This window comes from Chiloscyllium punctatum, chromosome 24, assembly GCF_047496795.1.
Source record: "Chiloscyllium punctatum isolate Juve2018m chromosome 24, sChiPun1.3, whole genome shotgun sequence".
Taxonomy (NCBI): Eukaryota; Metazoa; Chordata; class Chondrichthyes; order Orectolobiformes; family Hemiscylliidae; genus Chiloscyllium; species Chiloscyllium punctatum.
Window position 1 is genome coordinate 36416459 of NC_092762.1, and position 72089 is coordinate 36488547.

The following is a 72089-nucleotide window of genomic DNA, read 5'->3' on the forward strand; positions in this document are numbered from 1 at the left end:
AGGAGGTGTAATCTAGGGAGCTGTGGGAGTCGGTCAGTTTATAGTAAATGTCTGTGTTGAGTTGGTCGCCCGAGGTAGAAATAGAGAGGTCTAGGAAGGGGAGGGAGGAGTCTGAGATGGTCCAGGTAAATTGGAGGTCGGGGTGGAAGGTGTTAGTAAAGTGGATGAACTGTTCAACCTCCTCATGGGAGCACGAGGTAGCACCGATACAATCATCGATGTAGCGGAGGAAAAGGTAGGGGGTGGTGCCAGTGTAGCTGCGAAAGATGGACTGTTCCACATATCTGACGAAGAGGCAGGCATAGCTGGGGCCCATGCGGGTGCCCATGGCTACTCCTTTGGTTTGGAGGAAGTTGGAGGATTGGAAAGAAAAGTAGTTCAGAGTGAGGACCAGTTCAGTCAGTCGAAGGAGGGTGACAGAGGATACTGGTTGGGTCGGCAGGAGAGGAAGAAGCAGAGGGCTTTGAGGCCTTTGTGATGGGCGATGGAGGAGTACAGGGACTGGATGTCCATGGTGAAGATAAGGCGTTGGGGGCTGGGGAACTGAAAATCATGGAGGAGGTGGAGGGCGTGGGTGGTGTACCGAACGTAGGTGGGGAGTTCTTGGACTAAGGGGGACAGGACAGTGTCGAGGTATGCAAAGATGAGTTTGGTGGGGCAGGACCAGGCTGAGAAAATGGGTCGGCCGGGGCAGTCGGGTTTGTGGATTTTGGGCAGGAGGTAGAAACGGGCGGTGCGGGGTTGTGGGACTATGAGGTTGGAGGCAGTGGATAGGAGATCTCCTGAGGTGATGAGGTTATGGATGGTCTGGGAGATGGTGGTTTGGTGGTGTGAGATGGGGTCATGGTCAAGGGGGCAGTAGGAGGAGGTGTCCGCGAGTTGGTGTCTAGCTTCAGCGGTGTAAAGATTGGTGCGCCAAACTACCACTGCGCCACCCTTGTCTGCCGGTTTGATGGTGAGCTTAAAAATGTGTTGCTGGAAAAGCGCAGCAGGTCAGGCAGCATCGAAGTATCAGGAGAATCCACGTTTCGGGCATAAGCCCTTCTTCAGGCTTGCCTGACCTGCTGCACTTTTCCAGCAACACATTTTTCAGCTCTGATCTCCAGATTCTGCAGTCCTCACTTTTTCCCGGTTTGATGGTGAGGTTGGGGTTGGAGCGGAGGGAGTGGAGGGCTACGTGTTGTGAGGGTGAGAGGTTTGGGTGGGTGAGAGGGGTGGACAGGTTGAGGTGGTCAATATCGTTGCAGCAGCTGGATACGAAGAGTTCGAGGGCGGGTAAGAGGCCAGCACGGGGTGTCCAGGTGGATGGGGTGTGTTGGAGGCGGGAGAAAGGGTCGTCAGAGGGTGGGCGAGAGTCCTGGTTGAAAAAGTAGGCGTGAAGGTGAAGGCGGCAGAAGAAATGCTCGATATCGAGCCGCGTGTCGAACTCATTGATCCGGGAGCGAAGGGGGATGAAGGTGTGGCCTCTGCTGAGGACTGATCGTTCATCCTCAGAGAGGGGGAGGTCTGGAGGGATAGTGAAAATACAGCAGGGCTGGGAGCTAGGACCTGGGAACTGGTACCTGGTGTGGGGCTGAAGCTGGGAATGGGGGCGGAGTTGATCATGGGGGCGGAGATGGACGTGGGGGCAGAGATGACCTGGGGGCAGCGTGAGTGATATACCTAATCAGTCCTTGCCTTTCCAAATACATGTATATCCTGTCCCTCAGGCTCACTGGTCTATTGTTCCCTGGCTTGTCCTTACCACCTTTCTTAAACAGGATGAGTTGACTGTTTTGTTTTTGGGGTGTCTGTGACTCGCAGATGTAAATCCCGTAAGTTGTCTGGGATCAGAGTGGTGGAAGTCATTGGCTTGAAAATCAATCCCGAGGTAAAGCCAGATGAAGAAGTTTGTGAGTGAGGCCAGGAGTGGGCAGTGCCAGTGACATACTCCAGGAAATCACTGATAGTTTGAGAGAAGAAACAGCAGGGGGCGATGGAGGCCAGGGATTGGAGAAGACCGAAATGGGGATTACAAATACATCATCAATAGGCTTTACACAGAAGGACAAGAAGAGAAAATTAATTGTGTGAGCTCCAGAGTAAGCTGGAACACATCCATGAGATGGATGCAGTTGAGCAGACAGCAGGACAATCTTTAAAATCCATTCACAAATTTTAGTATGAACAATCTGTATTGACAACCCATCAACAGTTTCACTTAGTCAGTAGTTATCACATTTTGCCAGAAAGGTTTCCACATTTATTCTCAGAGGAAACTCTCACATTTGTTTCCCGATTCTGATCTTTTTTACAGCCTTCAGAAGTTTTCTACAGTGTGTCATCAGTAAATGAGAAAAATGCCCTCATAACTAGTTAGGTCAGGCAGAAATCCATGTTCATTACGGAGATTCCCAACTTGAGGTTGGGATATTGCTTTTAAAAAAAATCACCATCTCATGATCCGATCAAATCTTAAACATTGTATTCAGCCCAGGCAGTAGCCACTCGGCCCAGCGGGCCTGCTGTACCATTTGATACAATCACTGTTCCTCCACTGTAATGGCTTCTCCCAGATGGTCTCCAGATCACTATCATTGGAATTTAGAAACTTTTCAATGACCACTTTCCACATACTCAATGACAAAACTACTCCAGACTCTGGGGGAGAGAATTGCAAAGTTTGGGGGCATGTAATTGGTGGGGGTCAAAAATAGTGTGTGCTCAAAATGGGAGAGTGGCTGTTCAAAATGGGAGAGTGGCTGTTCAAAATGGGAGAGTGGCTGTTCAAAATGGGAGAGTGGCTGTTCAAAATGGGAGGTGGGTGTACATTGGGAACAGGCATGAAAATGGAGAAGGAACAATTTACAGAGTTCAAAAATTGGAGCAGCACAGTGACTCAGTGGTTAGCACTACTGCCTCAGTGCGCCAGGGACCTGGGTTTGACTCAGGCCTCGGGCGACTGCCTGTATGGAGTTTGCACATTCTCCCCGTGTTTGAGTGGGTTTCTTCCAGGTGCTTCCACAATCCAAAGATGTGCAGGTTAGGTACACGGGCCACACTAAATTGCCCATAGTGCTCAGGGATGTGTGTGTTAGATGTATTAGTGAGGAGTAAATATAGGTTTGGGAAAATGAGTCTGTTACTCTTCAGAGGGTTGGTGTGGACTTGTTGGGCTGAAGGGCTTGTTTCCACACTGTAGGAATTCTAAAAAAAATTGGAAGGGTGAGTGCCGTATTTCTAAGAGTGGTGTTGTAAGAATTTTGGGCTAAAAAGGTCTGAGGTGGGGGAGAAATATTTGTGGAGGTGCAATTTTTGTAGGCATAAAAATAGGAAGAACTTCAGGGCTTGCAGACTATTGAGGGGACTACAAATTGTGTGAGAGAGAAAATTATTGAAGGGTGCAAAATTGGGGCAGATGCAACATTTGCAATGTTAATTTGAGGAAGAGCCACAAAACCGAGGGTGAGTCACGAATGGAAGGCAGAAAATTGGTGCGAGGATGTTGTGGAGGGCTGTATGATTTTTGGGGGATACTGCAAATCAGGGAGTGAAAGAGCTTGGAGGAGGAACATTTGGAGGTGCAATATTTGGCAAGGGGCACAAAACTTTGGGTGTGCAAAACTTAGGGAAGGGTGCTCAATGTGGGTGACACAGAAAAATTGGGGGATGCAAAATTGGACTCAGGACACTGCAACATCAGGGGTTGTTCAGTTGTGGACAGTTGAAAACATGCTGGGTTGAGCACAACATTTGGGGAGGAGAAAGTTTGGGGGCTGCACTTCAAAACATTGGGGAATGAAATATCTGAGGGGGGAGCATAATTTTACTGGGATGAATAATGGGGGATGCAAAATGTGGGGAGTCTACATTATTGGGAGGGGCAAGCAAATTGAAAGGGGCCACAGAAACTGGGGGAGGCACCAAACTTAGAGGTGTGGAAAAAATTTGGGGCACACATTTTGAGCAAAGGAGCAATGTTGGGAATGTTGCAAAATTTGGTAGGAGCACAAAACTTGGGAGGAAGATCAGAAAAATGTTCAGGGTGCGTAAGTTGTGGAGGGGCTGCAAAACCTGGGGGGGGGGGGGGAGGGTCTGAATAGACACCAGGCAAAAAATAGAGATGGGGCAAAAAATGAGTCAGAGAGACTGGGGAGGAGGGGCAGAAAAGACGGAAGTCAAAAGAGACAGCAAAAGAAAAAATGTAAAAAGAGGTAAGTCAGAAATACAGAAAAAGGAAAGAAACAGAGAGAAAGAGACAGAATGTAAGAGATAGAATGAAGGACAGTTAGAGAGAAAGAGAGAGAGACAGAAAGAAAAGCAGAGAGATCTAGAGAGAGACACAGAGTCCAAGAGAGGGGTTGACAGAGAGACGTATCCTGAAAGGGAGACAGAGGGGTGGAGAAAGAGGGTCAGGCAGAAACAGAGTGAGGAAAGGGAAAAAGAAGAAAGAGACAAACAGAAGTTATTGAGAGTCATGGAGAGACTGAGGAGGGGATACTTACCATTCCAGTGGTCCGAACTTCCTTGATAGTTTTTCACACTCCTTTGCTCTCATGAGGGACAGACTCTGTACCTGGAGTTTGTATCAGTCTGAATGATTCAAGAATTGGGCGGGGGATGCAGTAGGTGGAGGTTAAAAGAACAAAAGACCCCAATAGTACCCACTCTCTTTCTCACACACAGAGACAGAGATAAGCTCTCTGCTACTCACCTAGTGGTCTGCAGCACAAGGTGAGTAGCGGAACAAACTGTGGCTGCCAGAACCTACTTTAAAAAAAAAATCAGGTCTGTCACCAAGACCATTTTCTGTCCAAATCCCAGCTTTTCCAGTCAGCTTCCAGCTCTGTACCTGGAGCACAGTTCCTCCATATATGGAGCAATCCAAGAGGCATTTTTGATATGCGAGAAAATAGCAGCTTACTACTTTAACCTGCTTCTGCCTGTCTCTCTCCTTCTCCACTTCCTCACCTCACACACTGGCCCAGACTTGATATCTACACAGAGACTGAGCTGCAGTTTCAAACCAGCAGCAGCCATAACACACATTCATTTAGACAACGGAACACAGGCTTCACAACTAATTGACACAAATTTATTTCAGGAGAGACCACAGGATTTTCACACAGATCAACACAAGGTATGCGTGGAACTGAAACGAACAAGTCAGCAAACTTACTTTTTATGTGTTTGAGAATTCTATAAATGAATCAATCAATTTTACACGAATGGTGATTGTACAGACTTAGTATATAAATTAATGAGTTTATTATTCCATTCCCCACCACACACCCCCTTCCCTCGATGGTCCCTTTAACTGAGCTGGAGTTCATTATCTTCAGTGGAAACAGACCCCAATGGATATGGTTCAATCATCGATTAAGAACTAACAAAAAATTCACACACCTCTGGCACAGCTCCATAGCAGGTGGGATTTGAAACCAGATCTTCTGGCTGAGACAGAGGGACCCATACAGATGGCAGGATACAATAAGACAGCAGTGAGCAAAACAGATGGAACCTTGAAATTCATATGTCGAGATATCGGGGAGAACATCAGGGAAAAAATGCTGACTTTTTAAAAAGCTACCTCAGAACAGAAGTAGAATCTGTTCCAATCACTGTTCCAATCCTTTCGCCCCAGTGCGTATTGGCTGGTGTCTCACGGGGTTTTTAAAGGAACAAATCATTTCCTACAAGCAGAGCAGGGGAATGACCTCTCCCCCAGTGTGAATGCATTGGCACATGAGCACTGCACATCTGCTTTTACAGCTGTTCACAGAGTGTGAACATTTGAAAGCTCTCTCATTAGTGTGAACTAGTTGGTGTGCCCTGAGGCGGGAAAACTGGGAGAATGCCCTGCCTCACTCAGAGCAGCAAATGGTTTCTCCCCAGTGTGAACTTGCTGGTGTGCCACTGAATGAGTCACTGAATCCTTTTTCACAATCAGGGCACTCTCCCCGGTGTGAGTGAGTTCATGTCTCAGATAGTCAGATGAGTGAGTAAATCCCTTACCACACACAGAGCCAGTGTACATCCTCTCTCCAGTGTGACTGTGTTGATGAATTTCCAGTAGGTATGGGTATTTGAAAGACTTAGCAGTCACTATATTTCTATTGTTACTCCATGGAGCAGGGGTCCTCATACCTCTCCATATGGGAGGACCAGCTGACTCCTCAGCCATACACAGGACAAGGATACAGTTTCTGCCCACCGTGAATGTTGTGATGTTAGTCAGGCTGTGGAACTGGGTCAAGAGGAGGAGATTGGTGAGACACTAAATCAATACTTTTCGTCAGTATTCGCTCAGGAACAGGACATTGTTGCCGATGTGAATACTGAGTCACAATTAATTAGAATGGACGGCTTTGAGGTATGTAGGGAAGCGGTGTTGGAAATTCTGGAAAGGATGAAAATAGATAAGTCCCCTGGGCCTGATGGCATTTATCCTAGGATTCTCTGGGAAGCTAGGGAGGAGATAGCGGAGCCATTGGCCTTGATTTTTATGTCGTCGTTGTCTACGGGAATAGTGCCAGAAGACCGGAGGATAGCGAATGTGGTCCCCTTGTTCAAGAAGGGGAGCAGGGCTAGCCCGAGTAACTATAGGCCAGTGAGTCTCACTTCTGTTGTGGGCAAAGTCTTAGAGAGAATTGTAAGGGATAGGATTTATGAACATCTGGATAGGAATAATGTGATCAAGGATAGTCAGCATGGTTTTGTGAAGGGCAGGTCGTGCCTCACAAACCTTCTTGAATTCTTTGAGAAGGTGACCAAGGAAATGGACGAGGGTAAAGCAGTAGATGTGGTGTATATGGATTTTAGCAAGGCGTTCGATAAGGTACCCCATGGCAGGCTAATGCAAAAACTACGGAGGTATGGCATTGAGGGTGCATTAGAGGTTTGGATTAGGAATTGGCTGGCTGGAAGGAGACAGAGCGTAGTAGTTGATGGTATAGGTTCATCTTGGAGCGCAGTTACTAGCGGTTTTCCACAAGGATCTGTTTTGGGACCATTGCTGTTTGTCATTTTTATAAATGACCTGGAGGAGGGGCTTGAAGGCTGGGTGAGCAAGTTTGCGGATGACACGAAAGTCGGTGGAGTTGTGGATAGCGAAGAAGGATGTGGCAGGTTACAGCGAGATATAGATAAGTTGCAGAGCTGGGCAGTAAGGTGGCAAATGGAATTCAATGTAGCTAAGTGTGAAGTCATTCACTTTGGTAGGAGTAACAAGAAGATGGATTACTGCGCTAATGGTAGACTACTTAGTAGTGTGGATGAGCAGAGGGATCTTGGTGTCCATGTACACAGATCTTTGAAAGTTGCCACCCAGGTAAATAGTGCGGTGAAGAAGGCATATGGTGTACTGGGCTTTATTGGTAGAGGAATTGAGTTCCGGAGTCCTGAGGTCATGTTGCAGTTGTATAAGACTCTGGTGCGGCTTCATCTGGAGTATTGTGTGCAGTTTTGGTCGCCATACTATAGGAAGGATGTGGAGGCATTGGAACGAGTGCAGAGGAGGTTTACCAGGATGTTGCCTGGTATGGTAGGAAGATCGTATGAGGAAAGGCTTAGGCACTTGGGGCTTTTCTCATTGGAGAAAAGAAGGTTTAGGGGAGATTTGATAGAGGTGTACAAGATGATTAGGGCTTTAGATAGGGTTGACAGTGAGAACCTTTTTCCGCTAATGAAGTCAGATGTTACGAGGGGACACAGCTTTAAATTAAGGGGTGGTAGATATAGGACAGATGTTAGGGGTAGATTCTTTACTCAGCGGGTTGTGAGTTCATGGAATGCCCTGCCAGTAGCAGTGGTGGACTCTCCCTCTTTATGGTCATTTAAGCGGGCATTGGACAAGCATATGGAGGTTATTGGGCTAGTGTAGGTTAGGTAAGCTTCGGTCGGCGCAACATCGAGGGCCGAAGGGCCTGTACTGCGCTGTAATTTTCTATGTTCTATGTTCTAAGACCTGTCCACAGTCAGTTCACTGGGACACTCATTGGGTGTCTGTGTCTCGGTGCATTTCCAGTCACACTGATGTTTGAATTCCTTTCCAACCCCAAAATAGGCAAACGTTGAAATCCTGATGAATTGTCTCACTCTCAGATCTTGATGGGATGTCTGTTTGGAATCCTTGTTGATAAACATACCTCTCTCATTCTCTGGAAATCAAATTTAAATAAAGAAAAGGTGAGTATGAGAAAGAGAACTATTTAAGGGTAAAGGAGGACGTGAAATGGAGTTAATTGAATTTGGTAATTTGTGTGAAAGACTCTCAGAAATAGTGATCATGAAAACTGATTGGACTGTCATAAAAATTCAACTAGTTCACGAATGTCCGTCAGGGCAGGGGAACCTGGGCCCTCAATGGGAAAAGACAGTGAGAGCAGTGGAATACTCAATAAGACTGCTTCCTCTCTCCACATCACAGGAATAACAGTGACAGATCCTCTCCCAAGAAGGTCAAGATCACTGGGTATGGGGGGAAAATCACGTGTAGAATCCCCTCCCAGACACACACTGCCCTCTTGTGGACACATGTTGCTGTTTCTTGACAGCTGCTGTCTGACAATCCTGTCAATCCTCAATGAACAGTGCTGTGGGAGAACTCTCACAGCAGCGCAGCTGTGAATGCTGCTCTCTCTCACCTTGCTCGTGTCCCAGTAATAAAATTAAATGTCAATTGATTTAGAACTGTTGTTGAGAATTTCTATTTGCAAAAATATACTTTGTACAAAAAAAGCAAATCTTTACGTACATAAGTTACGAAAGAAGTTCAGATCTCAACAGGTTTTGCAGACAAAGAAGAAAATGACACTGGGGCTTGACCTCTTGGTAGTTACAATGAATCTATAACTGCATTTCTGAACAATGTTGGGTACTGGGGCCTGTTTACATGTATCTGAGGGAACACACCACAGAGCACAGAGTCCTGTGTCACGGAGCTGCTCGGGACAAATGTCGACAAATCCATGACATCTCTCTTCAGATTTCTTTTGCGAAAGCTCATCTCAGAGGGAGATGTGTGACAGTCTCATCAATCAAGAGCAGCTTGTGGTAACACAGATTGACCAGGCAGATATAAAGAATCTCACAGATAGTGTCCTTCACACCACCAGCCAAAACGATGGCTTGGTGCCTGTTAGAAAAAGAGTGTGGTGCTGGAAAAACACAGCAGATCAGGCATAATCTAGATTCTCCTGCCCCTCGGATGCTGCCTGACCCACTGTGCTTTTCCAGCACCATACTCTCGACTCTGATCTCCAGCATCTGCAGTCCTCATTTTCTCCTGCTTTTCAGAAAGGTTTGGTGATGAGATATTCTGTCAAATTGCTTTGAGAGCCTGCTCAAAAACCATGTGACAGGATCCACACCCTGAACAACTTCTCTTTCCAATCCTCCCACTTCCTCCAAACCAAAGGAGTAGCCATGGGCACCCGCATGAGCCCCAGCTATGCCTGCCTCTTCGTCAGATATGTGGAACAGTCCATCTTCCGCAGCTACACTGGCACCACCCCCTACCTTTTCCTCCGCTACATCGATGATTGTATCGGTGCTGCCTCGTGCTCCCACGAGGAGGTTGAACAGTTCATTCACTTTACCAACACTTTCCACCCCGACCTCAAATTCATCTGGACCGTCTCAGACTCCTCCCTCCCCTTCCTAGACCTTTCCATTTCCATCTCGGGTGACCGAATCGACACGGATATTTATTAGAAACCAACCGATTCCCACAGCTACCTAGACTACACCTCCTCCCACCCTGCCCCCTGTAAAAACGCCATCCCATATTCCCAATTCCTTCGTCTCCGCCGCATCTGCTCCCAGGAGGACCAGTTCCAAAACCGTACCACCCAGATGGCCTCCTTCTTCAAGGACCGCAATTTCCCCCCAGACGTAGTTGACGATGCCCTCCACCGCATCTCTTCCACTTCCTGCCCCTCCGCCCTTGAGCCCCGCCCCTCCAACCGCCACCAGGACAGAACCCCACTGGTCCTCACCTACCACCCCACCAACCTCCATGTCCAACGTATCATCCGCTGTCATTTCCGCCACCTCCAAAAGGACCCCACCACCAGGGATATATTTCCCTCCCCTCCCCTCTCAGTGTTCCGAAAAGACCACTCCCTCCGTGACTCCCTCGTCAGGTCCACACCCCCCACCAACCCAACCTCCACTCCCTGCACCATCCCCTGCAACCGCAAGAAATGCAAAACTTGCGCCCACACCTCCCCCCTTTCTTCCCTCCAAGGCCCCAAGGGACACTTCCATATCCGCCACAAATTCACCTGCACCTCCACACACATTATCTATTGCATCCGCTGCACTCGATGTGGCTCCTCTATATTGGGGGGACAGGCCGCCTACTTGCGGAACGTTTCAGAGAACACCTCTGGGACACCCGGACCAACCAACCCAACCACCCTGTAACCAACACTTCAACTCCCCCTCCCACTCCACCAAGGGCATGCAGGTCCTTGGACTCCTCCATTGCCAGACCATGGCAACACGACAGTTGGAGGAAGAGCGTCTCATCTTCCGCCTGGGAACCCTCCAACCACAAGGGATGAACTCAGATTTCTCCAGGTTCCTCATTTCCCCTCACCCCACCTTGTCTCAGTCAAATCCCATGAACTCAGCACCGCCTTCCTAACCTGCAATCTTCTTCTTGACCTCTCTGCCCCCACCCCACTCCAGCCTTGACCTCCTTCCACCTATCGCATTTCCAACGCCCCTCCCCCAAGTTCCTCCTCCCTACCTTTTATCTTAGCCTGCTGGACACACTTTCCTCATTCCTGAAGAAGGGCTGATGCCTGAAACGTCGATTCTCCTGTTCCTTGGATGCTGCCTGACCTGCTGTGTTTTTCCAGCAACACATTTTCAGCTCTGATCTCCAGCATCTGCAGTCCTCACTTTCTCCTCCAGATAGAGCCTCAGTCCACATGACACTTGGTGTTAGGGTACTGAGGGTATACACACAGCTCGATGCAGCCATACACAAATGTGGCCATCAGGATGAGGGGAACTTTGTGGAAATTCTTCATGCACTCCCCCTCCCCATCCAGAGTTTTACATATGCAGTCCTTGCAAACACAGTCTATGTTAGTCTCCTCCTGAGACAAATTCCTGAACTTTGAATTGACCCTTTCAGTTTCACAACTAACCCCAGGGAATACATCTCATGACAGCCTCCCATTGGAAGTTTTTGGAGCCAGTCAGTCTCAGCAGTACTGGGGGTTAAACCCAACAGCTTCCCCTCACTCTCCACTCCATGGAGATAAAAAAACAAAAACAGGATGGTGGCTCAGTGGTTAGCACTGCTGCCTCACAGTGCCAGAGACCCGTGTTCAATTCCTGCCTCTGGCAACTGTTCGTGGGGAGTTTGCACATTCTCCCTGTATCTGCGTGGGTTTCTTCCGGGTGCTCCGGTTTCCTCCCACAGCCAAAGATGTGCAGGTTAAGTGAACTGGCCATGCTAAATTGCCCGTAGTGTTAGGTGGATTAGTCAGTGGTAAATGTAGGGGGTGGGTTGCTCTTTGGAGGGTCGTTTTGGTCTTGTTGGGCCAAAGGGCCTGTTTCTGCACTGTAGGGAATCGAATCTAAAAAAAACTGACCTGTGCAGGAAGCCAGGGACAGGCTTCTACATCCAACACCCGATGGAAAGCAGCTTTTCAAATGGCCGCCAATAAATCAAGACTGGGTTCTGGGAGCAATCCCAACAACAGTGACAAAAAATGTGTGGCACTGGGAAATCTGAAAGTGAAAATGCTATAAATCCTCAGCATCACAAAAAGTATCTCTGGAGACAGAGAGAGAGCAAATTCCAGCTCACTGACCCACGGTCTTCAATAATTGATCGTGCTCCCCCCGGGGCCTCTAGCTGCTTGTCTCTCCCTCCCTGGTGCAGACAGCTCTGACCCAGTCTCTGGGATCTGCTGAGACTCAGTATCACTGACGCTGCGTTCAGCTTCCCTGGTCACACTGTTCATGTTCCACAGGAACAGGAAACAAAAAACAGCTGGAGATCACAGTTGGTCAGGCAGCCTGCATGGAGAGAGAGCAAGCTAACGCGAAGTAGAGAGGGGGCAGCATACATGTGATAGTGGGTGTAATGCTCCAGCAAACTACAGCGCAATCTGGAGGAACAACATCTCACCTACAGATTAGGCATTTTACAACCATCTGGATTTAATACTGAGTTCAACACCCTCAGTGTGAACCCACTCCCATTCCTGACCTTCCTTTTAGCTTTAGTTGTTACATTCTCTGTCACTGTGCCCTCTCTTCCACCCCGGGATCATTTGTTCTTTCAAGTTTGGAAGTTAGACACACCATTGTTCCACCATTCTCAGATTCTGATCACTTAATCTGCATTTTTAACACCCTTCCTCCCACAGCACCCCAGCCCCACACTACTGTATAAAACCTGCATGATCCACTCTTCACATTAGCTCTGATCAAGAGGCATCTCGACTCGAAATGTTAGCTTTCTATCTCTTTATGGATGCTGCCTGATTTCCAGCATTTCTTGATTTCAGAACAGACCATCAAGAGTTAGTTAATGCACAGAATCTCATCGAGCGGTTTGGGGGATTTATGGCTGGAGTCACAGATAGCCAGGAGTGTGTTACAGATTGGAACCAAATTGAGGCAGTTCAGCGTGGTTGACAGGTGGAATAATAGATACTGGTTGTGAGTTACAAACTAGAATTTAATCTACAGGATGACGGGTGGCTTTTAAGTAGAATTACAGATATTCCAGAGGGAGTTCAAGACTCGAGTCAGAGGCGAACTGCAGTGGTTTAAGATACAGAATATCAGATACACAAGAGTGAAGCACTGACTGCAATCTAATTGAGGAGTTCAGGATGATTAATAAAGAATCACGAGTGAGTTTTTGGCCTAGAAGGTCTAATTTGAATGCAGAACACAGGGTTAAAGGCAGGACTCTTGACAGTGTGGAGGAACAGAGGGATACTGGTGTCCAGGTCCATACATGCCTTAAAGTTTCTACCCACGCTGATAGGTTGTTAAGAATGCATATGGTGTGTTGGCTTTCATTCACCGGGGGATCAAGTTTCAGAGCTGTGAGGTTATGCTACAGCTCCGTAGAGCGCTGGTTAGACCACACTGAGAATATGGTATTCAGTTCTGGTCACCTCATTACAGGAATGATGTGGAAGCTTTGGAGAGGGTGTAGAGGAGATTTACCAGGATGCTACAGAGACTGGAGGGCAGATCTCATGAGGACAGTTTGAGGGTGCTAGGGGTGTCTCACTGGAGCAAAGAACGTTGCGATCAGATCGATCAACTGACTCAGTCGCTCAGTGTTACTCTATGAGATATAGAACAAAGATACTTTCTCAGTACAAGGTCTGATAAGCATTATTTAACTCCTCATTTCAATAACACCACCAACAAATCCCATTTTTGTAGCATTCTGTTTTGTAGTTTGGATTCAAGACAGACTGGTGCTCACTAAATTGTGTACAGCCAAGACTGAGATCCATAGCAATTTTTGAGAAGATTTGTAGCTCAGGCTGATGATAAGTATGTAAGTTAGCTCGCTGAGCTTGAAGGTTTGTTTTCAGATGTTTCGTCACCATGGCTAGGGAGCATCACCAGCGAGAGTCTCTGGTGAAGTGCTGGTGGTATGTCCCGCCTCTCTATTTACAGGGCTTGGTTTCTTAAGGTGGGTGATGTCATTTCCGGTTCTTTTTTTCCAAGCGAAGGTAGATGGGATCTAAATCGATGCGATAATTGATGGAATTCTGGTTAGAATGCGTGCATGTGTGTGTGTTGTCCTAGCTAATGTGGTATCCTTCTTTGTCTGTATGTATAGAAACTGGTGATAGTGGGTCATGTCTTTTTGTGACCAGTTGGTGTTCATGTATTCTGGTGGCAAGTTTCCTGCTTGCTTGTCCAATGTATTTTGTTTTCCACAGTTCTTGCATGATATTTTGTAAATGATGTTAGTTTCGCTGGTTGTATCTAAAGGATCCTTTATTGGAGACTACAAGCATGGAGGAATTTGGGGATAAAATAAGAAAGTGTGGAGATTACATATAATCTGTGATCAGCCATGATCTAACTGAATGCAGAACAGGCTTACTGAATCATCCAACCTGTTCCAGCTTGAATGACCTTCGTAAAATCTAACAAATGGGAACTAGGTAAGGCTACTTTTGTAAAACTGCGTCCAATTCTGGTCTCGCTGCTGTTGGACAGATGTTGCTAAACTTGAAAAGATTCAGAAAGGGTTTATAGGATGTTGCCAGGGTTGGAGGGTTTGAGCTATAGGGGAGGCTGAATAGGCTGGGTTTGTTTTCCCTGGGACGTCGGGGGCTAGGGGGTGACCTTGCAGAGGTTTGTAGAATCATGAGGGGTATGGATGGGATGGGTGGACAGTGTTTTTTTCCCTGGGGTGGGGGCACGGGTTTGGGGAGAGAGGAGAAGGATTTGGGGGGGACTTTTCTCATGCGGAGGGTGGTGCATGTGTGGACCGAGCTGACAGACGCCTGTACAATTACAACGTTTGGGGGGCATCTAGGTAGGCACCTGGATAGAAAAGGCCAGATACTGGCAAATGGGACTAGATTAATTTAAAATTAAACATGGACACGCTATTTCAGTGCTGTACAACTTTGTGACTCTATAACTGGAACGTTTATCATTTAACAAACTAGCAAATAGGAAGTTTGAAAGAAACAAAAACAGAGAATTGTAGATGCTGGAGATCTGAAGAAAAAACAGAAACTGCTAGAGAAGCTCAGCAGATCTGGCAGTATCTGTAGAGAGAAAGCAGAGTTAATGTTTCGAGTCCGGTGACTCTACTGAAAGAGTTCTCTCTTCCATGAGCCACAAATGTTGTGTTTTCACACTTCCTTAATCACTGGTTATTTTTATTATTTTGGCCTGGAGTCTGGCACCTTAGAATACAGTTAACAACAGGTCACTGGAATGCTTTAGGGACAAAGTAGAGGTGTTCACACTAATTAGAGGGGGTATTGTGTGTTTGAGAAGGGACATCCCCAGCTTACAAAGCATAAAGATATGGTAGCATTGCAGAATAACTAAGATAACAACACCCAGAATGCAATAGGAAGGGATAGAGTGTACAAGCTTTTAAGAAAGCAGTAAATAGGGTCAATGGGGAATATGGTGAGACAGCAAAATTGATTGCTCTTAAATGTGCATTACATTCTAAAGAATATATAAATGAATTAACGACACAAGTATCAAGTAATGGGTATGTTCTTGCTGCGATTACAAAGACAGTTTCAAGGAAATCAAATCTAGGATCTAAAAATGCAGGTTTATTTCAAAACTACAAGCTGGAAGAGGTGGGGTAGCTTTGTTTAAATACAATCATAAGAAATTATCTGGATTAGCAGATCCAAAATGAGTGGAACTAAAAAATAACAAGGGAAGAATTTATTGGTCGGCGTAGACTACAGGCCCCATAATAGCAGCTATTCTGTACGCTACAGAATAACTTAGAAGATAACAAGGGCATGTAAATAAGACATTACATCAGTCGTGAGTGATTTTAATCTTCACGTATATTGAAGAAATCAAACTGGCAGAGGTAGCCATGAAGAGTGTACGTGGATCCAACTAGGAATCAGGATATTTTGGATCTGGTTGATTTAAAGATCTCAGATAAAAGATTCCCGAGGAAATAGTGCCCATAAGAAGGTAGAATTAAGATTCAGTTTGAGAATGCGAAACTTACTTTAGGAACAATTGTGCTAAACTTAGATCAGGCTAACTAGACAGTGATAAACAAAGAGTTGGCTGGTGTGGACTGAGAATGCAGATTAGCAGAAAAGATGGTAAAGGAACGATGATAGAGTCTTTGTGCATGAATCACAAAAAGCTAGCTCCAAGTTCAGTAGGTAATAGGGAAGGCAAAAGGACTGTTGGCCTTTCGACAAAGGGAATGGAATATAAAGATACGGAGGTCTTGCTAAAACTATATAAGGCACTAGTTAGACCACATCTAGAATATTATGAACAGTGTTGAACCCCTTGTCTAAGGAAAGATATACTGGAAAAATATGTAGTGCAGAGCATGCTCACTAGGATAACACCAGTTTTGGAAGGATTTTCTCAAGAGGAGAAGTTGAGTAGGTTGGGCCTGTCCTAATTAATTAGATTAGATTGCTTACAGTGTGGAAACAGGCCCTTCGGCCCAACAAGTCCACACTGACCCGCAACTCACCCAGACCCATTCCCCTACATTTACCCCTTCACCTAACACTATGGGCCATTTAGCATGGCCAATTCACCATTCTGCACATTTTTGGACTCTGGGAGGAAACCAGAGCACCCGGAGGAAACCCACGCAAACTGGGGAGAATGTGCAAACTCCACACAGTCAGTCGCCAGAGGCGGGAATTGAACCCAGGTCTCTGGTGCTGTGAGGCAGCAGTGCTAACCACTGTGCCACCGTGCCGCCCACATTTGTTTAGAATGTATGACAGAACTCCTTATTGAAACATATAAGATTTTGCCAGGGCTTAACAGGGTTGATGTTGAGAGGTTGCTTCCTCTGTGAGACAGTCTACAACCACAGGGCATAATCTCAATATAAGTGGTCATCAACTTAAGCCAGAGATGAGGATGAATTTTTTTCTCTCAGGGAATGTTTTCTGTCCTGCAGAGGGTTGTAGAGCCTGGGTCGTCAAGTATCTTCAAGGCTGAGACAGACAGATTTTTAATCAGGAAGGGAATCAAGGGGACAAGGCAGGGAAGTGGAGTTGAGGATTATCAGATCAGACACAGCCTTATTGAATGGTGGAGCAGACTGGCGTATGCAGTGATATAATAATGACATCATGAGCATGTCCCTTAAAAACAACAGAAACAGAAACTGCTGGTGAAACACAACAAGTCTGGCAGCATCCGAGGAGAGAAACCAGAGCGAACACTTCGGGTCCACTGACTCTTCATCAGATCCGAGCTCGTCTGCAATTTCAGGTTTTGCTTCAGATCTCCAGCATCCGCAGTTCGCTGTTTTATTCCTTTAAAGCTGTGAGATATAAAACAACACACTAAACTCTGTAATCTTCCCAAGTTAATACACCAGCAATTCTTAAAGTTGTTGTGACTGAGTTTCACCTATCCAAAATCTATCATGTTAATAAAGGAAGGTGAAAATGAGATGATTGTACTCAAATCTAAAGAGTAAGTCACACCTGGAAGATCAGCAAACATTGTTTTGCCAGTTTTAACTCTTGTATGTGTCGTCATCTTCAGTCCCCCAACCCCAGTAATTGTTGGAGAAACCATTTATTTTTAAGTACTGCTCTTTTGTGAATGCCACAACTCCTCCAAAATATCCTGTGTACGGCAACCTGGATCAAAACAGAGACACAGAAATGAGGTAAAGGTACAAAGCTCAATCAGGCCACATTGCGTGCAAGTTTCTGCCTCCTGAAATAGTCTTGATAAATCAAGTTTTGAGAAAGTATGTAGCTCAGGTTGAGGTTCTGGTTGCAGGTTTGCTTGATGAGCTGGAAGGTTCATTTTCAAACCCAGTCGTTGTCCCAGTTGAAGTGGTATGTACCCCATCCGTATGTAAGGATACAGGCAGAAAACTAGCCACCAGGATACATGAACATCAGCTAGCCACAAAATGACATAACCCATTCTCATTAGTATCCTACATACAGATAAGGAAGGACACTACTTCGATTGGGACAACACATCCATCTTAGGACAAGCCAAACAGAGACATGCACGAGAATTCCTCAAAGCATAGCATTCCAACCGGAACTCTACAACAAACACATTGACTTGGATCCCATTTACTACCCACTGAAAAAAATAACAGGAAATGACATCACCACAGGAAATGACACAACCAGCCCAAGGAAACTCAAACATATAAATAGAAAGCGGGTTACACCACCAGTGCTTCATTCGCAGGCTCACTGAAGATGTTACCTAGTATGGTGATGAAATATCTGAGGACAAATCTTTCAGCTCAGCAAGCAGAGGAAGTGGTGGAGGCTGGTACAATTGCGACATTTAAAAGGCTTTTGGATGGGTGTATGAATAGGAAGGGTTTGGAGGGATATGGGCTGGGTGCTGGCAGGTGAGACTAGTTTGGGTTGGGATATCTGGTTGGCATGGACGGGTTGGACCGAAGGGTCTGTTTCCATGCTGTACATCTCTATGACTCTAAGGATGAAAGGAGACTTGATAGAGGTGTACAAGATGATAAGAGACACACAGAACATTACAGCACAGTACAGGCCCTTTGGTTCTCCATGTTGCTCTGACCTTTGAAACCAATCTGAAGCCTATCTAACCTACACTATTCCATTATCATCCATATGTCTATCCAATGAGCAATTAAATGGTCTTAAAGTTGGCGAGTCTACAGCTGTTACAGGCAATGCATTCCATGCCCCTACTACTTTGAGTAAAAAAACTACCTCTGACCCTGTCCTATATCCTTCACCCCTCAATTTAAAGCTATGTCCCCTCGTGCTAACCATCACCATCCAAGGAAAAAGGTTCTCACTGTCAACCTTATCTAACCCTCTGAATTATCTTATACGTCTCAATTAAGTCACCTCTCAACCTTCTCTCCAACGAAACAGCCTGTGCTGTATTGTTCTATGGTGTAAGTTTCATTTAATTTGTACCATTTTATGATGGCATTTTAGTGATGGAAGCAAGCAAGAGTTATGGATGGGGCAAAGGCAATTATGATGTGATTGGTCAAGATTTAGGATGCGTAGGATGGGCACAATTGAAATGTGCAGCTTGTTCAAGGAACAGTCAATGCGTGTCCTTGAAAAGTACATACCTGTCAGGCAGGGAGAAAATGGTCAAGTGAGGGAGCCGTGACTTACTAAAGAAGTTGAATCTCTTGTCAAGAGGAAGAAGGCTTATGTAAAGATGAGATGTGAAGGCTCAGTTAGGGCACTTGAGAGTTACAAATTAGTCAGGAATGACCTAAAGTGAGAGTGAAAAGACATCTTTGAGAAGTCTTTGACAAGTAGGATCAAGGAAAACCTGAAAGCTTTTTATAGGTATGTCAGGAATAAAAGAATGACTAGAATAAGATTAGAGACAATCAAGGACAGTAGTGGGAAGTTGTGCATGAAGTCTGAGGAGTTAGCAGAGGTGCTAAATGAATATTTTTGGTCAGTACTCACATTGGAAAATGACAACGTTGTCACAGAGAATACTGAGAGACAGGATATTAGACAAAACTGGATTGAGGGTTCATAAGGAAGAGGTCTTAGCAACTCTGCTAAGTGTGAAAGTAGGTATGTCCCCTGGGCTAGATGGGATTCATCCTAGAATTCTCTGGGAAGCTAGGGAGGAGATTGTAGAACCTTTGACTTGCATCTTTATATTGTCATTGTCTACAGGAATAGTGCCAGAATACTGGTGGATAGCAAATGTTGTCTCCTTGTTCAAGAAGGGGAGTACAGACAACCCTGGTAACTATAGAGCAGTGACACTTACTTCCGTTGTGGGTAAAGTGTTGGAAAGGATTATAAGAGATAGAATTTATAATTGTCTTGAAATGAATAATTTGATTAGGGATAGTCAACACAGTTTTGTGAAGGGTAGATCATGTCTCACAAACCTTACTCAGTACTTTGAGAAGATGACCAAACATGTGGATTTCAGTAAAGCATTAGATAAGCTTTCTCACAGGAGGCTGTTGCACAAAATTCAGAGGCGTGGGATTGAGGGTGATCTAGTGGTTTGGATTCGAAATTGTTTAGCTGAAAGAAGACAGAGGATGGTGGTTGATGGGAAATGTTCATTCCAGAGTTCACTTACTAAGAATCTATTTTGGGCCACTACTGTTTGTCATTTTCATAAATGACCTTGATGAGGGCATAGAAGGATGGGTTCGTAATACTGTGGATGATGCCAAGGTTGGTGGAGTTGTGTCTAGTGCCGAAGGATGTTTCAGGTTACATAGACAAGCTGCAGAGCTGGGCTGAGCGGTGGCAAATGGAGTTTAATGCAGAAAAGTGTGAGGTGATTCACTTAGGAAGGAGTAACAGGAATGCAGAGTACAGAGGAATCTCAATTATCTGAAGGACACGGGTGGGGAATATTTCGCCCTGTTAATCGAATGCCGGATAACACAGTTAGCCAAGCATCAGGACCTCGTGATCTTGTTCAGATAATCCAAAATTCGGTTAATCGAATGCTGAATAATCGAGGCTCCTCTGTACTGGGCTAATGGTAGGATTCTTGGTAGTGTGGATGAGCAGAGAGATCTCTATGTCCACGTATGTAGATCCCTGAAAGTTGCCACCCATATTGACAGGGATGTTAAGAAGTCATACGGTGTGTTAGCTTTTATTGATAGAGGGATTGAGTTTCAGAGCCACGAGGTCATGCTGCAGCTGTACAGATCTCTGGTGTATTGCGTACAGTTCTGGTCGATGCATTATAGGAAAGACGTGTAAGCATTGGAAAGGGTGCAGAGGATGTTACCTGGTATGAAGGTAAGGTCTTATGAGGAAAGGCTGAGGGACTTGAGACTGTTTTCATTGAGAGGTGACCTAATAGAGACATACAAAATGATCAGAGGATTAGATATGGTGGACAGTGACAGCCTTTTTCCTTGGATGGTGATGACTAGCACGAGTGGACAAAGCATTAAATTAAGGGGTGATAGATATAGGACAGGTGTCAGAAGTAGTTTCTTTACTCAGAGAGTAATAAGGGTGTAGAATGCCCTGCCTGCAATAGTCATAGACTCACCAACTTTAAGGGCATTTAAATAGTCAACATATGGATGATAATTGAATAGTGTGGGATAGATGGGTTTCTGATTGGTTTTACAGGTCGGCGCAATATCAAGGGCTGAAGGGCCTGTACTCCGCTGTAATCCTCTATGTTCTAACTTCAAAGCAGTATCTCCGGGAAAACAACACACACAGACTTAACTACAGAAACAATCATCGCAACAGCCACAAATGGAGCTGCAGCAAGACATTATTTCAACGGGCCACAACACACTGCAGCACCCAGGAACTACGAACTGAAGAAAAATACTAATTCAGCATATTCAAGACAAACAGGTACCCTATAAAAGCAGTCCACTGATTTTTCAACAATAAACCCAAACAAGCAGACACAACGCACCCAGAAACTCTAGTCACGTTACCATACATCAAAGATGTCACTGAACTGATTTCCACACTACTCGGACCTCTTGGCATCAGGGTAGCCCATAAACCTACCAACACATTTAAACAGCACCTAATGAATCAGAAGGATCCTATACAAACAACCAGCAAATCAAATGTCATTTACAAAATACCATGCAAGGACTGTAACAAATACTAGGTCGGACAGACAGGCAGAAAAACAGGCACCAGGATATATGAATACCAACTAGTCACCAAAACACACGACCCAATATCACTACTATCCTTACATACAGATGAAGAAGGACACCACTTCGACTGGGACAACACATCCATCCTTGGACACGCCAAACAGAGACACGCAAGGGCTTGGCATTCTATTCGAAACTGCATCAATAAACACATCAATTCAGATACCATCTACCATTCTCTGAGGAAAAGAACTGAGAATGATATCATCCACTTTAAGAAACCAATACATAAAAATATAAAGTGGGCCATACTACCAGTGGGCAGCACGGTGGCACAGTGGTTAGCACTGCTGCCTCACAGCGCCAGAGACCCAGGTTCAATTCCCACCTCAGACGACTGACTGTGTGGAGTTTGCACATTCTCCCCATGTCTCCGGGTGCTCCAGTTTCCTCCCACAGTCCAAAAATGTGCAGGTTAGGTGAATTGGTCATGCTAAATTGCCCATAGTGTTAGGGAATGGGGCTGGGTGGGTGTGCTTCGGCGGGTCGGTGTGGACTTGTTGGGCCGAAGGGCCTGTTTCCGAAGGGCCTAATCAGTGCTTCAGCGGAGGCTCACTGATGATGTTACCTAGTATGGTGACAAAATATCTGAAAACAAACCTTCCAGCTCAGCAATCAAATTTACAACCTGAGCTACAAATCTCCTCAAAAATAGTAATGTGTAATGGCAGACTGTGACATAACAACACCTAGCCTGTTGGGTAGGGTGCTCGGACATTGGAGTTTCAACCCCTAAAATTATTGAACTCAATATTGAGTCTGGAGAGCTGAAGAGTCCCCAAGTGGAAAATGAGGTGTTGCTCTGCCAGCTTGTGCTGAGCTTCGCTGGAACACTCCAGCAAGCCTGAGACAGAGATGTTAGTCAGGGAACAGGGTGATGTGTTAAAGTGGCAGGCATCTAGAATCTCAAGGTCTTTGCTGTTCTCTGAAGCGGTATGCTTGGTTTTCTCAATGTAGAGGCAACTACATGTGAGCAGGAAATGTAGTAGACTAGATTGTGAACAGATTCTGGATTAGTGGTGCTGGAAGAGCACAGCAGTTCAGGCAGCGTCCAAGGAGCAGTAAAATCGACGTTTCGGGCAAAAGCCCTTCATCAGGAATACAGGCAGAGAGCCTGAAGGGTGGAGAGATAAGTGAGAGGAGGGTGGGGGTGGGGAGAAAGTAGCATAGAGTACAATAGGTGAGTGGGGGTGGGGATGAAGGTGATAGGTCAGTGGGGGGGGGGGAGGAAAGAGGGTGGAGTGGACAGGTGGAAAAGAAGATAGGCAGGTACGACAAGTTAAGGGGCTCAGCACTGTCCCCATGACTTGTCGTACCTGCCTATCTTCTTTTCCACCTATCCACTCCACCCTCCCCCCCACTGACCTATCACCTTCATCCCCTCCCCCACTCACCTATTGTACTCTATGCTACTTTCTCCCCACCCCCACCCTCCTCTCACTTATCTACTTATCTCTCCACCCTTCAGGCTCTCTGCCTGTATTCCTGATGAAGGGCTTTTGCCCGAAATGTCGATTTTACTGCTCCTTGGATGCTGCCTGAACTGCTGTGCTCTTCCAGCACCACTAATCCAGAATCTGGTTTCCAGCATCTCCAGTCATGGTTTTTACCCAGATTGTGAACAGTGCAGGTAAAGTGCTGATTCACCTGAAAGGCTCTTGAATACTGAGGAATGAGGAGCTAAATGGGCAGACGTAACATCTTTGGTGGTTGCAGGAGTCAGTTTTATGGGGATGTTGGAAGGGGAGCATGTTGGGACTGTAGGACAAGTGGCATCATTTGCAAACTTGCTGAGCATGCCTTCTATATTCTCATCCAAATCATTTACATAAATGACGAACAAAAAAAGGACACAGAACCCATCCTTGTGGAACACTGTTGGTGACAAGTCCTGCTTCCCCCAGGAAGGTCCAGTCTGTCTGTGATAACCACTTACATCCTCGGGGCCTGCTCTGCACATGATTTCAAATCATTCACGGCTTTTCCAGTCACAATAATCTTGGAAATCTTTTACCTTGGAGAAAGTGAGGACTGCAGATCAGAATGGAGGGTGTGTGCTGGAAAAGCACAACATGTCAGGGAGCATCTGAGGAGAATCGACGTTTCAGGCAAGAGCCCTTCATCAGGAATAAGTGTACAGTGAAAGGCCGATGATGGTGTGATGCAGGTGTTAGATCTAGTTGGAAGTGGCGATCTATACATGTTTGCTACAGAGTGTGTTGTTTCAAGAGTGGTCAGATATCACTCCTCCCATCATTCCAGGGCACAACATGCGGCTCCTCTACGGCGCATGCTCGAGTCACTGCAACAGCTTCACCTTCCCTGTCCCCGATTGGCTAAAGGATTAGCCCCGCCCCTCCCAGCCACAGCCGTTGGGGTTGAGCCCGCCCCTTTTCCCGATTGGTCAGGGTACAATCCCGCCCCTCTATCTCTAATTGGCTGCAAGGCCTGCAGAACTACGACGCTCCCGCCCCGCTATTCGCTTCCTACTGGTTGTAAGGTGTCATCAGTCAGTCAGACAGACAGCAGCTGGCGCATGCGCATAGCAAACGATAATCGTCAGCCTATGTACCGCAAAATCGGGATTTTACCGGAAACGTCGACTTCTCCGCTTCCGGATATTGAATGGCTTGCTGTGTACTTCCAGCGTCCTGTTTGTCTGCTTCAGAAAGGAATGTTCATCTCCATATCCACAGGCGGTGAGCGAAGTTTAAAGAGGAGGGGACCATTATACACAGTATTCCGCTGAGAAGGTTTCATGATTTCCCAGTGTAGGTCTCCGCCCCCAAACATGGCCGCGATTTAATCCACAAAGAGCCTCAAGCTTCTTCCCAGAAACGGGCCTGGTTTACGGCCGCCATGTTGTGGAGTGCGCAGGCGCGGTTAGTGCAATGACGTCGCTGAGTGGGCGGTGCTGTATGTTGCCCCGCCCTTCCTTTCACTCGCGCCGTTCCCGATCTGAGCCAATGTGTTAAAAATCACACAACACCACATTATAGTGCGGCAACGGATTTAATTGGAGGCACAAGCTTTAGGAGCGGTGCTCCTTCATCAGGTGGTTGTGGAGGACACAATTGTAAGACACAGAATTTATAGCAAAAGTTTACTGTGTGATGTAACTGAAATTACATTGAAAAATACCTCGACTGTTTGTTAAGTCTCTCATCTGTTAGAATGACCATGTTAGTTTCAATTCTTTCGGATGTAAATCACAAAACTTTTTTTTTGAAAGTTACATTCTCAAGTTAACTTTAACAAGTGGTATCAGCCAGATAATATGGTGAAGGCTTAGTCCGCTGTGTGCTGTTGTCTGTGCCTTAATATTTGGACTGATTCTAATCTAAAAAAATGAGTTAACAGAGACTTACGTGGATTCATGCAGTTTTTGAGCAAAGTACAATGTAACTTTGCAAATACAAATTCACCCCACAAATGTGTATGTGTGCATGTGGGTTTGTTGGTGTTTGTGTGTGTCTGTCGGGGTGGGAGTTTGTGAGTGTCTGTGAGAGAGTGTATATATGTGTGTGTGTGAGTGTAAAGGGGTCTAAGTCTGTGAGAGGGTGCATGTGTGAGTCTATCGGAGTGCCTGTGCGTGTGTGTCTATGTATAACGTAATGGTGGTCACCTGTAGTGTGGCGTGAACCCAAAGTCCCGGTTGAGGCCCTCCCTATGGGGACCGAATTTAGTGATCAGCCACTCTTCACTGCTGCCTATCCCGAAGTCTGCCTTGGAGGATGGTCACCCAAAGGTCCGAGGTCGCGTATCCTGGACCGCTAAAGTGTTCTCCAAGGTGGGGGGAGGGGCGAGCACTCCTCTCGTAACTGTTATGCGGTGCCCATTCATCCGTTGCCGCAGCCTCTGTTCAGTTTCACCAATCAGATGAAAGGGCACTGCACAACAATCAACAGACAGGAGTGTTCCCTCCCACTTGGAGAACACTTTGGCGGTCCAGGATATTCAACCTCGGACCTTCGGGTGACCATCCTCCAAGGCGGACTTCGGGACAGGCAGCAGCGAAAAGTGGCTGAGCAGAGGCTGCTAGCTAAATTCGGTGCCCATAGAGAGGGCCTCAACCAAGACTATGGGTTCATGTCACATTACAGGTGACCACCATTGCACTATACGTAGACACGCCAACACTCACGTACTCTCCTACAGACACACACACTCTCACACTCTGACGTGCACCCTCTCACATACTTAGACCCCTTTACACTCACACACACATATATACACACTCTCTCGCAGACACTCACAATGCCCCACCTTAGAAACACACACACACACACGTTTTTGGGGTGAATTTGTATTTGCAAAGTTACATTGTACTTTGCTCAAAAACTGCATGAATCCACGTAAGTCTCTGTTAACTCATTTTTTTAGATTAGAATCAGCACACAGCGGACTAAGCCTTCACCATATTATCTGGCTGATACATTCTCAGGTTAACTTTAACAAGTGGTAACTTTAAAAAAAAAGCTTTTGTGATTTACATACGAAAGAAGTGAAACTAACATGGTCATTCCAACAGGTGAGAGACTTAACAAACAGTCGAGGTATTTTTCAATGTATAATTTCAGTTACATCACACTGTAAACTTTTGCTATAAATTCTGTGTCTTACAATTGTGTCCTCCACAACCACCTGATGAAAGAGCACCGCTCCTAAAGCTTGTGCCTCCAATTAAATCCGTTGCCGCACTATAATGTGGTGTTGTGATTTTTAACTTTCTACACCCCAGTCTAACACCGGCATCTTCAAATGTGTCTGTGTGGGGCCTTGCTGATTTGTTTGGTTACTCCCGGTGGGACGGAGGGCTTACTGCGGGAAAAGTGCAATATGAAGGGGCGATGAAGCTGGATGTGATTAAAAAAGCAGCAATCCCACCAGAATCCATCTCCTGTAAGCCCCTCGGGGTTTAAACAGCTGGATGTCCAACTGAATCCTTCCTGCGCATGCAGCAGCAGATTGGTCTGTCCTGCACCATTGGGTGCCAGCTCAGGTGGGCATTTGTATCCCTGTCAATGTCCTGGTATTTCCACAGGATTTCCATAGTGTAGTGATGTCTGTCTCTTCTGGCTGGATGATCAGATAAACACTAATCCAATGGACAGAACGTCCATAGTTTCTGTCAGCTGTATGTGGCGTGATTTTATTTTAGTCTAGGTTAAAGGTCGTTCCGCAGTTAGCGGAATGCACTCACTCAGGCTGTCTAACTGGTTATGGCTCTTTCTACAGTCTCCTGGAAGACCCATGTGTAATAGGAACTTAAGCCAATTGGCCCCTTGAGCCTGTTCCACCATTCAATAGGATTGTGGCTGATTTGGCATTGCTGACAGATTGACAGACACAGGTAAGGGATGTATTAAACAAGGAAAAAAAAATCATGTAAGTTGTCAGTTAAATTGTTTCAATCAACTGATACTGAACCTTTGTGCAATACTTGGGTAATGAGTTGTTTACAAACTGGTAAAACTTCATCTAATTTCAAAGTCAGCAATGAATGTAAGTAGTTGCAATAAACTTCAATAAATATATTCTTATTTCGTACATACTATGTTGCTTTTCTCAGAACATTCAACAATTTGAAAACTGGATATAACATGAGAAACAGACCTATCAGTTCAGAAGCTTTAAAAATCACTCTGCATTTCCTTGACCTTATTGAACTGCTGCAGTCCGAATAGTGAAGCTGCTCGGCAAGGAGTTAAAGGATTTTCCTCCAGTGATGGTAAGGTAGTGCTGATATTTGTGACATTTACAATTAGTTTGTTTTTATGTCTCACATTTAGCAGAATAAAAACAGAAAATCGGAACATGAATCTTCCAGTACTGCATTCAATCCTGCTCCATTATTCAGTATAGTCATGGCTGATCATTTTACTCAGTAGTTTGCTCCCACTTTAGAACCATACCCTTTGATCTCTGTAGCCTTCAGAACTACATGTATCATCTTGGAAAAATTTGATATTTTGGCTTGAACTGCTTTTTGTGGCAGTTCTACAGGCTTACCAGTCTCCATGTGAAGAAATGTTTTCTCATCTTAGTCCTAAAAGGCATAATCCATAATCCATAGCATTAAACTGTGACTTGCTGGTTCTGGACTTGCAGTCATTGAAGTATCCTTCCTGCGTTTATACTGAGTTTTCTGTTAGAATTTTATTAAGTTCTGAGGGATCCTCCCCTAGTCTTCTAAACTGCAATGAATTTCATTCAGACCAATTCATTCTGTCCTTCATACCATCCCAGTATTCAGTCTGGTAAACCTTTTGTTGTATCGCCTCCATAGCCAGAACATCCATTTGTCAGAGAAGTATTCCAAACCTCCATACAGTACTCCAGATGTGGTCTCACTAAGACCCTGTGCAATTTCAGCAAGACAGCCTTGCTCCTTTACTCGAATCCTCTCGCTATAGAGGCCAACATACCATTTGCCTTGCTCACTTCCTGCTACACCTGTATGCTTACTTTCAGTGTCTTGTGTACAAGGACACCAGGTCTTGTTTTACCTTCCCCCTTTCCCAACCTATTGCTATTCAGGTTGTAATCATCTTTCTGTTTTTGTGAGCACATTGGATAACCTCCCATTTATCCTTCATCTGCCAGGCATTTTTGCCCATTCACTCAGTATCTTCAAATCACACTGAAGCCAAACCACATCCTCCTCACAGTTCTGTGGTCCAGTCAGCTCATGTCATAGAGTCATTGACATATACAGCTTGAATTCAGACCCTTCTGTTCAACTCATTCATGCTGACCAGATTTACTAAATAAATCTAATCCCATTTGATAGCATTTGGTCCATATCCCTCAAAACCCGTCCTATTCATATGCTGTACCCATTCAGATGCCTTTTAAATGTAATCGTACCGGCCTCCACCACTTCCTCTAGCAGCTCATTCCATACATGCACCACCCTTGGCGTGAAAAACTTGCCCCTTACATCCCTTTTAGATCTTTCCCCTCTTGCCCTAAGCCTATGCTGTCTAGTTCCAGACTCCCCCACACCAGGAAAAATACCTTGCCTATTGACCCTCATGATTTTATAAATCTCTATAAAGTCACCCCTCAGCCTCCCACCCTACAGGGAAAGCAGCCGCAGTGTATTCAGCCTCTACCTATAGCTTAAACCCTCCAGCTCTGTCAATATCCTTTTAAATCCTTTTGAAGTCTTTCAAGTTTCACAACATCCTTCCTATAGGAGGGAGACCAGAACTGCACACAATATTCCAAAAGTGCCCTAACCAATGTCCTGTACAGCCACAACATGACTTCTTAACTTCTGCACTCCATGCACTGACCAATATAGGCAAGCATACTAAACATCATCTTCACTATTCTATCTACTCTGCTTTCAAGGAACTATGAACCTACACTCGGAGGTCACTTTGTTTAACAACACTCCCCAGGACCTTACCAAGAGATGTATAAATCCTTCTGAGTTGCCCTATCAAAATTAGCACCTCTTAGTTGTCTAAATTAAACTCTTATCTGCCAATCCAGAGTCCATGTGATCAAGACCCCGTTCTACTCTAAGATAACGTTATTTGTTGTCCACTACACACTAATTTTCCTGTCATCTGCAGACTTACTAATCATACCTCCTATGTTCATATCCGATCATATATATAAAAGTAGTGGACTCAGTATCGATATTTGCAGTACACTGCTGATCCCCATTCTGAAAAGCAACCCACCTCCATCACCCTCTGTCTCCTGTCTTTGAGCCAGTTATATATCCAAATGACTACATCTCCCTCTATTCTGTGTGATCTAACCTTGCTAATCAGTCTACCACGTAGAATTTTGTCAAATGTGTTACTAAAGTTCACCGCATTGCCTTCATCAATCCTCTTTGTCATGTGTCATTTATACCATTTAAAAATAAGACATTTAAGTTTCTTCACCTAATTTATGAATATATATTGTGAATAGCGAAGTTATTTGCTTCATGGTAATTTGGTCAAGAACGTGGTGCTGGCAACGCACAGCAGGTCAGGACAGGCAGCATCAGAGGAGCAGGAGAGTCGATATTTCGGCAATTCTGATGAAGGGCTTATGCCCAAAACTTTGATTCTCCGGATGCTGCCTGACCTGCTGTCCTTTTCCAGCGCCACATTCTCGACTCTGACCTCCAGCATCTGCAGTATTCACTTTCTCCTTTGTGGTATTATCCCTGGACTGTTAATTGAGAGACCCAGATAATATTTTGGGGTCCCGGGTTCAAATCCAGCTGTGACAGATTAAGTTCAATTTTTTAAAAAAGAAATCTGGAATTAAGAGTTTAATGATGACCATTGCCTAATGATCCATTGTCAATTGTTGGAAAAACCCATCTAGTTCACTAATGTCCTTTAGGGAAGGAATCTGCCATCCTTACTTGGTCTGGCCGACATGCTGACTCTTAAGTGAATGAAGAATAACTGGGGACCAAGCACTAATCCATGTGTTACCACACTAGCCTTTGACTGCGTCAATACACTACCTCCAATCCCATATACTTTAACATACTAATCTCTTCAGTGGGATCTTTTGAATGCCTTCTCAGAGCCCCGGTAAAACACATCCACTGCCTCCTTATCAACTCTAAACGTTGTATTCTTGAAACATTCCAGCATTTTTGTCCAGCATGATTTCCCTTTCATAAATCTATGCTGATGGACTCTGTCCAATCCTGTCACTGTTTCCCAGTGTTAGGTTAACCGGTCTGTAATTCCATGTTTTCTCTCCTCCACCTTTTTTAAATCGTGGGGTTACATTGGCTATGATCCAATCTGTAGACCAATTCCCGAGTATAGAACTTGAAAGATGACCATCAATTTCCTCTTTCGATTTAAGCCCCTAGTTTTAGAATGCTTCCACTATTTCTCGGGGCCACTTTAAGTACTCTGGGGTGCAGGTTACAAGGTGCTGTGATTTTCTGGTATTTAATCCCATCAATTTACCCAACACCATTTCCCTACAACATCTGATCTTCATCGGTCCTTCCCCTTGTGTTCCTCAGCATTTTAGGGATATTATTTGTGTCATCCTTTGTGATGGCACAATCAAATTATGGAATTAATTGGTCTGCCGTCTCTTTATCCCACATTATAATTTCCCTTTTTCTGACTGTAAGGGATTTGTTTTCATTAATTTATTTTTATCCTCTTCATATATCATTGAGGACTTTCACAATTAATATGTATGTTCCCTACAAGCTTACTCTTAGACTTTATTTTCCCTTCTTAATCAGACTCTTAGCCCTTTTCTGTTGAAATCTTAACTGCTCCCTGACTGCCATTGTCCCAGAGGATTGCTCTCTCATTAGAGAGAAACAACTCGCAGTGCTTTAACCTGAAGGTCACCACATCTCAGGAAAGGGACAGGATTAAGAATGTGGGATTTTAATGGTGGCCTCAACTAGTGCATGAATTGAGCATATGCTGTTGGTTTCACTGCATCACACACCAGCCATCCACCCACCTGAGCTAATTCAGCCTCGGGCAGTACGTAATTGAGGACGGCCTGCCCTTCAATTGGGCCCTCAATGTATCGATCCAGAAAATCATGTCATGCATACTCTTTATGGCATTGTTACTAACTTGATTTGCCCAGTCTGTGTGCAGGTTGAAGTCACCCACAATAACCAAAAGATACAGGAGCAGAATTAGGCCATTTGGTCCATCAAGTTTGCTCTGCCATTTGACCATGGCTGAAATGTTTGTCAACCCCATTCTCCTGCTCCTCCCTTAACCATCGGTCCTGTCACCAATCAAGAACCTATCTGTTTCTGTCTTGAACAGATTAAATGATGTGGCCTCCACAGCTGTCTTCTGCAATGAGTTCCATAGGTACCATCTCCAGTTGAAGAAACTCCTCCCTCTCTTAGTTCTAAAGGGTCATCCCTTCACTCTGAGGCTGTGCCCTCTGGTCCTAGTTTCTTTTACTAGTTGAAACATCTTCTCTACATCAACTCTGTTCAGGCTCTCAGTATTTTATTAATTTCAGTCATTTCCCCTGATACTTCCAAACTCTGTTGAACACAGACCCAAAGTCCTCAACTGCTGCTTATATGGTAAGCCCTTAATCTCTGGGATCATTCTTGTAAACCATCTCTGGACTCCTTCCAATGCCAGCACATCCTTCCTTAGATACAGAACCCAAAACTGCTCACAATACTTTAAATGCAATCAGACTAGACCCTTATAAGAGCCTGAGCAGTACATCTCTGCACTTGTGTTCTCAGCCTCTTGAAATAAAAATGGCATCTCTCTTCCTCACTGCTAACTGAACCTCCATGTTAACTCTAGGCAAATCGAGAACTGGGACTCAAGTCCTCTCATGCTTCAGATTTCCGAAGCCCTTCCCTGTTTAGAATGTAGTCTACGCCTCTATTCTTCCTCCCAATGTGCTTAACCTCACACTTTGGCACATTGTATTCGATCTGTTGTTTTGCCCTCTCTCCATCAGCCCAAGTCCTTCTGCAGCCTATCTACATTCACAACACTACCTTATCCTTCCATCTATCTTTGTGTCAAGCACGAGCTGAGCAACAATGCCCTCAGTTCCTTCATCCAGATTGTTAATGTATAACATGAACAGTTGTGGTCCCAAAACTGACCCCTGTGGAACTCCACGAGACACTGGCTAGCATCCTGATAAAGACCCCTTTATCCCTCGTCTCTGCCTCCTGCCTGTCAGCCAATCCTCTATCCATGCCAAACTTTGCCGCTAACACCATGGGATCTTATTTAGCAGCCTCCTATGTGGCACCTTATTGAAGGCCTTCTAGAAATCCAAATAGACCACATCCAGTGGCTCTTTTTGTCTAACTTGGTTCGTTATCATCTCAAAGAATTCTAAAAGATTTGTAAAGTATGAGCTTTCCTTGACAAAGCCATGCCAACTCAACCTTATTTTCCATGTCCTCTGCGTCAAGCTGTGTGTAGACTTTTGGTATGCAAACACCAAGTGTCACTGTTTACTGAATTTTACCAGTCCTTGGTGTTACAAAGGGTAGAGCAGACTCGTTGCCGTGGAATGCTTCAAGTAGTTGGGCTGTCATGGAGAAATTTGTGAAGAAAAACACCTTTGACCACAAGTCCATCAGGCAATGGTCAGCACGTAACCGCTTCAAGACGCTGCGGGAAAAGGAGAGGGGAGATCTTGTCAGGTGGTTCCTTGAACAGGCTGTCAAACATTTGGCAGGACACCTTGTTGCCTGGTCCAGTGAGCACCGGGATGTTGCTTGGCTGGTGGTGAGAAGGACAGCAGCTGTGAAATCTTTCATACACGCCCGGACTGTCTGCACACTGCCATCAACGCAGCTGCATGGGGAATGACACTGTTGTACATCTCCTGCTGGAATGTGCCTTTATGAACATAGAGTGGAGGAAAATGTGAAGGTTTATGTCGAGGTGTGTCCTGAAGCTCCGTGACGCATGACTTTGTGCTCTCAAGTCTCTTCCTTGGGACACACACTGAGACAAATGCCAACTGCACCTGGAGGACCATCAACTCAGTGAAAGATGCCCTTGCTCTGCCCGAAACATGCTGATTTTCCAGGTGAAAAGGTTGACCCTGACCAAGTCTTACAGACTGTCAGATTCCAAGGTCCAAACCTACGTGCTGCAGGATGCACTAAGGTGCAGTGGGGAAAGTCCACTGCCCGATGTCTTCCTGCCAAAGTACAACAGAGGTCTGTTCAGTTATCAGACCCCCCCCAGTGCCTCAAATACCCAGCATAATTCAGAAATGCATTTACGTTCTTAACTATTGAGAAAGTCCAAGCCCAATATTTGTTTTTTCCTCTCCATGTAAAAACAGTCTAAATTGGACCTACTTTACTAACTGTGTATGTACAGAAAGATTTCATTGTTTTATGAATAAAGTATGTTTTTGTTAAAGAAATCGTTAGTGACAGTTCTAATCAAATTGACAGTGAATTTTCTGGCGGGAATATGAGCAAGGTGAAAGAGGCCAGCATTCACTGCTGTGCAGCTTTGACAGTTTTCCCACAGTGCTGTTTAGTGAGGAGTTCATAGTCATAGAGATGTACAGCACAGAAACAGACTCTTTGGTCCAACTCATCCGTGCTGACCAGATATCCTAAATTAATCTAGTCCCATTTGCTAGCACTTGGCTCATAGCCATCTGAACCCTTCCTATTCATATACCCATCCAGGTGCCATTTAAATGTTGCAATTGTCTCAGCCTCCACCACTTCCTCTGGCAACTCATTCCATATATGGACCACCCTCTGCGTTTTTAAAAACAAAAGTTGTCCCATCGGTCCCTTTTAAATCTTCCCCCTCTCACCCTAAACCTATGCCCTCTTGTTCTGGACTCCCCCATTCCAGGGAAAAGACCTTGTCTATTGACCCTATCCATGCCCCTCATTATTTCATAAACCTTTATAAGGTCACCCTTCTGCCTTTACGCTCTAGGGGAAAAGGCTACACCCTATTCAGCTTCTCCCTATATCTCAAACCTTCCAACTCTGACAACATTTTTGTAAATCATTTCTGAACCCTTTCAAATTTCAAGCATCCTTCCTATAGGAAATAGACCAGAATTGCACACAATGTTCCAAAAGTGGCCTAACCAATGTTCTATAGAGCTGCAAAATATCCTCCCAACTCCTGTGCACAATGCTCTGACCAGTAAAGGCAAATATACCAAATGCCGCCTTCACTACCCTTTGTACTCTCAACCCCACTTTCAAGGAACTATGAACCTGCATACCAAGGTCACTTTGTTTAGCAACACTCCCTAGGACCTTAAGTGCATAAACCCTGATTTGTCTTTCCAAAATATAGCACCTCACATTTATCTAAATTAAACTCCTTCTTCACTATCAACCACAACTCATGGTGGCTCAGTGGTTGGCACTGCTGCCTCACGGCGCTAGGGACCTGGGTTCAATTCCAGCCTTTGATGACGACTGTGTAGAGTTTACACATTCTCCCTGTGCCTGGAGCATTTTTTCCAGGTGCTCTGGTTTGCAACAAAAATCCAAAGATGTGCAGGTTAGGTAATTCGACCATGCTAAATTGCCATCGTGTTCAGGGATATGTTAAGTTAGGTGCATTAGTCGAGGTGATTCTAGGGTAATTGGGTAGGGGAATGGGTGTGGGTGGGTTACTCTTTGGAGGGTTGGTGTGGACTTGTTGGGCACACTGTAGGGATTTGATTATTCTACAAACTCCAATTTTGGAGTTCTCTGCAAACTCTCTAACCATACCTCCTATGTCCACATCCAAATCATTTATACAATTGACAAAAAGCTGTGGACTAGCTCCAATCCTTGTGGCATGCCACTGGTCATAGGTCTCCAGTCTGACAAGCAACCCTCCCTCACTACCTTCTGTCTTCTATCTTTGAGCCAGTTCTGATTCCAGTTGGCTACTTCTCCCTGTATTACATGTAACCTAACCTTGCTAGCCAAGTCTACCGTGAGGAACCTTGTTGAATGCCTTACTGAACCCCATACAGCTCGCATTCACCACTCTGCCCTCATCAATCCTCTACGTTACTTCTTCCAAAAACTCAAATCAAGTTAGTGAGACATGAGTTCCCACGCACAAAGCCATGTTGACTATCCCTAATCGGTCCTTGCCTTTCCAAATACATGTAAATCCTGTCCCTCAGGATTTCCTCCAAAAACTTGCCCACTGCCGATGTCAGGCTCATCAATGTGTAGTTCCTGGCTTTTGCTTCCCACCTTTAGCCAGCCTCCAGTCTTCTGGCACCTCACCTGTGACTATCGATGATCCAGATATTTCAGCAAAGGGCCCAGCATTGTTTCCCAAGCTTCCCACAGAGTTCTAGGGTACACCTGATCAGGTCCTGGATATTTAGCCACCTTTTTGTTTAATTCATTCAGGAGATGAAGGTATCACTGGCTGGGCCAGCATTTATTACCCATCCCTAATTGCCCAGAGGGCAATTAAGAGTCAACCGCATTGCTGTGGGTCTGGAGTCACATGTAGGCCAGATAAGGTAGGATGGCAGTTTCTTTCCCTGAAGGACATTAGTGAACCAGATGGGTTTTTCCAACAATTGACGATGGATTCATAAACCCTTATTTCCAGATTTTTGTTGAATTCAAATTTCACCCAGGTTTCAACCCGGGTCCCCAGAACATTACCTGCGTCTCTGGATTAACAGTCCAGTGACAATACCACTCGGCCATTGCCTTCCCCTTATGGATTTTAAGACATCCAACTGCCTGCTGTGTAATATGGACATTTTTCAAGATGTCACCATCTGTTCCCCACATTCTGTATCTTCCCATGTCCTTCTCCACTGTAAACATTGATGCAAAATACTTGTTTATTATCTCCTGTGGTTCCACGCATAGGCTGCCTTGCTGATCTTTGAGGGGCTCTTATTCTCTCCCTAGTTACCCTTTTATCCTTAATGTATTTATAAAATACTGTTGGATTTTCCTTAACCTTTTTTACCAAAGCTGTTTCATGTCCCATTTTTGCTCTCCTGATTTGCCTCTTAACTATACACCAACTACCTTCATATCCTTCTAAGGATTCAATAGATCTCTGCTGTCTACATCTCGCACATGCTTCCTTCTTTTCCTTGACCAAAACTTCAATTTCTTTAGTCATCCTGTGTTCCTTACACCTTTCAGCCTTGCCTTTCACCCTAACAGGAAGATACTGTCCCTGGACTCTCGTCATCTCATTTTTGAAGGCTTCCCATTTTCCAGCTGCCCCCTTACCTACAAACATTTGCATTCTAATCAACTTCCGAAAGTTCTTGTCTGATACCATCAAGATTAGCCTTCCTCCAATTTAGGACTGTAACTTTTAGATCCAGTCTATCCTTTTCCATCACTATTTTAAAACTAATAGAATTATGGTCGCTGCCCCTAAAGTGTTCTCCCACTGAAGCTTCAGTCACCTGCCCTGTCTTATTCCCCAAGAGTAGGTCAAGTTTTGCATCTTATCTGGTAGGTACATCTACATACTGAATCAGAAAATTTTCTTGTATGCTCTTAACAAATTCCTCTCCATCTAAATCCTTCACAGTATGGCAGTTCCTGTTTAAGTTTGGAAAGTTAAAGTCCCCTACCATTACCACCCTATTATTCTTACAGATAACTGAGTTCTCCTTACAAAATTGTTTTTTCTAATTTCCTGTTGGCTCTTGGGGGGAGGTTATAATACAATCCCAATAAAGTGCTCATCCCTTTCTTATTCCTCAGTTCCACCAAATTAACTTCACTGGACATAGTCTCAGGAATATAGTCCCTAAGTATAGCCTTTAATATTATACCTTATCATAATTACCACTTCATCTCCTCTCTTGCCCCTCTTTCTAGCCTTCCTTTAGCATTTATATCCTGGAACATTAAGCCACCAGTCCTACCTATCCCTGAGGCATGTCTCTGTGATTGTTATGATATCCCGGTCCCATGTTCCTAACTGTGTCGTGAGTTAATTTGTCTTCCCTGTTAGGCCTCTTGCATTGAAATAAATGTAGTTTAATTTATCAGTCCTACCTTGTTCTCTGCTTTGTCCCTTTCTGCCCTGACTGTTTGACTCATTCCTCTTCCCAACTGTACCAGTCTCAGACTGATCTTTTTCCTCCCTATCTCCCTGGGTCCCACCCCCCAATCTTACTAGTTTAAATCCTCCTGAGCATCTGTAGCAAATCTCCCTGCCAGTATGTTAATCCCCTTCCAATTCAGGTGCAATTAGATCCTCTTATACAGGTCAATTCTATCTCAGAAGAGATTCCATTGATCCAAAAATGTGAACCCTTCTCCCCTGCACCAGCTCCTCAGCCACGATTTGATCTACTCTATCCTCCTATCCCTACCCTCACTAGCTCATAACACCAGAAATAATCCAAATATTAATACACTTGAGGACCTCCTTTTTAAATTCCTGCCTAACTTTCTATATTCTCCCTTCAGAATCTCGTCCTTTTCCCTTCATGTGTCATTAGTTCCATTATGTACAATAACCTCCTGCTGGTCCCTTTCGCCTCTGAAAATACTCTGCACCCTCTCTGAGATATTCTTGATCCAGACACCAGGGAGGCAACACACCATTCTGATTTCTTGCTGTCAGATGCAGAAATGTTGTCTGTGGCTCCGAATAGAGAGTCCCCTATCACACTCAATCGCCTGGAACCTGATGTACCCCTTGTTATATTAGAGCCAGCCGAGGTACCAAACACTTGGCTGTTCATGCCACATTCCCCCGAGAGTCCGTCACCCCCTACATTTTCCAAAACAGCATAATTGTTTGCGATGGAGATAGCCACAGGAGACTCTTGCACTCTCTGCCTCCCTCTCCTACCTTTCCAGGCAGTAACCCATCTACCTGACTGTATCTGTGGCTTTTCTCCCCTCCTGTAACTGCCTTCCATCACACCCTCTAGCTCCTGTAAATTCCTCGTTACCTCTAACTGCCAGTCCAACTGGTCCATGTGTTCTGATAGGATTCCAATCAAACCCACTTCATACGTAATCATCAGTAATATGGAAACTCTCACTAAACACCCGACAGAAAGAGCATATCACTCTACTAGAGGCCATCTTTGCACCTCAACAATGTACAGACCCAGAACAGGATTGTCAGAGAACAGTGAGAAAGAAACAAGGACATGAATCCACAAGAGGACAGTGTGTCTGGGAGCAGAGTTTATAGGTGATGGTATCCCATACACACTGGTCTTGAGTTTCTTGGAGGGAGGATCTGTCAGAATTATTCCTGTGGCATGGAGGGAGGAAGCTATGTGTTTAAGTATCTCATTGTTCTCACTGTTTCTTCTTTCATTGAGGGCTGAGTCTTGTGGAGGCCCAGAACATGTAGTTGGTCCCCTTCCATGAAGGATATTTGTGAACTAGTTGAATATTTATGACAATCCAGTAACATTTCATGGTCACTGTTTTGGAGTGTTTCACCCAAATTACTTTTTTCAATGAACTTCATTTCACAACCTCCTTTAGCATCTTTAATAGTTCTTTCTAATACTCGCATTTTCATGATTTAAAATTGTTAACAGAAAATCAGAGCAATTCATCAGCAAGAATTCCAAACAAACATCCCGTCAACATCTGCGAGTGAGTCAATTCATCAGGACATGAAAACCATTTGGCCTTCACTACTTGTCTGTTTTGACCTTGGAAAATGATTTCAACCATCAGTGTGACTGGAAACACACCAAGAGGCATCCACCATCCACCATCCACCCAAGTGAGGGTTCTGGTGAACTGACTGTGGAGAGAACTCGAGCCAGTTACACAGCCTGAGTGAGAGTGCTCCGGTGAACTGACTGGAGACAGGCCTTGAACCAGTTCCACAGCCTGAATAACATCACAACATTCACAGTGGGGAGAAACTGTATCCCTGTCCAGTGTGTGGCTGAGGAGTCAGCTGACCATCCAATATGGAACAACACGAGGACACCTGCACTATGGAGAAACCATGGAAATGTGTGGACTGTGGGAAGGGATTTAACTGTCCATCCCGGCTAGAGATTCATCGACGTAGTCACACTGGGGAGAAGCCGTACACCTGCTCTGTTTGTGGGAAGGGATTTACTCAGCCATCTGACCTTGAGAAACATGAACGCACTCACACGGGGGAGAGGCCAGTCATCTGCCCTGATTGTGGGAAGGGATTCAGGGACTCCTCCACCCTTCTGATACACCAGCGAGTTCACACTGGGGACAGGCCATTCATCTGCTCTGTGTGTTGTAAAGGATTCAGTAACTCATCCAGCCTGTGGAGACACCGGCGAGTTCACACTGGGGAGAGGCCGTTCATCTGCCACGTGTGTGAGAAGGGATTCTCTGAGTCAGCACAGCTCCTGAGACACCGGCGAGTTCACACTGGGGAGAGGCCTTTCATCTGCCACGTGTGTGAGAAGGGATTCACTACATCAGCCCACCTGCTGAGACACCAGCGAGTTCACACTGGGGAGAGGCCTTTTATCTGCCCCAAGTGTGGGAAGAGTTTCACTCAGTCATCTCAGCTGTTGACACACCAGCGAGTTCACACTGGGGAGAGGCCATTCATCTGCCGCATGTGTGAGAAGGGTTTCTCTGAATCAGCCCAGCTATTGAGACATCAGCGGGTTCACACTGGGGAGAGGCCTTTCATCTGCCCTGAGTGTGGGAAGAGTTTCACTCAATCATCTAATTTGCTGACACACCAGAGAGTTCATACTGGGGAGAGGCCATTCCCCTGTTCGGAGTGTGGGAAGGGATTCTCTCAGTTATCCAGCCTCAGGGCACACCAACTGGTTCACACTGATGAGAGACCTTTCAAATGCTCGCACTGTGAGAAGTGCTTTAAAAGCAGATATGAAGTGCTGAGACACCAATGCATTCACACTGGGGAGAGGCCGTTCCCCTGCACTGAGTGTGGGAAACGATTTGTCCGTTCACAACATCTTCTGAGACACCAGCGAATACACACTGGTGAGAAGTTGTTACCTGCTCCCCCTGTGCCAAAAGGAATTATTCAGACATCCCACCTGCTGAGACACCAGTGAGTTCACAAGTGACGGCATGGCATCTTTTCACATACATTGCTGTTCTTAATAAAACTTTTCTCACCACCTTTGCTTCTCTTTCCCAAAACCTTAAATGGAAGCAATTTTTATTTCTCTACCTCAGCTAATCCTATCAAAAACCCAAACATGTGAAGCGTGGTGACTGGAACTGGACTCAAGTTCTGTCCTAACTAGATTTTTAAAAGGTCAGCATCTTTTCCCGGATTGTCTCCTTGATATTTTGATTTATGAAGGTCGATGTTCCATAATATTTGCTCACTCAATGTGTCCTGCCATCTATGTAGTGTCCCTCTCTCCCAGCCAGAAGATCTGGTTTTGTCTCATCTGCCATGGAGCTGTTTTAGTGCAGTATAATTTTTTTCTTCTTGCTTAACTGCTGATTGAACCATATTTATTGGGGTCTGTTACTGCTGACAGTAATGATTCAATCCTTGTATTGCTGGATGATCAATGTGATGGAGGAGTTGATCCAATCCCCAGGCGGACTGGCTGATGAAAATGTTGGGGGATTGATCTAACCCCCTGGAAGACCAGGAAGCAGATGTCATGGAATAGGGAAATATGTAGTGCTTGCGATGTCACATGGGGAGACCAGCAGAAGGACACATTGTATTGTGTTAAACACCAGAGAGAGAGAGAGAGACACTGTGATTGATTCGTCATTTATTTTGTTCATTCAATATTGTATTCATTGCAGGCAGAGCTGAGCCCATACATGCTGACACAGAGACGAACAAAACCAGATTCAGAGAGACACAGAGATACACACATACAGGCAAACATAGCCACACTCAAATTCTGCACCAGGGGCAACGTGTCCTGTTGCAGACAGAGCTGGTCATACTGATACAAATGGACACAGCAAAACACAAACAGAAACATATATATCAAAAGAAACATAGAAACACACATGGTCACCAACACATAGAGACACATGTAGACACTAACAAACACCAATACAGAGATACACACGGGCATATAATGTCACCTGTATATAGTCAGGATTGATCTGTTTTATAAACTTAGGTTCATTTGTATTATAAGCTCACATTAATTTGTACGATTGATCTGCATTATCACTGTTCATTTGTAAAATGGATTGATTCATTCTGAGAAACTCATGAAAAGTATGCATACTGACTTGTTTATTTCAATCCCATTCACACCTTGTACTCATCTGTGTGAAAATCCTGTGAAATAAATTTGTGTCCATTGATTGCAGAAGTTTATGTTCCGTTGTCAAAATGAATGTGTGTTGTGGCTGCTGTTGGTTTGTAAGGTGAGGTGGTGGTAGAAGCGAGGGACAGACAGAGGCAGTCTGGACTAAACTATCGAGCTGCTGCTTTCTCTCACACCACCTCCCTCTCTCTAATCTGCAAATATGCCTCTGAGTGTGCTGCATAATTGGGGGAGGTATGCTCCAGGGTTTTGGGAGCTGACTGGATTTAAAGGGAGGTGGCGGGGGGGAGGGGCGAGCGGAAGACATTGAGTGACAGACCTCCAATTTATTTCTAGTAAGTCCTCGCAGCCATAGGTCCTTTTGCCATTTGGATGGAGCAGCAGGGGTGAGTATTAGATGGTTTGTGTGAGTGTGTAATTAGTGTGGGTCCTGTTGGAATCACAATGCCAGTTTTGATTTGTGAACCCTGCTGTCACCACCACTATCCTCCCTAAACCATCCAGGCTAAAGCAGACTCTGGGAGCAGAGTCTATTCCTCATGGGACAGAAGGGAGTATGAGAAACCATCGAGAGTGCTGGGATCCACTAGAATGGTGACTATCCCCTTCTGACTCTCTCCATGTCTTTCATTCACATCAGTCTATCTCTCTCTGGCATGTTTTTCAATTTTCTTGCACTCTGTCTGTCTCTGTCTGCTTGCCTCTCTTTGTCTGACTGGGTCTCTGTGAATCTCTCTGTCTCTCCCTCTCCTTTTACCTCTTCCCTCTTTACCTCCTTGTCTCTGTTCTTTCCCCCACTTTATTTTTTCTTTCCTTCTGTTTCATTTTTCCCAGTGTTTCCCCTCCATCTCTTCCTCCCTTCAGTCTGTTTCTCCGTTTCTTTCTGTTGTATTTCTGACTCTTGTATAGTCTTTCTGTCTTTTTCTCTGTTCTTTACCACATTTTTCTTCTTTTCATCCCCTGTCTCTTTCCTCCCCCATGTCTTCTCTTCCCATCTCCTTTTGTCTCCTGTTTTCCTCTTCACTCTATTTAATCTGCTATTCTTTCCATTCTTTGTCCCCCACTTTGCTTTGTTCCACCATGTCTTTTCTCCCGGTCTCCTATTCCCATTTTTTCCATTGCCTCCGTCTTTTCCACTGCATCTTGTTATTCCTCTGTCATTTCCCCCCCACACCAATCTCTTTGCAGATCCCACCAGGTATTGCAGCCCCTTCACAAATTATGCATTTTGATTAGATTAGATTAGTTTCCCTACAGTGTGGAAACAGGCCCTTCGGCCCAACCAGTCTACACCGACCCTCCGAAGAGTAACCCACCCAGACCCATTTCCCTCTGATTAATGCACCTAACACTATGGGCAATTTAGCATGGCCAATTCATCTAACCTGCACATCTTTGGACTGTGGGTGGAAACCAGAGCACCTGGAGGAAACCCACGCAGACTCGGGAAGAATGTGCAAACTCCACACAGATGGTCACCTGAGGCTGGAATCAAACCTTGGGACCGTGGTGCTGTGAGGTAGCAGTGCTAACCAGTGAGCCACCGTGCTGCCCCCACACTTTGTATGCCCATCGAAGTGTGAAGCTCCTCCGTATTGCACCCTGTGACAAATTTTGGACCCTCAAATTCTTCCACACCTTATGTCTGGTGGCCCCCTCCAATTTCACAAGCCCCAGATTTTGCAGCGTCCCACCCCCCGCCCCCTACCAAATATTGTGCCCTCTGTATGCTCCTCATTTTACACACTTCATTTAGCCCACTACAAAATTGTACCCCTCACAATATAGCACCCTCCAACATTCTGATCTTTTGCCCCCTCCAAATATTGTGCTCAACCCACCATTTTTTCAACCACCGCCAATTTTGCTATTTCCTCAGCAAATTTTGCACACCCCCATTTTTCTGTGACTGCTAAAATTTTGCAGCCTTCCCCAGATCTTTCACACTCCTAAGTTTTGTGGCCCTTACAAATTTTGCAGCTCCATATATTACTCCCCCAAGACATTGCACGCTCCCATTTGCAGTACCCCACGAAACTATGCCGCCCTCCAAATTTGTGACCCACCCCAGGCTTTGCAACCCCTCCTGAAATTAAGGCCCTCTGTAAATGTCATCCTAATTATGCAACATCTCTCAATTTTGTGACCCCGACAATTTGCAGCCCCTGTTAATATTCCGCAAGCCCCCACATTTCCATTATTTTCATGTCCCCAAATTTTGCACCTCCTGGATTATTATGCTCTCCTCAGCTGTCACAACTCCAAAAATCATGAGCCTCCTCCCACATATTTGGCATTCATCCCCTCCCAATTATTCACCTCTCCCAAGTGTTTCCCTCCTTCATTTTTGTGCACCCACCTCATGTCAGCACTCCCCTATTTTTAAAGCACAGCCCAGTTTTTGCCCCCCCCCCCCCCTCGATTTACATGCCCCTAGAGTTTGGAATTCTCTACCCCTGAGGGCTGTGGAAGCTTATTGAGTGTGCATAGGTATTGAAGTGGATGATCATAGAACATAGAACAGTACAGCACAGAACAGGCCTTCAGCCCACGATGTTGTGCCGACCACTGATTTTCATGTATGCACCCTCAAATTTCTGTGACCGTATGCATGTCCAGGAGTGAATGTATTGAATGACACAGCAGGCTTAATGGGCCAAGTGACTTGTATTCAGAGCAGGAAGTAATGTTTAAGATTTGATCCGTTTGTTTTACAGGCTTCCCAACCTCAAGGGAATCTCCTTAATAACCGTTGATTTCTGCCTATATAGAAGAATAAATTATTCTTCTATGTTCTGGAAGCCAGCATGAGGAATGGAATAGCTTAATAATTGAACGTTTAGTAACATAAAGGATATATTGGCTTAAGGATTAAAATTTACTATTACTAGCAACAAAAGTGTTTCATTAAAAGCAGTAACCATTACAAAGCAGACAACGTCTGGTCATAATCCATGAGTCTTAGCGAGTACAGAATCCCTGCGGAAGAAAAACAGCTTCTATAACCTGTACCAGTTGTGACCCACAACAGCTGCAAAGCTGTAGTTTCATTCATTCCCTCTCAGTCTGGGCCATTATCCTAACTGTGCTTGCTACTAAAGACTTTCCATGATTACATTATAAAAAGATTCTATTTCGAATAACTTGTTGGAAATGCTGCATTTACATGTATAAGTTCTCTCCATTGCAAAAATAATAATAAACATTGGCCATGGACAAAGAAATCATTTGTCTGAGCCTTGTTTCAGGTTGGTATAAAACTTTGACAGTTATTTTGGAGGTTCCACCAAGATCACTCACTGTTCAGAGAAGCAACAGTGGGAAGCGCTGTCACCTTCCAAAGTGGAACCCTGAGCCGGAAAGTTGCGACCCTCACCATGTGGGTTTTGCCTTGGCTAGCGTGGCATTGCTGACCTGTCTGCCTCTGCGCAGGTACTACTATCAATGAGGCTCATCTCCATGCTTAATTTATTATCTGTTAACCGGTCCCACGGACCTGATCTAGTGAGATTTCACTCCGGAAACAAATCAGGTATGGTTAGAATTCATAATGGGTTGCTTTGAATTTATTTAGTTTCACAGATTGATCATTGTTTCTAAGCCATGTCAACGGCAAATTCAAATACTGAGCCACTGTTAATTATTTGTCTAGTTTGTTTATTGTTTGATAAATAATTTTTTGGGGGATAGTTAAGGACACAGACTATAGTGGGGGTGGGAGGTGGGGGGAGAGATGGGAACAACACTGTCTGAGAATTGATCAAATTTGTTAGTCCACAGGATATGTCTTTGTATTATCAAATTGGACGTTTGATGTTTTTGTAAGTTTCTATTTGGAAAATTAAATCGGGGGAACTCAACAGGGGAAGTTGGGATACTGCGTACACTTAAATTTGTTAAGGCCTTTGAACTTGGCCACTTGGAAAACAAGTTGCTTGTATCCAACACGGTGGCACAGTGGTTAGCGCTGCTGCCTCACAGCGCCAGAGACCCGTGTTCAAATCCAGCCTCGGGCAAGTTTGCACATTCTCCCTGTGTCTGTGTGGGTTTCCTCCCACAGTCTAAAGATGTGCAGGTTAGGTGAATTGGCCATGTTAAATTGCCTGTAGTGTTAGATGAAGGGGGAAATGTAGGGGAATGGGTCTGGGTGTGTTGCTCTTTGGAGGGTTGTTGGGCCGAAGGGCCTGTTTCCACACTGTAAGTAATCTAATCTAATCTAAACATGGTTTTCAGACACCCAGATTGAACTTGAATTAAGAGCCCATGTAGGCTATATAATGGCCAGAATTGGGCGTAGAGACCACCAATTAGAGTGAAAAAAGAGAATCGAGAGACCAAGGAAATGTCAAAATTACTCTGGCCCTTAAGTTAGGAAGAATGTCCTGTCTAGAGGAGTGTTTCCGAGATCGAGACCTGATCGGAGAGGTAGCAAGAAGGTAAATTGGGCAGCATTTAGTGGTTGGAAGAGGGAAGCTGAGAAGGGAAGAGAGCAAAGCATTGAAGCAAGTCATGCAGGGAAGCAAAGCCACAGTAAGTCACAAATGGTAAACACCAAGTAGAAAGTTATAAGCAGATGATGATCAGACAATCCAAAGGCCATAAACCTAATGCCCCTCACCTTGTACAGAAAGATGAGAAGTTAGAACAAGAACTGGATAATTATTTTACCCTGCCATTTCCTTACCAACCTCCTCAGCAAGATCTAGACAATGTAAGCAGCCACAGGCTCCCTGAGGGGCCGGTGCAGGACTCACTGATAAAAACATCAGGCTGTCATCCTACAGAAATACTCTGAGCCAGACACTAAACAGGGAACTTCAGGTGAAAGAGACAGCTGAGCAAGCCAAACAAAAAGAAAGGGAGCAGCAGGCACGTAGAGCGGAGGGAACCAGTGAGTTCCCTATCCCAATCATTAATGATTGTCTACGAATTCATACCCAACAAATGCGGTACTTCCCAAACTGGAGGTAATCTAGTGGTGGTTCATCGCCCCTGGATTCCATCAGAGCTTAGAACTACCACTCTACTCCAGATGACTATCAGTGAATTATAAACTATCGTCTTGTCCCATGAACGAAGCAAAATGGGCATGGTGAACCTCCTCAAATGATAACTTAAAAAGGAAAGTCCCTCTCCCTGGAGGTAACAGCCACTTTGTCTCTGCAAGAGGCTCAGAGCCACCTCAGTAAGGCAATGCAAAACCATGGACTGTTAGGTTTATAGTTTCCCAAAATCCAATCAACAATATTCAAATTTAAAATTAACTGTCTAACATGGGGAATAACAGCATATGACACCCATCAACAAAAATACTGAGCAGCCATTTCCATCTAATGCCATGTTTAATTGTGATCACTTAAAAGAATTCGGTGTCCTGAGTCACAGAGAGAGAGAGACATCAACGGTTGGTGCTGTGTTCACTGAGCTAAGTGTTAACTCTTTGTTGTCTGGTTTGAATGTGCATTTGTTTGTTGGTGGTTGAATATTTGTGTTTTTAGTCCCTGGAGCTGAAGATCTGGGAATGTTTTGAATTTAGTTTACATTTAGGAATCTATGGTGATTTGGAAGTGTGATGTGTGTGGAACATGTCTGTTTAATGTAATGTCTTTTTAAGGAACCATCAAGTCATTGTGGAATGCAAAGTATGCAACCAAGTGTTGATTGAAAAATTGAGTCATAAAGATTGTGAGAAATTTACCCCTTGGAATTGGAAATTAACACATTTAGAATTTCACGTTCTGGCCACATGTTCCAGCTTCTCCTCTAACACGAGGGAATCTTTAATTCTGGATGATAAGAATTTCTCGTTGTAAATGTATTTTTAGTACAAAAGTATCAAAGTAATGGGCAGTATGGTGGCTTAGTGGTTAGCACTGCTACCTCACAGTGCCTGGGACCAGAGTTCGATTCCAGCATTGGGTGACTGTCTGTCTGTGTGGAGTTTGAACATTCTCCTCATATCTACATGGGTTTCCTCCGATACATAATCCAAGTGTGGGATCTCCGACTTTCATCCTGTCAATTTTTCTTTAATTAATTTCAAATGGCCTCTCATTTCACCTCTGCATATTAACTCAAAGGGAGTAAACTGAGTAGATTCATTTGGGGCATCTCTAATGGTAAACAATGCAAATGGGATATCTTTATCCCAATAATTCAGGTAATCCTGACAGTATGCTCTCAACCTGGTTTTGAGGGTCTTATGCCACCTTTCCAAAGCTCCCTGGAATTCAGGTTGATACACATTAGATTTAAAGTGCTGTATACCTAAGTTATCCATGGCTTCCTTAAACAGCCTAGCAGTAAAATTTGACCCTTGATCCAACTGAATCCGTCTTGGTAGCCCATACTGTGAAGAAAGCTACTAACTCCTCTACCATGCTTTTTGCCTTGTACTTCATAATGGAATTGCCTCCAGAAATCTGGTAGATACATTCGTTATGGTTAGCAAGTACGGTTCCCACTTTTAGTTCTTAGAAGAGGGCCTACACAATCAATTATAGCCCATGTGAAAGCTTCTTTGAATGCAGGAATTGGCAACAAAGGTGTTGGTTTTATAATTGCCTGTGGCTTACCTACCATTTGGTGTGTATGACATGTACGGTAAAAGTTAACCACATTCCAGGCCAGTAGAAATGTTTTTGTACCTTATCCTGAGTCTTCTGTACACCTCGGTGACCTCCTATTGGTAGTTCATGTGCTACCCACAACACCACCTGTCTGTATGCTACTGGCAGCACAATCTGGTGCACTTCTGCCTGTATCTCTGCACTAATCTGTCGTATTCCCCATTTTCATCTTATCTGTGAAATAATAACCCTCAGGAATATTCATTGCTTCCTTTTCTGAGTACGCATCAGCATATATATCTTTTATTTTTGCATCTTTCTGCTGCAAGTCTATTAGCCTTTCAGGACTAAACACCTCTGCCTGACACTCTGTCTGTTCAGGTTTTTCCTGCAGCATTACGTCAAACAGGTGTCCATTAACTGAACCTCAACTCCTTCATCTTTCTGTTTAGTTTTTGCTTCATGCTGTGACTTATTATAGTAAGATCTTTTTACTCCTCAGTTTCCCGGTCTTCCTTGGGCTTCTCCACAACATGGTGTCTCACTCCCACCTTGGACTCTGCTAAGTCATTCTCAAGAATAAACTGAATTCTTGGAACTGACACTCTGTCAATCAATCCCACTGTTACTTCTCCAGTTGGCACTCCAACCTGATCTTACATTGAGGAGTACTAAATGTCTGTCTATCTATCCCATAAATTACCACTCTGTTAAGTCACAGGTCAAAGAGTGCAAATACGTTCATCTCTTACTATTAGAGACTGGTTAGATCCTGTATCTCTCAAAATTATAACCTCTTGCCCTTCTCCCTCTGTTCTTTCCGAGTAAACTTTACCCAAAGAGCTAATTCTTTATACAGATCAGGTACTAACTCCATACCCAGCCCACTCTCCTGCAACTCCTCAACTTTTCTTCGGGTTTCCTTTACTACTTTCACTAATCACACTGGCTTAGCTTCTTTTACCACATCTTTTCTCACAGTGCCTTTCTTTAACAACCAGTACTGTGACTTTATGTGTCCCCTTTACCACAGTGGAAACTCCTGAGGCCTTTCACATCCTTTCCATCCTTTGTTTTGTAGTGTAGATTTCCCCTTCTCCCGTTTTCTGTGGCTCTCACAGGATGAAATTCTTGCCGGAAGCCAAACTTTACCTTATGCACCAATGGATATTCATTTGCCATTTCTGCTGCTCTGCTCACGTCCTGAACTTTCTGTTCATCCACGTGAATTCTTATCTCTGAAAGTGAGTTTATAAACTCCAGCAGAACAATCTCTCTTAGACCCTCATGGGTCTTATCTATTTTTAAGGTCCACACCCATCTATCAAAATGACTGTTTCATTCTTTTGAATTCAACATAAGTCTGACCTGGTTCCTTCTTTATTATTCTGAACTGGTAAGCTTCTGGTACCAATTCATAAGCACTCAAAACAGCCTGTTTGACCTCTTCATAATCTTTTGACCCCTCATCTGACAGCGCTGCAAATACCTCACTAGTTCTGCCTACCAATTTAGCCTGAACTTGCATTACCCATAAGTCCTCCGATCATTCCATCTGCCTAGCCAATTTTTCAAATGAAATAAAGGCTTTGTCATGTTTCTCATCAAAATGTGGCAAGTTTTCGATCACTATTGCACTTTTCTGTTTCTCTGACACACCTTACAATTTCAGCTTTACTTTTGTCCTTAGTTATACCCAATTCTAATCTCTTTGCTAATTCTAAAAGTATGGTCTTTTCTTTCTAATCCCTCTTGGTGAATTTGGGAATCATCTTCAAACCCTAAAACCTCTAGCAATTTCAAAACCCGTTTCTCTCACTTATAATTTAACCAACCACAGCTAACCAAAATTAAACAAATTGTCTCAGCTAGGTTTTATAGGACACTAATCAGCAAGTGATTAAATCTGCTTGGATCTTTCGTATCCCAAATCTGTTCAAATCTTATCAAGGAAAGCCTTAAGGCTTTCTATAGGTATATCAGGAATAAAAGAATGACTCGAGTAATATTAGGGCCAATCAAGGATAGCAGTGAGAAGTTATGCGTGGAGTTAAAGGAGATGGGGAAGCGCTAATGAATGTCTTTTTCCAGCGTGAATACTGACAAAAAGCAATGTTGTCGAGAATACTGAGATACAGGCTACTAGACTCGATGGGATTGAGGTGCGCAAGGCGGCGGTGTTAGCCATTCTGGAAAGTGTAAAAATGGATGAGACCACAGGCCGGATGGGATTCATCTGAGGATTCTCTGGGAAGCCAGAGAGGAGATTGCTGAGCCTTTGGCTTTGATCTTGATGTCGTCATTGTCCACAGGAATAGTGCCAGATGACTGGAGGATGACAAATGTTATCCCCTTATTCAAGAAGAGTAGAGACAACCCTGGCAATTATAGACCAGCGTGCCTTATTTTGGTTTTGGATAAAGTGTTGGAAAAGGTTATAAGAGACAGGATTTATAATCATCTTGAAAGGAATAAGTTGATTAGGGATAGTCAACACGGTTTTGTGACGGGTCGGTCGTGCTACACAAACCTTATTGAGTTCTTTGAGAAGGTGGCCAAACAGGTGCATGAGGCTAAAGCAGTTGATGTGGTGTATATGGATTTCAGTAAGGCTTTTGATAAGGTTCCCCATGGTAGGCTGTTGCACAAAATACAGAGGCATGGGATTGAGGGCCATTTATGGGTTTGGATCAGAAATTGGCTATCTGTAAGAAGGCAGAAGATGATGGTTGATTGGAAGTGTTCTACTGCTGTCTACTGCTGTTTGTCATTTTTATAAATTACCTGGATGAGGGTGTAGAAGGATGGGTTAGTAAATTTACAGATGACAGTAGAGTTGGTAGAGTTGTAGACAGTTGTAGATGTTGTAGGTTACAGATGGACATCGATAAGCTGTGAGCTGGGCTGAGAGGTAGCAAATGGAGTTTAATGCTAAAAAGTGTGAGGTGATTCACTTTGAAAGTAGCAACAGGAATGCAGAGTACTGAGCTAATGATAAGATTCTTGGTAGTGTAGATAAGCAGAGAGATCTCTGACCATGTACATAGATCCTTGAAAGTTGCCACCCAGGTTGATAGGGTTGTTAAAAAGGTGTGTTAGCGTTTATTAGAAGAGGAATTGAGTTTTGGATCCATGAGGTCATGCTGCAGCTGTACAAAACTCTGGTGCGGCCACACTTGGAGTATTGCGTACAGTTCTGGCCACCTCATTGTAGGAAGGATTTGGAAGTTTTGGAAAGGGTTCAGAGGAGATTTACTAGGATGTTGCCTGGTATGGAAGGAATGTCTTATGAGGAAAGGCTGAGGAACTTGAGGCTGTTTTCGTTGGAGAGAAGAAGGTTGAGTGGTAACTAAATTGCGACGTATAAGGTAATCAGAGGGTTAAATAGGGTGGTCACTGAGAGCCTTTTTCCTCGGATGGTGATGGCTAGCAGGAGGGAGCATAGCTTTAAATTAAGGGGTGACAGATATAGGGCAGATGTCAGGAAGTTTTTTTACTCAGAGTAGTAGGGACATGGAACGCACTGCCTGTAACAGTCGTAGATTCACCAACTTTAAGGGCATTTAAATGGGTTTGGATAGACAGAAGGATGAAAATTGAATAGTATAGGTTAGATGGACTTTGGATTGGTTTCACAGGTAGGTGCAACATTGACAGCTGGAGGGTCTGTACTGAGTTGTAATGTTCTACGTACTGGATCTGTCTAAACTGGTCCAAATCACAGACCTGAGCCCCTAAACTGTTACAATATGGGGTAAACCAAACACACAGAAAAGCTGACCTTGCCTCATAATCTGTTAAAGTATGAGTAACAGAACTACCCAAATTCCTCTATTTAAAGAAACAAAATAGAATTTTTTTTACAGAAAATTTGTGGAATTATCTCTAAAACAATTTTTTGACACATAGTCAGGATATTAAACGCTACCCTAGTTACTCGGATTTTGGACATTGACAGAAATAAACCTCAACCATAATGAGGACAGTGCAGTCCTTGAAGTGATTAATATCTGTTTTAGTGTCATTTGTTCAATTGCAAATTCAATAATGGGGATTTGGTTTGTTTGAATATCACAAATAGTTTTATGAACTGGTTTGGCTACAACCTGCCGTCACTTGTTACATTTGTGTAATCTCCTACTCATGTTCCTTGCTGGACTGCATACAACAGCTAGTTATGATTTCATCCTGGTTCTTGGCTCAATATCAACCAGAGTTCCCAAAGTATTAGCACAACAATTAGCAATGGAATTCATTCCCTGCAGACATTTGTGCCTCTCTGATTTGGCAAAAAAGGAAATGACTGAGTGAATCTCTTCCCACATACAGAGTAGTTGAAAAGTCTGCCATCAATGAAAATATGTTATTGCTTTCAGAAAAATCAACTTACCTTTGTATCTCTGCTCACAGAACTTTGTAAACATTGTAGTGTGAATACATGGACAGTGAGCTGGACTGTGCTCCTTCCCACACCTGGAATAGAGTAAGCTGCCTCTGTCCAATGAATGTGTGCTGGTGCACACTCATCCCACATGGTCCCACCTGAACCCAGTCCCACAATGAGAGCACACACTCCTCAGAGTGAATACACTGAGTATACATCAGCTCTCTGGAATCTTTATAGCACTTCCTGCCATCTAGGGAATCACTAAACTGCTTTCCACAGTGAGGCTGGATGAATGGAGTGGAACCAGTCTGTATACAGTGGTTCTCCCAGTGAATGTGGGATTATTGTTACCACCCCCCGCTAATTTAAAATCAGCAATACAGAAATGATTTAATCCAAGCTATTCTCCATTAAAATTTGAAAGGTAAGGAAATACTCCCAAAAGTTACTATTTTAAGTAAAAATTAACAACTTCATTTTTAAAGTCTAACAGAGAATAATTAATTAATAACTATTTACAACTCCTTTCTCTAACCAATCTTTTACCTTCCCATCTACAATACTAGTCTGGTAAAAGATTTACTAAAACATTCAAATTTCAAAACCAGCCAGCTGTTGAATCTTTTCTTTGTATCTTCCTCTGTAGATTTGCTCTCTAGGTCAGTGTCAATGTGTTTTCTCAGTACAAGCTCCTTCTCTCGGTACCTCTCAGAGTTCTCATTAGCAGCCCACATTTGTTGGTCTTTTGGCAGTTCTCCTCCAACTGTTCAATTTTTTGATTTTGATTTTATATCCCAAAGCATTGGATCATTTCATTGGTGTTAATATTGTCAAAATACTAAATTCAAACTTGATTAGTGTTTGGTATTTTGGGGCATAATTTAAACTGATTGGCTGAATTTGAATTTATTTTTGTCTCCAGGCAACCCAGCTAATCTAGCCATTCGACCAAATGTTACATTTTACATTTTCTAGTTGTCTGTGTGCTTCTCTAAGCCCTTGCTGACTTTCAACTCTCTTAAAGGTGCAGTACCCCTTACACCTTCATAACAATCACAGAATCTGAAAAATGTTATGGTACAGAAAGAGGCCATTTGGCCCATTGTGTCTGCACTGGCTCATTAAATGAGCATTATTACTATTACAATTCTCAGAGTAATAAAAGTCATCAGCTCATACCCAAGGGTAAATTGTGCCTCCTACTTCGAGTCCCCAACCAGGAGGATATCTTATCGGCATCCATCCTAACTCTCCCTGTAAGTATTTTATATTTTTCATATGGATCCCTTCTCATTCTTTGATGCTTTAGAGAATCCGGGCACAGTTTGCACATTCTCTGTTCATAGGGCATTTTCCACCATGCCAGGAATAATGCAGCCATTGCACTTCCTGTATGGCCATAATACATTTCCTGAGATAAGGAGGCTAAGATTGCATGCAATACTTCAGATATAATCTAACCTGGCTCCTACACAAGGGAATTCAAAGCATTTGTATCTCTTTCTGTCCAGAATGAACTCACTGGTGTGTCCAGAGGCTGGATGGGTGAAGTGAGGAGGAGTTCAGATAAGGACAATGTTTAGGATCAGGTTGATCCAGTAAACCAGTGGAGGGGAAAGATACAGCAGAGGCAGCTGATTGTATTGACTCAATGATAAAAAAGCTCCATGAGTTCCTTGCACTTGTTATTGGACGTGAGCATGAAGGAGATAGGGAACAGGAAGAGGTCTTCAAAAGAAGCTAACATGTGAGACCCCAATGTACATATTTCTGCCTGTGATATGATTAACAGCAAGAGTCCAGTCAGTCATTTCTTATGAAATTGCTGGTGTCTTGTGAGATTAGATGAATGACCAAATGTCTTCCCATTTTCTGAGCAACTGAATGGTCTCTCCCCAGTGTGAAGTTGTTGGGGACTTAGAGGGTGCATGGATGATTGAATCTCCTCCCACACTCACACGAAGTAACTTCCTGTCCCCAGTGTGAACATGCTGGTGTCTAAGGAAGGCACATACTTGATTCAATCTCTTCCCACACATAGTAAAGGAAACTGCCTCTCCCCAGGGTAAGTGAGCTGATGTACAGTGAGGTCAGTTGATTACTTGAACCCAATTCTACAAGGATTGCAAACGATTAATCTCTCATCAGTGAGACAATGCTGATGGGACATCAGGCCCTCATTTACAGCACTTCCCACAGTCTGGGCATTTAAATGGTCTCTCATTACTTGCAGTGAATCAACTAGCTTTGTTTCATTACAACCCAAACGAAAAAGGAAGCTGGTCCCTTATGGAGGTTTCATAATGGCAGGTCATAGAAATGTTGTGTCACCATAGTCTTACCAGACCATAAGGGCTGCTCTCTCATTAGAGAGAGAAGCAACTGGTGGTGATTTAACCTGAGGGCCAGCAGACCTCAGGCAAGGGAAGAGAGGTTTTCAAGGAGAGTACTTCATGGTAACCTCAAACCGGTGATGGGAATTGAACCCACACTGTTATCATCACACTGCTCTGTGGACCAATGATCCAGCCAACCGAACTAAACCAATTCACACTGCATCAAATGCCAGATCAGTGATACACCTTGCATCTGTATATTTACCCCTGAAATTCTTCCTGTTCCCAATAATTCTCCTGAGCAGATAGCTTGAGAGAAAATGATGGCCTAGTGGCTGTATCATTGGACTGTTGATCTGGAGACCTAGGTAATGTTCTGTGAAACTGTTTTCAAATTCCGCCATGCAGATCAACTTTCCCGCTCCTTAGATGCTGCCTGACCTGCTTTTCCAGCGTTACATTTTTTGACTCTGACTCCAGCATTTACAGTCTTCACTTTCTCCCAGATTGTGGAATTTGTCCATTATCAGAAAAATCTGTCTGGTTCTTTAATGTCCTTTCAGGAGAGAAACCTCTCATCGTTACCTAATCTGGCCTACATGTGACTCCAGGCCCACAGCAATGTGGTTGACTTTGGGCAATAAAGGCATAGATAATAAACACAGGCCTATTCAGCAATGTCCTCATCCTGTAAATAAGTGTATATCTTTTGAATTCTCTGTCAAAGCCTTTCCTGGTCTTGTGAAAACACAATGTATATCAGAGTGTCTTGCATCACTAATGTGCCATATAGAGGAAGAACAACCCTTTAAATTGTCTTGGTGTATCATCTGGATAAATGAGCAGTATTGCATTTTGGTACAACAAACAAGCATTGGGCTTATACAATTAATGGTCGGGCCTTGAGTCGTGTTGTACAATTGGACCTAGGGGTGCAGGTACATAATTCTTTAAAGTTTGCATCACATATAGATAGGATAGTTAAAAAGACATTTTGCACACTTGCTTTAATTGCTCGATCTTTTGAGTATAGGAGTTGGAACATTATGTTGAGTTTTTACAGGACATTAGTGAGGCCGTTTCTGGAGTACTGTGTCCAGTCCTGGTTGCCCAGATATAGGAAGGGTCTTATCAAGCTGGAAAGGGTTCAGAAGAGATTTACCAGGATGTTGCCAGGTATGGAAGGTTTGAGTTAGAAAGAAAAGCTGGATAAGCTGATACTTTTTTAACTTGAGCATAGGAGGTTACCTGATAGAAGGTAATAGAATAATGAAAGGTATATATAATTGAGGATACTTGTCATTTCCTAAGATGGGGAATTTCAAAACTGGAGGCACATTTTTAAGGAGAGAGGAGAGAGACTTAAAAAAAGACAAAAGAGGCAAATTTTTCACACAGATGGTGGTTCGAATGTGGGATGAACCTCCTGAGGAAGTGGTGGATGCGGATACAATTACAGCGTTTAAAAGACACAAGGATGGGTATATGAATAGGAAATGGATGAAGAAACATGGTCCAGGAGCATGCAGATGGGACGAATTTAGTTAAGGGTTATGTTCAGCGTGGACAAGTTGGACTGAAAGGTCTGTTTCCGTGCTGTATGACTCTACAATTCTGTGATGAACTGCAGCTTCAAACAAGTACAGTGTTAAAAATCTGTTTAAAGATTCGATAGTTGTACTAAGTTATGACCTGTGAAAGGAGTATCACCAGAATGCTGAAAATGTCATCAAGGATGCATGTAGTTATGCACGTGATAATGCACGTTTCGGCAAAGCGATTTGGCTATAACATCACTGAAACATTAGGGAATGATATTTTCAAGAATGTTCACCTCTGTAGGCAATTGCATGATTCCAGTGGGGATTGGTTCACACCCTTCATTTTGCACATGCACCAATATCTCCACGCTGTAGTGCATATGCGTCGGTGTCTGGGCCGTACTGTGCATGTGTGACGTCGGTGCCGGTCTTTGTGCCGCACAGCGACCTAATGAAGACCATGGTTTGGAGGAGCCGGTGTTGAACTGGGTTGGACAAAGTTAAAATCACACAACACTCTGCTATAGTCCAACAGGTTTATGTAGAAGCACTGTCTTTTGAAGTACTGCTTCTTTATCAGGTGGTTGTAAACTCGGACCATATAAAAGAGAATTTATAATAAAGGATTACAGTGTCATCCAGCTGAAATGATACATTGAACAAACCTAGATTGTTACGTTTTTAATCTTTCAGAATGGGTTTGCTGTTTTTGGTTCTTTAATGTGTCGATTAGATTCCGAACAGTGTGGAAACAGGCCCTTTGGCACTACCAGTCCACACCGACCCTCCGAAGAGTAACCCACCCAGACCCATTTCCCTCTGACTAATGCACCTAACACTATGGGCAATTTAGCATGGCCAATTCACCTGACCTGCACATCTTTGGACTGTAGGAGGAAGCCAGAGCACCCGGAGGAAACCCACGCAGACACTGGGAGAATGTGCAAACTCCACACAGACGGTCACTCAAGGCTGGAATCGAACCTGGGACCCTGGTGCTGTGAGGCAGCAGTGCTAACCACTGAGCCACCGTGCCACCTCAGGAACTTCTTTTAAATCACATTCTCATGATAACTTGAGGTTTTATAACAAAAGGTGACAGCTCAGCTCAGACAATGCCTTAAGATAATTGTATCTTAATTATGAGTCAGACTGGTGCTATTTCCAAAGTGGAATTTACAAAATATTACATGGATTGACTGCCTATATTGGCTTTTTGCATGTTCTGCATTTTTGAGTAAAATAGAATGTATCTGCAAATATAATTCTGCAAATACAAATTCACCCCATAGACTTATATATGTGTGCGCGTACAGGAGACAGAGAGAGACAGAGTGAGTGTGCATCTGAGTGCATGTGAGTGTGAGTGCACGTGAAAGAGTATGTGTGTTTCTGTGTGTGCAACCATGAGTGTGAGTATGGGGGTTGTATGAGTGTGCGTATGAGAGAGAGCATGTGTATGAGAAAGAGGGTGTGTGTATGTGTGTATATATAGGAGTGTTTGTGTATAGTGCAGTGACATGAACCCAAGGTCCCAATTGAGGCCATCCCCATGGGTACCAAACTTGGCTATCACCCTTTGCTCGGCCACTCTGCATCGTTGCCTCTCCTGAAGTCTGCCTTGGAGGATGGTCACCTCAAGGTCCGAGGCTGAATGTCCCTGACCGCTGAAGTGTTCGCCAACTGGGAGGGAACGCTCCTGCTTATGATTGTTGTGCGGTGTCTGTTGTGGTAGATTCTGCTTGGTCTCGCCAATGTACCATGCCTCGGGTCAACAGAGCAGGACGAGTCACATGAGTACCTGCCTTGTACATGGTGGGTGGTGTCCCCGCGCGTAACAGTCATATCCGTGTCGACACTCTGACACGTATTGCAGTGATTGCCATGACAGGGTTGTGAGGTGTTGTGGTCAATGTTGTCCTGACATTGTATAAACAGTAATCTTTTGCTATAAACTCTGTGTCGTATGGTCCTGCTTCACAACCACTTGATGAAGAAGCAGCGCTCCAAAAGCTAGTGCTTCCAAATAAACCTGTTGGGCTATAAGCTGGTGTTATTGACTTTTCACTTTGTTCTGGGTATGCTCCGGTGTCCGTGCTGAAATCTCTGCCCCGTTCGGTGCATGCACAGTGTCAGTGCTGGTAATCACGCGGTGCCATGCAAACGTGATATCAGCATTGTTCTTCGTGCTATCTTGCACATGCATCAATATCAGCTACTGACAGAGCAACGTTCTGGTAAAGGTGCTGAACAATCACCAGCTTTCTTACATTTTTAAAATGTAATGTGTTAAATTTGCTTTTGTTTCATTAATAAATGTGATTTAAACATTCATTCAGGTTGTGCTAACCATTGCATGATTTCTGAGCGATTGTGAACGATAGTTTTTTGCGGGCCTGCCTGCCCCACTTTTCCCATCGGCCCCATTAAACAATTTTCGATGAAGTGAGGTTCGATGAAGTGGAAGGCAACTACAGAGTTAAAGGAGAACTAACTATAAATTTACTTTATAATGCACAGCAAATGCAGGAAGAGTTCTGGTCTTTGTTTTATTTTCTGAAATGAACATAATCTGGTGAAACGTGTTGTCTTTTCTACTCACCTGAGTGTTACCTCCATGATACTGAACTGGGGCCTGAACTGTGCCTGCAGTGTCCACAATGCTGCTCTTACTCCATGCCTCCATCTCTGAGCCATGCGATGGTTCCCTTTGTCACCACTTCCCTCACCACCAGGCTCACTTTTCAAACAATCTCTTGCTGCTAATACCAACCTGATGCCACAACAAAACAAATTCCAATCCTGATCAGGATTCGAAAGGGAGATTTCTCCGTGTAGCAACATATCCATGCTTCTGATATGACCAGACCACATTTGTACCATTTTAAGATGTCAACGTAATTCTGTTCATCAACATGTTCACATGTTGTCATAAAAGGTATAAAAATAGCTTTTTTTTTTGTCCTGCTACATTGTCTATGGCACCATACATCCCTTGCATTATTTATATATCAGCTAAACTAACTAACTTTACTCGCTGCTCGGAATGCAGTCTCCATTGCATGGGGAGACAAACATGGACTGGCTGCATTTCCCAGATATTCTGTATTTGTTTATTTCAGATTAACACCACCACAGTGTTTGATTTTTATTTTGCGGATACCCTGTGGGAAGATACACAAAAGGCAATACCAGATTACCTGTTTTGATTCTGAGCTACAGCTACAGTCAAGAGATTTAAAACATTGTACGTTGAATAAAATACTGATTTATTTGACTCATAATTGAGCTGTACTCTATTAACAACAATAGAACATTCCACAATGAACATAATTCTGTTCTGGATGTGATTAGCAACAAAATCTCACCCAAATCTTACCGCACTGAAAAATACCCATTTATCATTATTGTCCATTTCAAATTGATTTTAAAATACAGTGAGATCTCTTGTCATATTCACCACAGAGTTTGGACCTGCCTCATTGAATGATAGTTAAATTATTCCAACCATTGCATCCAGATTTTAGCTCAAGCCATAACTTGTTTGCTGTATGGATAAGTTTATCATCGTTCCACTTCCTCCACAGTTAGAACAGATATTAATGCATTATTTCAAAAGTTAACAACATGCACAAGACTGGAGAGAGTGGAAGGGGATAATGGGCATATTCGTGTAACTCATGTATTAGGATTAGCACCCTTTGTCATTTATACTGCCATCTGTAAGCCTATCACTTTCAGTCTTACAATCTCACTCCATGCTTTCCAGGAAAAACATGGATTTACTATCAGCTTGTATTTAAACCAAACAGCCAATTGACCTGGTAACTGGATGGGCAGAGAAACCATGAGTCAAGGCCAGGGCAGAACCAGTCAGAGAACCAATGGATAAAATGTTTTCAAGTCTAACAATGGGAAGAACAATTAATTAGAATGAATAAACTTGACTATGTTAATAGGATGATAACATGTAGGAGATGAAATGGATCAGAGAGCCCATCAGGTCTACTCCCCCATTCAACAAGATCATGTGGGATCTGATGAGATTCAGGCTCCAGTTCCATGCCTTATCCACTCAATGAATCAAACTGCATTCATTCATTCAAAAACTCAAACTGCATTCATTTGTTCAATGAATCAAACTGTATTCATTCAGACATTGAATCAAACTTCATTTGTTCAATGGATAAAGCTTCATTCAGTCATTCACTAAATCAAAGTGCATTCATTCATTCAATGAATCAACCCTATTTCATTCATTCAGTGAATCAAGCTTCATTCATTCATTCAATAAGTCAAACTTCATTCAGTCATTCGCTGAATCAAACTGCACTCACTTTTTTAATGACTCAGATTACATTTATTCATTCAATGAAACAAACTACATTCATTCATTCAATAAATCAAGCTTCAGTCATTCATTCAATGAATCCAATTTCATTCATTCAATGATTCAGACTACAGTCATTCATTCAAAAAAGCAAACTTTGTTCATTCATTGACTCAATCAAACTACATTTACTCATTCCGTGTATCAAACCTCAATCATTCAATCACTGAATCAAAGTACATTCATTAAATGAAACAAATTATGTTTATTCATTCAATGAATCAAACATCTTTGATTCTTTCAGTGAATCAAACTTCATTCAGCCATTCAACGAATCAATGTGAATTAATTAAATCAATGAAACAATTTGCATTCATTCATTCAACAAATCAAACTTCATTCATTGAATGTATCAAACAACATTCAGTCATTAACTGATTAAGACTACATTCATTCAATCGGTGGATCAAAGTTCATTAATTCATTCAATGAATCAAACTTCATTCTTTTACTGAAACAAACTGCATTCATTCTTTGAATGACTCGGACTTCATTCATTTATTCAATAAATCAAACTTCATTTAGACATTCAATGAATGAATGTGAATCAATTAATTCAATGAAACAATCTGTGTTCATTCATTCAATGAATCATACTTCATTCATTGAATGAAGCAAGCATCATTCATTAAATAAATGAATCAAACATCATTCAGTCATTCACTGATTAAAGCTACATTCATTCAATCAATTAAATTGCATTGATTCATTCAGCGTATTCAAACCTCATTTATTCATTTAATAAAACAAACTACATTTATTCATTCAATGAATCAGACTTCTTTCATTCTTTCAATGAATCAAACGTTCTTCCTTCATTTGAAGAATTAAACTATTCATTCATTCAATGATTCAACCTTCATTAATTCATTTAGGCAAACATCATTCATTCATTCAATGAATCAAATTTCAGTCATACGCTGAGTCAAACTGCTTTCATTCATTCTTTCAAACGTGCAAACTGCAGTTTGTCATTCAATGAATCAAATTTCATTCAGTCATTTACTGAATCATGGTGCACTTATTCATTCAATGATTCAAACTTCATTCAATGAAGCAAATTTCATTCAACCATTCTGTGAAGCAAACTGCATTCAATCATTCAATCAATCAAACTGGATTCATTCAGTGTATCAAACTTCTTTCATTCTTTCATTCAATGAATCAAAAATGCATTCATTTATTCAATGAATCAAATTGCATTTGTTAATTCAATGAATCAAACTGCATTCATAAAATTAATGAATCAAGCTGCATTCATTCAAAGAATCAAACTTCATTCGTTCACTCACTGTATCAAACTTCATTCACATTCATTCATGCATTGAGTAAAACTGTATTCATTCATTCAATCACTCAGACTTCATTCATTCATCCATTGAATTAAACTTCATTCATTCATTGTTTGATTACGTCTTCATTCATTCTTTCAATTACTCAGACTTCATTCATTCATCCATTGAATTAAACTTCATTCATTCATTGTTTGATTATGTCTTCATTCATTCATTCAATCACTCAGACTTCATTCATTCATCCATTGAATTAAACTTCATTCATTCATTGTTTGATTACGTCTTCATTCATTCTTTCAATTGCTCAGACTTCATTCATTCAACAAATCAAACTGCATTTGGTCATTCAATGAATCAGACTGCATTCATTCAATGAATCAAACTTCATTCATTCATTCAATGAATCAAACTTCAATCATTTAGTCAATTAACCAAACTTCATTCAATCCTTCAATGAATTCAACTTCACAAATTCAATCATTGAACCATAGTTCACTCATTCATTCTCTGAATCAAAATGCATTCATACATGAATCAAACTTCATTCATTCATTCAATGAATCAACCTGCACATGTGTATTCAATGAATCAAACTGTAATTATTCATTAGATGAATCACACTTCACTCATTCATTCAATGAATCAAACTTGATTTTTTCATTCATTCGTTGAATCAAACTTCATTCATTCACTCAGTGTGTCAAACTTCATTCATTCATTCAATGAATCAAATTGTATTTGTTCATTGAATGAATCAAACTACATTTGCTACTTCAATGAATCAAACTTGATTCATTCATTCAATGAAACAAAACTGTATTCATTCATTCAATTAATCAAACTACAGTTGTTACTTCAATGAATCAAATTTAATTCATTCATTCCATGGATCAAACTTCATTCATTCATTCAATGAATCAAACTTCATTCAGATACTCACTGAATCATAATGCATTAATTTGTTCAATGAGTCAAATCATATTTTTTAATTCAATCACTCAGACGTCATTCATTCTGAGTCAAATTTCATTCATTCATTCAATGAATCAAACCTTATTCATTCATTCATTTAATCAAATTTCATTCATTCATGCATTGTGTGAAGCTTATTCATTCCTTCAATCAATCAGCCTTTATTCATTCATGCTATAAATCAAACTTCATTCATTCACTCAGTGTGTCAAACTTCATTCTTTCATTCAATGTATCAAACTTCATTTGTTCATGCATTGAATAAAACTGCATTTATTCTTTTAATCACTCAGACTTCATTCATTCATTCAATACATCCAACCGCATTCATTCATTCAATGAATGAAGCTGCTTTCATTCATTCATTGAATGAAACTTCATTTAGTCATTCAATAAATAAAACTTAATTCATTCATTCAATGAGGCAAATTTCATTCATTCGTTAAATCAAACTTTATTCATTAAATCGGACTTCATACATTCATTCAATGAATAAAACTGCATTCATTCATTCAATGAATTGAAGTACATTCACTCATTCAATGAATCAAACAGCATTTGATCCTTCAATGAATCAAACTTCATTATTTCTTTTGTTCCTTTAATCTAACTTCATTTATTCAATGTAACAAACATCATTCATTCAATGAATTGAAATGGATTCATACATTCACTGAATTAAAGTGCATTCGTTCATTCATTGAATTGAACTTCATTCATTCATTGAATGAATCAAGCTGTACTCATTTCTTCAATTAATCAAACTTCATTCATTCATTCAATGAATCGAAATGCATTCAATCATTCATTGAATCAAAATCTACTAATTTATTTATTGATCCAAATGTCATCCATTTATTCAATCAAACAAATACTATTCATTCATTGACCCAAACTTCATTCCTTCATTCAATGAAATTAACTACATTCATTTGTTCACTGAATCAAACTCCATTCATTCATTGAATCAAATAACATTTGTTCATTCAATGAATCAAACTGCATACATTCACTCAATGAATCAAACTGCATTCACTCATTAAATGAATTAAACTTTGTTTGGTCATTCAATCAATGCAACTGCATTGAATCTCTCAATGAATTAGACTTTATTCATCCATTCAATGTATCAAACTTCATTTGTTCTTTCATTTAATTTAAATTCCATCATCAATTCAATGAATCAAACTTCAATCATTCATTCCATGTATCAAACGTCGTTCCTTAATTCACTGAATTCAACTGCATTCATTCATTTAATGAATCAAACATCATTCATTCATTTGATGAATCAAACTGGATTCATTTATTCAAACTGCATTAATTCTTTCAATGTATCAAAATGCGTTTGTTTAATCAATGAATCAAACTGCATTCATTCATATACTCATAGAATCATAGAGATATACAATACAGGGACAGACTCTTCAGTCCAAATTATCCATGCCAATCAGTTATTCAAAAATAATCTCGTCCCATTTTCTAGCATTTGGACCATATCCCTCTAAATGCTTCCTGTTCATACACACATCTAGATGCCTTTTAAATGTTCTAATTGTCCCAGCCTCCACCACTTCCTCTGGCAGCTCATTCCATACACATACCACCCTCTGCATAAAAAAAGTTGCCTCTTAGGTCTCTTTTATATCTTTCCCCACTCATCCTAAACCTATGCCCTCTAGTTCTGGACTCCACCAACCCAGGGAAAAGACTTTATCTATTAATCCTATTCATGCCTGTCATAATCTTGTGAACCTCTATAAGGTCACCCTTCAGCCTCTGATGCTCCAGGGAAAACAGCCCTAGCCTATTCAACCTCTCCCTCTAGCTCAAATCCTCCAACCCTGGCAATTCATTCAATGATTCAAACTGCACGCATTCATTCAATGATTCAAACTGCATTTAGTCATTCAATGAATTAAACTTCATTCATTAATTCAAAGAATCAAACTTCAGGCATCAATTCAATGAATGAAATTTCATTCATTCAATCATTGCAACAAACATCATTCATTCAGTCAATGAAAAGAGCTGCATTCAGTCATTCAATGAATCAAACTTCATTTAATTACTGAATTAATCAAATTGCAATCTTTTATTCAATGAATCAAAGTTCTTTCATCCATTCAATGAGCCAAACTTCTTTCATTCATTCAGTGAATCAAACTTCATTCATTCATTTAATCATATTTCATTCATTCATTCACTGAATCATAGTGTATTCATTCATTCAATAGTGTATGCATTTATTCTTTCAATTAATCAAACTGCATACATTCATTTCCTGAGTCAAATGACTTTCGTTCTTTCAGTGAATCAAACCGAATTCATTCATTCAATTAATCAAACTTCATTCAATCATTAAGTAAAGCAAACTCCATTCATTCATTCATTCATTGAATCAAATATTTTCAATGAACCAATCTTTATTCATTCGTTCAATGAATCAATCTGCATATTTGCATTCAATGAATCAATCCGCAAACATTCAGTCAAAGAATCACACTTCACTCACCCATTCAATGAATCAAACGTTATTCATTCGTTGAATCAAATTTCATTCATTCATTCAATAAAAATGGACTCCTACCCTTGACCTTCAAGATTGTGAAAGGCTGTAATGCCTGAAAGATGCTGTTGAAGGTGTCTGGGTGTGTTGGGGAAGTCCACCTTGTACATTGTACTGCTCTGCCTATGGCAGAAGAAGTGAATATTGAGGGTGATGGACAGGAATCAAGCAGGCTGCATTGTGGATGATGGATGGTGTCAAGCGTCTTGAGTGAAGTTGGAACTGCACTTTTTCAAGAAGTGGAGAATGCCATTTAATGTCAAGGGTCAATGGTTGGATTGTATTTTAATGACCATTAGACGGAAGTGAGGACTGCAGATGCTGGAGATTAGATCCCTGCTAATTAAAATTTGATTCGACATTACGAGTGAAAACCAAATAACTGGGTGAATTCTGTCAGTGACTGAGCAAGCGATCCAGCCGCAGCCTAGTGATAAGAGGCAGATGGGTGCCCAAGGTAAGCAATAAAACCTTGGTCTAGCTCTCTCCCTTGGCTGGCCACTGCAACCCCTCATCCCTTGCAGAGACACTGGTAGGTGACGGTTTTCGAATCTAAATTCTGAATTTGTTCAGTGGACTGTGATTTGAGCAGAGTGGATCAGGGATCCAGTCGTTGTTTGACCCGGAAGTCCATGCTAGGATCTTTTGTTTAAGATTTTTTTGAGTTTTTAAAATGAAATCAGAGAGACTTTTACTTTCTAGATTGGGCCTGTATCTCTGATTGTTTTTGGTACTAGGAATAACAAAGTGCTGTGTGCTGTAGTATGGGGTAGGCCCTAAATAAGGCTGAGAATAATTCACCCTTAACCTTTACGCGTTCTAAATTTCCAGAGCACGAGCAGAACTTAGATCGACTGTCAATAGCATTGCACACTAAATTGAGTTAAGACGTTTGCCCACTAGGGGGCACCTGGGACCTAGAAAATTGCAAATATGCCGAAAAACAATTTTAAAAAAACACCAATCCTAAATGGAAATCTATTATGTTGCACAGGGCCCAGGAATCCATTAAGTGCAATGAGAACTCGCGATTAATGAGTTGGAGAGATAATGCTCATAAAGGATAATGATAAGTACGCAAATGATAAAGTGAAAGATTGGGAGACTTTGAAATTTGTGTGCTCACTATGGGATGTGAAAAATCAGAACTTAGACAAACAGTTAAAAGTAAAAAGCAGGCAGGGTGATGTAAAACAGTCTCAGTACAGTTTGTCTGGCATGCCCATTTTTCCTTATTCAAGTGATACAGTCATAGAATCATAGAGATCTACAGCATGGAAACAGACCCTTTGGTCCAACCCGTCCATGCCGACCAGATATCTCAAACCAATCTAATCCCACCTGACAGCACCCGGTCCAAATCCCTCCATACCCTTCCTATTCAAATGCCCATCCAAATGCCTCTTAAATGTTGCAATTGTACCAGCCTCCACCACTTCCCCAGGCAGCTCATTCCATACACGTACCACCCTCTGTGTGAGAGAAAGCTTGAACAATCCCTGTCCACCACCCACCCCCAACCCTACCTTCCACTTGTGCTTCAGCTGTCATACAGCCTGTGGCACACCACTCTAGATCTTGTATTGACCTCTCATCAGAACAACAGCCCTTCGCCTACCTAGATAACTCCTTTCCTAATATTTCTCTTCAGCCTGCGGATGAAGAACCCCTCCCTCTGTCGCCAATCCCTGCCAATTATCCACTTAGGTCTGTGGCTAATCCCCGAGTTCCTGCTGATAACCAAGCAGAGCGATTCATTGAGGTCTGGCAGGCCTTTAAACCCCAGGAGCTGTGTTTAATAATGGCACACCATCCATTCTACAAGGATGACCCTGAAGGATTTCTTAATTATTTAAGATTCACCACAGCTATGTATAGTGCTACTGCTCGGGACCAATATTCTCTTATTTATAGCCCTCTTCCTCCTGATCTGGGTGAAAGATGGAAGGCTGAACTGGGTGCAAATGGGGACACGTGGGATAGATTTAGGAATGCACACCAAAATGAGGATGATCAATGTGTGCTGATGCTCACATCACTACATCATGCACTCCATACCCGCATGGACATCTCCAAACCCCTTGACTGCAGACCCATCCCTAAAGAGGAAGCCACTGTGTTTTGTCCCACTTCTGTGGCGTGTACGCCCTCTATTCTGAGGATACTACTTTTACTGAAGGAGGACAGTCCCCTCAGTTTAATGCAATGCTGTTACAGGTTTTGTCTGACAAGGTAGCACCCTCTATAAAAACTAATAATTCGGATTGGTCATCTAATAGTAAATACCAGATATGAATTGCAGTGTCCTACCACTGGAGCAATGGCCGTGACCGCCCATCGGGACTTGATACTGTACCCCACATTAAGTTGCAGTTTGTGCAGAGATCTGCTTGCTGCCGTTCTCCTAGGCCCTCGATGGAGAGGGGACACCAGACTGACCAGGACATGTACAGATCATTTCCTAATGACTGCTGTACTTCACCACTGGAATCTCCTTCACATAACACCTGTTTCAAATGTGGATGGGTGGGCCACTACACCAGGGATTGTTCATTATCACCGTAAACACACATCCTTCATTACCACTAACCCTATTTGACTATCCCGGGCTAACTACCCTGTCCTCTCACGGGATCACACCGATAAACCCACAGCAATACTTTGCATTGGAGGTTTTCCTATTGCCTTTATGACTGACACTGGTGCAATTCACTTTGTCCTTGATTCAAAGATATAACTTTCCCTTCTCTTGTGAACATGTGGACATTTCTGGTTTCATAGGTGAAATTGCTGTTTACCCACTCACACAGCCAGTTACTGTCCAATTTGAAGGCTGCAGCTGCTCTATCTCCTTTGCTGTCACTCAGCATCAACCTGGCTGGATGAGATTTACTCTGCCCTTTGCAGGTAGAATTTGTGTGCCTCAATAGGGGCATATCAATATCTGTTGTCCCTCATGCCCACTCTGGCAACTTCCCCCTGTTTGCTACTCCTCAATGGCGGTCCATTGATTCAGATGTTCCTGTTCCCCATGTTACTCTTTGCTATGATCACACAGGTTCATAACCAGAAGGATACTGTTAATCTCCTCACATCTCCATTTGTGGGGATATGTGGTCGCACCCATTAAGATTCATAAGGGTCAATCACAAGTTAAATGTTTGGGGTGTTAATTAGTGCTATGGACCATTCCCTTACCCAGGAACAGATTACCCCCATCTTGCAAACCCACCTCCTACCTCACCCAAACGGATGTCAACCTTTTTGGGGTTCGTGTATTTTTACAAGCAGTGGCTTCCAAATGTTTCAACTTACACTAAAGCCTTTACTCCTTATTCCTCTCTAAATGCTCCCCTTAAATTTTAGCTGTCCCAATCAGCCATGCAGTGATTGCTGCCCTCAAAGATGCCATGGCTGCAGCCCCCAGTCTAGGCCGCCTGTTGAGTGACAGACCCTTTCAGCTGTATGTTAGTGTAATAGATGAAGGTGTCACCGGTGTCCTAACTCAGCAGCATGGTGATTGTCACCGCCCAGTCACCTATTATTCCACTAAATTGGATCCTGTTGCCTGTGCCCTCCCTCCATGCACCCAAATCCTAACTGCTGTCCAACAGCTAGTGCAGGCGGCTTCTAATGTGACCCTTCGCCCACCCATATGGGTGTGCATCTCGCACTCTGTCAGCACCCTCCTCACACCTCACCCAAGCTCATCTGAGCAGTTATGAGATCTCACTATTGCAAAATCCTTACCTCTCGTTTTGGTTCTGCTCCACTATGTTCCTTGAGCGACCCCCTGACAATCTTCCTGACTGCCTGCATGACTGTTTGCTATGGGATCATTTCCTTACTGCTCTTCGCCCAGATTGAGCAGACCTCCCATTTGAAAATCCTGATCCCATATTTTACGTAGATGGTACTTCCTCTGATTCCCCGGACGGCATCCGACAATCAGGCTACGTTATCACCAACAGACACTTGGCTCGGCACAGAAAGCTGAGCTTTTTACCCTTATCGGAGATTGTATTCTAGCCACTGATAAAATTTCTAACGTTTTCACCGATTTCAGGTACACATTTGGTGTTTCCCATGATTTTGGCCACCTCTGGCAGCAACAAGGCTTCCTTCCTTCTGCAGGAATTCCCATTCAGAATGTTCTTTGGATTAAAAATCTCCTCCATACTATTCTGCTTCCTCTTCAAGTGGCTGTTATTAAATGCACTACGCACACATTCGGGTACCATGAGGAAATGCCTGTGCTAATTCGGCTGCTAAGGAGGTGGCTGCATCAGCCATTTCAGTTTCTCCAACTAACAGGAATCAGGCTCCAAATTGAGTAGCTACTTTGGGGATAAAGAGTTTGCCAGATCTAACTGCAATTCAAACAGGAGGACGTCTCTGAATCCGAACACACACTTTGGAAGTCGATGGAGTGCTCACATTCCTCGACACGAGACATCTGGCTAACACTGTAGGTCAAGTTTGTATTCCTGACTCTTTGTTACCAGCGTTTATTGATTGTTTTCATACTTGTATCCATCTTGGCAAGGAAGGAATGATACAGCTACTTCTAAAAACCTGGTGGCACCCTGATTTGAAAAAAGCAGCTCAAATGTGGCTTATTTGCATGACTAACCCTTGCCCCACTCCCACACCAGATGGTCCTTTGGCTTGATTTTATTGAGTTACTTAAAGTACACTGTGATAAATACTGTTTAGTGATGGTCGATGTATTTAGCAAATGGATTGAAGCCTTCCCCACTGCTAATTTTACTGCACACACAGTAGTGAGAATATTGTTGACTGGAGTTATTCCCCGCTTTGCGTTACCTAAAATGATAAGCTCAGACAATGGACCACATTTCGTGGCTCGAATCAGTACTGAATTATGTGAATCACTTTCAATAAAACAGCAATTGCACTGTGTGTATCGCCCGCAGGCAGCAGGGATTGTGGAATGAGCCAACGGTACTTTAAAAGAGAGGTTATCTAAATTAGTTGAAGATAGGGAATTAAGTTAGCTCGAAGTATTGCCCTTGGCACTATTTCATAAGAGAATGACTCCTCATTCGCCGACCAGAGCATCATCTGCAGAGGTAGTTCATGGTTGACCAATAAGGACTCTGCAGGATGCTCATGATGAAATCCTAGAGGGCGTAGATCTCCATGTAATGGGTGAGCAAATGCAGCATTACTTGAAATAGTTAACTCTTTCTGTCAAGTTTCTTCACTCGCAGATCAAACAATTGCATTGCCCAGCTGAGGAAAGCACAATTGTCTCCCAATATCCGTGAGTAAACCCAGGGTATTGCGCGTTGGTGAAAAACTGGGAAAGAAACAAATTAGGATACTGCTGCAGCGCCGTCTTGCAAATCCTACTGACAACACCAAGCTCAGTCAAAATTGAAGGATGTTCCAACTGGGTCCATCTATCTAATTGGAAGAAGATTACTCCTCAACCAGTCGACAACACAGCATGAACATCATTTTGGTACTTTAGACATTTCAATCCTTTGATGTAGGTGAACATTTGACATTAACAAACTGGCCTCCTTAGGAACTGCATGCAAACACATGTCATCTATGTATGCTGGGAAATTGAATATAAGTAATTGTTGGATTTGTACCCATATCCCCATCCATTCAAGGGAAGGAATACCTCTTCAAACCCTCCTATATATCAGAAACAGTTGAATGGATGTTACGTCGGAATCACACAGGGCTTAATGGGGATATAAGAATATGGGAATATGCAGGTTATGAAATGACTACATTTTCAACATGGTATCAGCCCACATATAATCACAACTCAGTTTCTCCTTCCTGTACATTTTAGCCTAAATGAAATGTCTGTATGCAGAAACAAAGATATGGAATGACGTTCATAACTTGATGTTATGGAAAATCAATAAGGCAACACAGATCGAAGCTCAGTTTAATGAATGACAAACATCTAATGATAATCTGTCACTTCTCAGCATATTTTAAAGAATAGAAATGTTAACCTTTCCTCTTTAAAAACACCAAAAACTTGGAGAGCTTGGGAAAACTTGTGTCTTTCTCCTTTTTGTTTAGCCAAAATACTGCATGCGGTGTTTTTTAATAAAGGCTGAACATTTTTCAGTTCAAAGTTATTGTTGAATCTTTGTCCAACGTGCTGATTTAGCTCTCACAGATCCCTGCTAATGGAAATCTGTTTTGACAATGAGGAGAGTCACAGAGTCATAGAGTCCTACAGCCCAGAGACAGGCCCTTTGGGCCCAAACTGGTCCATGCCGACTAGATTGTCCATCCACACGAACCCCATTTCCCTGAATTTGGCCCATCTCCTTCCAAACCTTCCCTCTCCATGTATTTGTCCAAATGCCTTTTTAATGTGGTTAATGTACCTGCCTCAACAATTTCTGCTTGCAGCTCATTATACATGCATACCACCCTCTGTGTAAAAATGTTGCCCCTCAGGTTCCCTTTTATTCCTTCCCCTCTAATCTTAAACTGATATCCTCTAGTCCTCAATTCCCCAGTCCTGGCAAAAAGACTGAGTGTATTCACTCTATCCATGCCTCTCATGATCTTATACATACTATACCCCACAGTCCCAACTTATCCAACTCTTTTCAGTTTAATAACATCCTTCTTACAGCAAGGTGACCAAAACTGAACACAGTACTCCAAGTGCGATCTCACCAACATCCTGTACAACTGCAACATAACTTCCTAACTTCTGTACTCAGTGCCCTGACTGATGAAGGCCAGTGTGCCAAAAGCCTTCTTCACTGCCCTGTCTATCTGCGACTCCACTTTCAGAACTCTAAGGTCCCTCTGTTCCACTGCACTCCTTAAGGCCCTACCATTCACCATGAAACTCCTGCCTTGATTTGACTTTCCACAACGCAAGACCTCACACATATCTATATTAAACACCATTTTCCATTTCTTGGCCCACTTCCCCA

At 43.1% G+C, this 72089-nt stretch overlaps 1 protein-coding gene across 2 annotated transcripts; it reads left to right on the top strand.

Moving 5' to 3' along the window:
- Positions 1-23909: 23909 nt before the first annotated feature.
- Positions 23910-41125, top strand: LOC140494453 (uncharacterized). Of its 2 annotated transcripts, none has more exons than XM_072593625.1 (4): positions 23910-24069; positions 26609-26723; positions 26943-27101; positions 38387-41125. In XM_072593625.1, exon 4 carries the CDS (start codon positions 38771-38773, stop codon positions 39878-39880), a length of 1110 nt encoding a protein of 369 aa, XP_072449726.1. In that variant the 5' UTR covers positions 23910-24069; positions 26609-26723; positions 26943-27101; positions 38387-38770; the 3' UTR covers positions 39881-41125. The 2 variants fall into 2 exon arrangements, with proteins under 2 accessions (XP_072449726.1, XP_072449727.1); XM_072593626.1 differs by lacking the exon at positions 23910-24069 and adding an exon at positions 26069-26372.
- The last annotated feature ends 30964 nt before the right edge of the window (positions 41126-72089 follow it).

What these genes read in the sequence shown, in the direction of transcription:
- LOC140494453 (XM_072593625.1), top strand. Translation starts at nt 38,771, where the DNA reads ATGGAACAACACGAGGACACCTGCACTATGGAGAAACCATGGAAATGT.